Below are 72,089 nucleotides of genomic sequence, written 5' to 3'. Positions count from 1 at the left end.
TTCCTCATCAGAAGCGATCCTGAATTACAGAGACATGGATAAGCACTTCAACTGATACAAAGTAAGCATTAGAAAATCCCATTGAAGCAGGGAGAGAGGAAGCTGCCATGGGGCACAGGAGGAGAAGGTCTCTTGTGAGAGTGAACTGCTATGTCAGGTCCTGCTTCTGGTATTACTCCTGCTCCCACTGGTATTAACGAGCAGGGCGGGTGATTCTACCAATATCTCCTACTGTTAGGCCAATCCCCATCATTTTTTCTGCACAGGTGAAATTCATACGTGTATAGAAATGTAATTATTTTATTATTAATTGCGCTAATAATTCAAATCAAAAGAAAGAAAACCTAAAACTAAGCTCCAAGAGAAATAAAACATTATGAACAGCATTTGGCTTCTGTTTTCTGTGTCACTTTTTTTTTTTCCATGCAAGTTCACATCAAAACTCCTGTTTCTTGTAAAGGATTGTGGCTTTGTTTGTACAAGAAACTGAGCTACAGTCTTTACTAAAAAACAGATCAAAATCCTCCCACATTTTAGGATAATCCATTTCCTCGTCACCTGCAGCAGAGGACCCAGTAGGAAGGCAGGGGAACTGCAAGTCCTTTGAAATCAGTACTAACCGTGTTGCTCATCCAAGTAAAAAATGCTCTCTCTACAATATCATAGAAACAGATATTTTGCTTTTTTTCTATCTGAATTTCTAGAAATCATTCTGTTTTGTATTAAGATTACATCCAACTTCCATTAGCCTACACATCTTCCAGAAAGTATCACGTTTTTATATTACATTTGTGTATATATATATATATATATATATTTGCATACAAAAATTCAATTTTATACATCTATTTTTCTTTCTTTACACATACACACAGAAATCTAATTCAAAAAAATTCTTAAGACTATTCCTAAAATGTAGACACTTATTTAGGACAGGAAATAATGAGCTGCATTGCTTACAAAGGCTCCTATGACACAACAGACAACAGTTTCATTAAATCTTGCCTCCAGTGACTAAAAAATCTGCAGACAAGTTTAGTCATTTCATAGCTCTTGACTTTGGAGCTGTGAGCAGAGCTTCCCAGTCATGCAGAGCCAGATGGGGTTTTTAACCAAATGCAGTGTGAAAATGGATGTTGCAAAACATTACCAAATGAATCAGCAAATTCTAATGTTACACTAGCACAGACAGAATGGCAAAACAGGCAGCATAAATAAATAAATGTGTTGCTATTTACATGATCAGTGGGAGAAAGCATAGAAAAATAATTTAGCTTAGTATAATGATTTTGAAAGCCACAGCAAATTGCACATTGCAATTAGTACCGGCCTTAAATTCTGAGGGTTTTCCCCTCATTGCTAATAAAAACTGCTGCTATTATTGTTGTGGCGGATGCTTGGGGTAATTAATACATCTTAAATATACCAAAAAAAGTATATATCATGTAGATAATGTTCTTTTTTTTTGTTTTTTTTGTTTTTAAATCAAGAAAACTAGGTATAGACAAGAAAAAAATTCTAACATCATTTAATTTGCTTGGTGCCTTCTTTGCCTCATGTTTCTCATGGTCTTTCACATTTTTTCTCAGCAGCAGATATGAGACAAAACACGCATGATGTTCAATAACCAAATAAGATTTGTTTCAGTCACTAAAGCTCCTGAATGAGTGAGTCAACACATGGAATAAAAAACAAATGCCAAATGGCATTAAAAGGCACCAAGGAAAACGCCATCTGCACCTGAAGCAGCTGGTGCACTCACCACACTACATCACTCAAACACTGCTGGAAAAAAGCCACTTGAAATGATCATGTCCCAGACAGATGTAAGCACAAGGGACTGAATGGAGCTGGATCATCAGTGTACCAAGGAGACTTCTGAATATTATTCAGTAATCTTTTCTTGCTTATTCAATGCGATACATCAAAGGCACAGGGTGTGGTGGGTAAAACAACAACAACTAGTCATTGTGGAAGTCTATTCACAAATTCTTTAAGAGGAAGGTCTCAGTGTCAGTGCTAGTGTTTGCATAACAGCACAAGGCATAAGAACATGGGGCTGTGGAAACTGCCTCAGTGAAGTGACTGTGATAAACGGCAGAACATGGACAGCGGACTAAATGTCCAATAGAGCAAAGAGGAAAATAATTATAAACAACAAATACTTAGGGTTAGATGAAAATCACATCATTAAGCTCAGCAGTTTCAGAACCTCACGATATGATTTTTTTTTTCAGAATTATATTTCTGGGTAATTAAAGATTCAAATAATTTAAATAATCTCAAACACCACTGTTGCTAATTTGTTATTACTTTGTTTGTGAAAATTATTTAAATCAAATTCTCTCTATATGACACTGATAGGAGGGAGTAGGTTAGGTGCTCCTCATTATAAAGCTTTTTCTTTTCTGCTTGGCAGCTTGGAATCAGCAGTGGTTTATATTTAGTACTTATTGCAAATATGATTAGGCTTTATTTTTGCCAGATTTTTATTGTTTTCCTTGTTTTATCTTTTATTCTTCAACCACAAAAAAAAAGGCTATTTCTACTAAAAATATTAACTTCTCTAAAAGAAAAGGCTTTTCTTCAAACATTTTGTGTTGGAAATAAAATTAAATGATCTTTTATTATTAATAAAACAAGTCTAAAAAGGTACATATCAAAATATGAGGAGGAAAAATACTAAAAAGACAAAGTTTTTATTCTCTCTTGACGATAGTACATTATGAAGGTAGTCACTAAGAATTGTAAATGATGACTTGCTGGATCAACTCTGCTAAGTATTGCTAACTTCTTTTACCTGGAAATCTATTTCATTAAAACTGCTGTATTTCTTAAAACTTGTAACTATTATTTACTGAATATTATAGATTTCATTAGTATCTCATAATAATTACACATAAAGAAATGTATTATTACAATAAAAGTCCAAGTGACATCATATTTCCATACCTAAAACAAGGTTATTTACAACAAATAGGAAATACTGAAGACATGGTGATTCCATATTGATATTTTTTTTAAATATCTCAACCTTAAGTAATAGGTAAAACATTATTTCACACATTTGATGTTTGAGCATAAACTCAGAACTCTTACGGTTGATAAGAATTTCTTGTGACTATACATGTCTTCCAGCTTAAGAACTCACAGTACTTTAATTAAATTTTTCTAGAGCCCTTCAAGGCAAAGTATTATTACTTCAGCCTTCACTGATGGCATGGAAAATACATACACATCAATGGGGCACCTAAAATAATTCATACATACAAACTCACTCTTCCAGCTGGAGTCTCTTGGCTGGACCAGAGTTGATTCAACTGGATGCAGGCCCATTCACTCCATAAGAAGGGCAGTGATTAACTCTACCAAAGTGTTTGGCCATCTTAGCCTATAACAATGACATTAGGACATTCATTAAAATATGTGAGCAGGATAAATCTCCCATTCAGGCATCAAATTTGGCTGGCTGTTTTGTGGAACTTCCTAATTGGCCATGCTTGTGATTTTATTAACAATTTGTTTACAAGTGAATGTAAGCTGACACATCCAATTTGTACACAGATGAAAGCTGATCTGGATACAGATGTACTGCAAAAGTACTGCAAAATACAGTACCTCATTTGTTTTGAGCTATTTTTCTGATTCTATTTTTACTCACTGTGATTTACCACCAGTATCCTCTGGACGATAGTTAAGGAAACAGATGCTGGGAATCTCTGTCCCTTCAGTTCCTGAGAGGAGAGGTCTGACTCACACTTGTTCCTAGTCTCTCCTTTGTACTCACACATGCAAAGGGTGGTTGTGTGAAACTTAAATTACTGCTTAATTTCCAGTTTCTCGTTGCCAGTTTCCTCAAAGTTTCCACTTACGTATTTTACAGCTTCACCAATTTCATTTGAACAGCATTTTATTACACATTTCCCTTTCCAAAACCTAAACTGCATGTTCCCAGGATAAAGTTAAATTCCTTTATTTTGAAGTGTTCTATTTATTTGGGATTTTCCAATGAAACTGGATAGAAAGAAAATGTACAAATCTGAGACAAAATTAAAATTAATTTTTAACAGATGTTTTTGTCTGAATTTTTCCTCCACCAGTTTGAACAAATGCATATATAGAACATATATAGACCTACTAAACAGAATTAAATGCAGCCCATTCCTGTTTATGAGGCAATCATGGAACTTTCCATTGTCTGTGTGCAGATATGAAAAGGCTTGCTGGCTTTCACTGATAGACTGAAGTGTTCAGCAGGGTGCAGGAAGAACTAGATTGAAGGTATGGGCAAGACAGCAGCAATGTCCCCCCGGCTGAGAAAAGGGACATTTTATGACATCAAATGCAATTTTATTATTTTTTATTTTTATTTTTATTATTCTGAAAATGTTCTAAACACTTCTTATAGCAATGAAAGAGTTAAATGACACACTTGGTTTCATTCCTAGAAAAGTTTTATTTGACTAGAATTAAAGTCATAGAACAGTTCAGAGAAGAGGTCCAGTGTCATTTAGCAATAAGTTACCCTGGCTGAGTTTCTAGGAGAAATAGTCACAATATAATTAATCTGGTGGAACAGCTGAATACACAGACTGCAATTAATTTTGCTCTGAATATTAAATTTCTACAGTATTTGAAAAGAAATTGTATCGGTCAATAGATTTTTGAATTATGTAGGTTGTGGGCAATAAAGCAAATCATTGTTGCTATTGTAAAACTTGTTTAAATCAACTGAATTATTATGGTCAATCCACATACTTAATAAATCTGCACTAGTATTCATTTATAGGAAAAAAAACCCAGATTCACGTTTCAACTTCTAACTAAAGAGGCAAGAAAAGTTTTAAATAAACCACCAGACCACTCTCAATAAACTTAACAAATGGAGAGCGTTTACTGTTTCCTTGTTCAGCATGTTAAAAGCATATGAGAACAGTGCGTAACTAATATCCATATATCAGAAACTCTCTTCTTGATTATGCAGAGATATAGGCAGTATCGCTTTAACGGTTTCTTTCAGGAAATATTTCTCCAATAAGAGCAGGACATTTAAGCAGATGGTCACTGCACAAGAAACAGTTGAACAGTGGCACCCAGAGGTGAAAAGTGTACTGCTCCTGAAGAGATTCCATTTATTGTAACCTGTTTCTCATCTTTTCCTTCTGTCATTCCCATATTTTCTTCACCAAGTAACAAATGCCAAAAAAGAAATGCTGCAATTTGGATGAACATCCTCCAGAGTTAAAAAAAAAAAAAAAAGCTTCTGCTTTGTAGCAACTATCATAGTTGGGAACACATTTTAGAAACACATTTTTCCTACATATTTTCTCTAACAAAGAATGGGATAAAAATAACCATGGAAAAAAACATATTGTTAGATGCATCTCCTTAGATGGAATTCTGAAGCCATAAGGTCTTGTACTCTCCCTAAATTGACTAGCTGAAATTATTGTGCAGGATTATAACAGGAACCCAAGCATAAAGATTGCTGGATTTTAGAAAAAAATCTTGGGATCATAGTAAAAATACAGTAATAGCTGACACAAGCTGTCCAAACTATCTCAGACGCCTTGACTTCAGATGTTTAGTAAAAACTACTGCATCATTTTCATAAAAGCACCAGGCTGAGAGCAACACCCGTCAGTGAAAACCTCCCTGCACTCCTTTGCCAAAATCTAGCTCTAGATAAATTAATATATTCATGATAAACATGCCAGCTATTTATTTAATGAAAACTTAAAATAAATATAAAGCTGCCCAGTATCAGTCCTAGGAAGGCCCAATAAAATGAGCCCATTGATTTCTAATTAGAAAGGCCATACTTCAGCAATTTGCAATGTATGCCTGCACCTTTCAGTTAGAGCAGGACTCTGTAGCTAGGCTGAGCTTCAGCGAACCACATCCACACTCTCTAAGGGTCCTCAAAACAACAACTTAACAGACCATAATAGGCAAGTATCTGCTCAAGTAAGATGACAGGAAGTGCACAAAATGTTTCTGATTATATTCCCTAGTAGCAAGACCTTTTGTCTGCTTTGCTCTTCATGCCAGTTGTTAAAAGTATTGTTATTGTTATCATCATCGTTATAACCATCATTATTTATTATCATGTAAGGAGCAGCTGCAATGTGGTGGGCAAAATGTGAAATTTACCATTCTGTCTGTGCATTTCCAGTCCAGACATAAGGAAGGAGTTTTCAAAAACTGCAGACGGAGGCAAATGTTCCTAAAATTATATCTATAACCACTGAGTTTGGGATTGTAGTTAGACTCCAATCCATACAAAACCCAACTGAATTCAACTTATAACAGTTTATAGATGTGGACATTTCTCCACGTCTGAGTTTCAAGCAGGATTTTAAACAATTATTTGAAAGAAAAATATGGCTATGTTGCAAATTTATATCTTTCCTCTCCCCATCAGTCCTTCATTTGCCTATCTCTTTATCAGGATCTCAACTATTGGTAGAAAATGGTAGCTGCAAAGGCTGCAAGGCAGGCTCGCTGCCATGGAGCTACGTGCGGGATTGAAGAGGCAGCAGCACGGCTCTCGTACAGCGAACCCGTAATGATGGCCAGTAAAGGATCATATAATAGGAATAGTAGGGAGTGACGCTAAGTTTACGGCATGTTTTATCCCAGCCGAGCGCCCCTCGGCAATCCCGGCGCAGCCTCAGCTCCCGCCCTGCAGCCCGGCGGGGCGGCGCCCCCTGGCGGCCGTGGCGCGCAGGGAAGGGCCGCGCCCCGGCCCGGTGCTCGGAGGGAGCGGGATCCCGCCGGGAACCGCTCCGGGGCGGCAGCCACGGCACCGACACGGGGCACCGAGCCCAGGCACCGAGCCGGGGCACCGAGCCGGGGCACGGATCGCTGCTTGCGATAAGGCCTGAATAAAGGCACCGTTCGAATTCCTCATAAGCATCAGCACTAGATCAGCTCAACGCTAACGCTTCATAGAGAATGAACTGTATTTATTTTTCTGTGTTACATTCGTTTTTGCCTCAGGCGTCCAGGAAATGTTTTAGTGATCCTAATTACAATCATGTTTGGCTGTTTCTTTTGATCAATTTATGGTATTCTCATAGATACAGGCAAGGATTTGGCTACATCGGTTTTAGATTTTTGGTCCAAGTTCGCAGAAAACGTCATCTGAGAAGAGATCTATTCCCTCTGAAACAAATGTCACTTAAACGCATGGCTAGAAATGTAAAACTTAATAACAATTTTTACAGCACAGTTTCTCTTCCAAGATTATGCTGTAAAGAAGGTGTAAAAATAAATAACACTTACTAGCAGCCAATAAATAAAGGAAACATTTTAATTCCATAAAAATACATTGAAAGAGGAGAAACTTTTTTGGAGCAGCAAAATAGAAAATCAGTATGTACTTCCTTCCAAAAGTACAGAATTTTCTGTGTTCTATAGAAATACATGTGTGATATACGGCTAGGGGGGAAAAAGCAACACACAACAAAATAAAACAAGAAGAGCAAAATAAATCAAAACATCAGTTTACTCCTACTGATAACAGACAGCAACATTGAAACAGAAGTGAATATTCTTGTTTCAACATCTGCATGAAGGTAAGTACAGTGCAGGAGATGGAGAGGAGGATTCACTGTTCTTTTTAGACACCCCTTTACAATAGACTGTTTTTTAAAAAACTGTCAAAGAAAACGACATTGCTTTAACCATTCCTGCCGTACCTGCAGCACCCAGGCTGACATTCTCACTCATCCTGCTCCCCAGATCCCACAATTGTATCACTGAAAAGACCTGCTCATATTTCACTGCATGTGTTATGCTCTCAGCCCAAACACACATTTTTCTGTTTTGTAAACACTGCAGCTTATTCTGCTTGGCTGAGGTGATCCAAGAAGAAAACAGATCTATAGTTTTGCATTAGGGGGTTAAACATGAAAAATTACTCTTGCGAATTTTTCTTTCATAATCTTATCTGCTGCTTATGTGTGCAGCAGGAAGAAAATGTTCTCACTCTCTTTCATAGACCCCAAAGGATTTACCCACAGAGCCAATGAGCAGCCCAAACTTCTGCTCTTGTCAATGAAAGACAGAAAGCATGGGCTGCACAGATCAAACATGGTACAGATTTTCATCATTTCTGGCAAACTAAACTGCCAAACAATCTAATCAATGGTCTATTTATCTAATCTAATTTCCCACCACTCTGGGGGCATATATAGGAGCTTCCTTGAAGTACAGTTCTAGAGTAAGCTATCCAGCTTGGCACAGCAGTTGGCAAATCTCCCCCTAAGCATTACAGATTATATGCCCCTTAAAACACTGACTCAAATATGCCTGTGAATGTCATTACTCCGACTGTTGGCCAGTACCTTGTTTAAAAGTTAAAGGAAGACATTTAGTTTTCCATTAAAAACTAAATATTTTTTCTGAGAAAACAGTTGATAAAACGGAACTCCACAAGAAGTTCACCCAGACAAAATATCTCACATTGTGTATGCAGGGCACAGAACAGACCTGGCCGTGCCCAGCACATGTGAAGACAACATTTCCATTTCTAACTTCAGTGTATCTATGATTACCAAGGTTATAGAACACTTAAAAAAAATTTATTTGACATAATTAAACTACAGCAGCATCATATGCCCTAATTAAATGTTATGTTTGGATATATATGAGTTTTATAGTAAGTAAGACAATTTTACATGTTTTGTTACTATTTACAAAAACATATTAAGCAAACATCATTACATAAACCCTACAATTGTAATTTGAATCTACATTGGTAGATTCTTAGGCTATGCATTATGTAAATTCATATTATTTAGTAAAATTAAATTCATATTACTTAGTAAAATTAAATGAGAGAAGTCAGTGTGCTGACCATCTGATTTTAACTAACCAATACACTTATCAAAATGACAGTATTATTTTCATTGCTGCCTGAATGTAAAACTAACTTCTGTTTGATATATTATAATGTTTATATTAATCCTTTTAGACATTTGCTGCCTTTTACCCCATAGGTGATCTCTGCAAAGTGTGTTGAGTGATTTATTAAGGTCTGACCCAGCAAAGTGCAGAGAAGGCTTACATCTCAATGACTTCAGGAACGAGCTTCTCCATGAACCTTCTAGGATCAAGCTCTGAGGATTTGGCAATTCTTTTGGGCTGTGGTTTTGTTCAGATTCTTCTGTGCTAATTTGCTTTATCATGTTTTCATTTTGTACTGAGGTCAATTAACAGCTCTATCCAAACCCCTCTTTCTGAGCAAAATTTTCAGTTAAGTCAGTGTGAGTTCCAGTAGTAAAGGAATGCAGGCATGAGTAAAAAATTTGTCACAACTAAATGTTACATGGCAAAGTTTACTTAAGGATTTTATGCTACACAGATTTCACAACCTAGACCTGAAAAAATACAGCTATCATAGTTAATAGTTAATAAAGAAAATATAGCCAAAATATTTCCACTATAATGAGTCGTTTGTACACTAAAACTAATATTCACCAATCCTATCTGCATTTCTTTCTTGAAAATTTTCCTCTACTACAAAGCAACATGTAAATAAATCAATGGAGAAATACTGGAAAATTTAAATCAATAGTAGTTATTTTACTAATAAAAAGAAAACCCATTGTTCTAATTTCTCTTGAACTGTTTGTCCTTATAGTCCAGAATTTTCTCTTTTTTCCTTGATATTTTCAAACCCGTCTGTTAAGTAAAAGTGGTCACGAAAGTCCAAAAGGCATTTGAAAGGATCCAAAAGATTTATCTGCTTATGACTGAATTGATTGATTCATTAAAATACTAATTTTTTAAAAAATATATACTGTGTTTTAGAACACAATGTAAGAGCACTCAGTATTAAAACAGGTAGCCTAATTTGAACACTAGTAAAAAGACAGCACAGCATTCTTAAATTCTGGGAAAAAAAATGTGTTGTTCTTTCAGTTGTGTCTTTGCTAACAATTTGGAAGCATCCATTGTACTACTACCACAGTGTTATTGAGCTAGTTTTATTAAGGCAAATTTATAGCAATGTTAGAAATTAATACCACTCTTATTTCCTCCACTGCCTGGCTTTATTGAATGCCATGGGGCATATTAATCAGTAAAGCCAAGTAGTGCATGAAATAAAAGTATAAATTAACCTGTAACATGAATGTAAAAGGAGGCTTAATAAAATAGAAATAAATAACACTTAATGATAATCAACCCTGCCTGGCTTAACCAAGCACAGAGTGCAATAATGCTATCACCAAAAAAAGTATTTAAACAAAGTTTAAATCACGATGCAAACAACATCATTTAAAAAGTAATACTTTTTTCACTGTATTGTTTAAACAAAACACATAAGATTGTATAAAGACCCCCACCTTTCTACCCTGACACCTCTTCATGTAAAATTCCTGCCAACTTTGGGAGCGGGCCTAAGATACAATGCCCACGAATGGGAGAACAAGTTCTGCGCATTTTTGCATTTAGATGTAACTGAAAAAGAAGACTTTGCATACACCCAAAATGTATCTCCAAATATCAGCTGTGACCAGAACAGTCTTTTCTGGTCAAGCCTATTTCACACAGGTGAACTGCACACAATGTGTATAGTGATTTATTAAGGGCTTGACCTTGCAAGTGTGTGAAGTCATTTTAACCTGTACTTAAATTTATGCTGTGGTTTTTCTAAAGGCAGCAGGCTCTGAAGTATAACTGAAGGAGGTTTTTAAGGGAAAGTATCTTCTTTCCAGGGTACAAAAAAACTCAGCACAAATAATTACTCTCAGTACACAAAACGATCTATGCAAATCTTTGTAAAATCAAAGATAATTTTGTACTCATAAAACAGCTGACAGCTTTTCCCCACAGTTACTGAACTTCCAGCACACAGACATTTGCCCACATTCTCATCTATAATGACCACATATATGAAAATATAGGCATTTGCAGAAACAATAGGGAAAAATGGTCAAAATCTGTCAGTACCATAAAACACCAGTGTGTCTGCTCCCTCTGCTGGCTCTGCCGCAAAGCTAGCTGTGGAACACCTGCTGTGATCGCTCTGCTACGACAACGCACACAAAGGTGAAACAACTCTGCTGGAAATACCCAGCAACACAGAGACAGGTAAGCTGAGAAATTCTGCAGGGGTGACAGCACACATCGCAATATCGACATGATAATAAAGAAAGGTTGTTGCAAATACAAAGTGCATACTACATTGCCGTTCATCACATCCCAACTGTGACATCATTATGAAGAGGTACTAATATCAAATATAGCCAATATTTAACAGATACAGTGAGCTACACTTGAGACACTGTTTGGGTGGTGGAACGAGTCTTAATTTAATTATTTTACATATTCAAATTGAACAAAACAGAGCTGCAGACTGGTTACATCCAGGAGTACCCAGTCTCTAACAGAAATGGTTAAGGATCATATTTTGCAGAAAATGTAATGACACTGAACAGGAGGCAAGCTTAACATTTAGTCCAAGTGAGGTCCCCATACTCTCGGATGATGTTTGCTAGGAGTTCTGGCAGCTAATGAGTTGAACCATCTGTAGCAGTTTCCTGACAGATGTGGCCAAGTCCCATACCAGGCACTCCATCTTCCCGCACAGAGCTCTGTGGAGGGCTCCACTGCCAGCATTCCAAGGCAAGGCAGAAACGGCGCCCCAGGTACTCAAACGGGGGAGCTCTTTGGAAATAATAGAGCACCTGGTTAGTTGGTGCTTTTGTGGGGCTTTTGTTTGGGGTTTGCGTGGTTTTGTCTGTTTGTGGTTTTTATTGCCAAAGGGCTTTTTGAAACACATTCCTCTTGGTTTCAAAATTATTGTGATGCTTTTTTCCCATTTCATCAGCCATGGTAGCACATTCTGCTCCAACTCCAACACAACATCAGTGGATTTAAAGGAATTATTTGACAGCTCAATTTAGACAGGGTTTCTTTTAAAGTTTGGTTTTTTTTTTTTAATTAGGCTTCATGCTTAAACTCTGGATTTTTCTAAGTCCACTGAACTTAATGTATCATACAGATTTTTAAATACAAAAGTTTCAGAGACTTTTATGAGATGCACAAGGGTATCTACTGTAGAATCCACTAAATGTATCTTATTTCAGTGCTGTATTAACAAGACATGTTCTAGACCAATAAAGAATGCAAACTGCTAAATTTATCTTATATCCAGAAATAGTGTGAAAAATAAACTTTAAAATAACCATAAAATTGTGTTTAAAATAATCTTTTGATATAATTTTTGTCTTCCCTATAAATTATTAGTTTAGGACAAGGAATACATTTGGTGTCTAATACCATGATAGCTAGACTGTCAATCCAAATGAATGTATCAACATAATAAATATTGGTCCTTATGTTTATGTCACATGATTCTGTTTGGAAGCCAAATACCTTGGCAATTTAATATCAGTGCTGACATCACTTTAGACATTATTTTGAATAAACAGGGTTTTTTTTAATCACAGTGGAGTTACAATAAAATAAAAATGGTGGTTTTGTTATGCACTGATACTATGTTTATAGACACTTGTTTAATTTAAAGCATAAAAAGAGAAAAATTAGCCTGTAGAATGCCATTTGTTGATCTCAAATTCAAAGTGTGTACCTAATCTGTGACTGGGCAACACACAATATGTTCTTATAAAATCTAAAACCTTATTTCTTGAATCTGAAGTTATGTAAATGTTAAAAGACTATCAATTTGCAGACTAAATTGAACAATTAAAGTAATTAGTTAGGCAACAGCATTAAACACATATTATAAAACCCACAGTTAAGAAATCGATGAAAATTCATATTTGCATTTTAATATCTTAAGGGATATAGGTTTTTTCCCACTGAAATAATCCCTGTAGTATTAAATTAAAGCAACTGTGTTGCAACAGCACAGGAGAAAAAGGAGGAAGTACACACGTGTCACAAAGAAAGGGGACCAGAAGGAAATGTATGATGAAATCATGACAGTATATTTCAAGTTAATATTTTAGGCACCTCTTTTAAATAAATTGCTTCTGTGTCTAACTGGGTTGATTCCATCTCATACAAAAATCATTCTGTTTTCTTCATTCCCTTGGATTATAAACATCCCTGTATTTTTCCACCAGTGTAGTCACATGCATTAGAGTGGAAGGAAGACTGTGGCAGCTCTGCGTGCTGCTGGCAGCTGTCACTAACATGAGATCTATCTTCACAAATATTATTACAAGTGTGTTCATCTCAGGTGTCCTTATTCACAAGAGCTGACCTTCATGGCTATGTCTGACATTTAAAAAGAAAAGTTCTGCTTTACAACCTTCCGTGTGCCTTGAGGTATAAATTACTTGAAGAGTATTAGTAATAATAATTGATTTTAACAGTAAGTAATAGAGTTATAAACAGCTCCTACTATTTAATGAAAGAAATGCTTCATCATTGGCTTTTATTTATTAGTATTCAAGAGCCTTCCACAACCTCACCGAGATTGGTTATTGCTTAATTAAACTGGAAAAGATGACCTGTCAATGACTCCTTGTTAGAAAGAAAAATAAGTTATTCTTTAGATTTCTTTACAAATGTTGTTAAGGGTTGCTTATTTTTCTTTTCTCTTGTGAGCTTATATGAACAGACAGCGCATAATGAATAATGAATTGCTTAAAATGTCTTCTCATGTTAATAAAATACAGGACTTTTTTTTTTTTCATCTTAGTAGGGTATATCAGCTAAATAAATAGAATCAATTAAGACTTTTGCCGTATGTTGGCCACACTAAAGCTCTCCTTAATTTCCACAAGTGAATCAATTGCAGAAACCTTCTAACCATCTTTCTGATGCTCACAACTAAAGTCTACTGCATTTTTTAAGAAATTCAGATCTCCAGCAAAGTAAAAGAGCACCTACAGGTTCATAATGCATAAAAAGTGATATTCACATGTGAAAAACTAAGGATTAAAAGGCTTCACTGGCAAATGCTCTGATGAATGATATAATTACTCCATTAATAATGGCAGGAAGGTTTCAAATAAACAGTACCAACTAAATCCAACTATACAATTATAGCAGTGGCTCATTTTATTTTACATTTTTTGGTCACAAGGTACTGATAACTGACAAATAAAACTTAATGTCACGTTATCATGATGCAAATAAAAATATACCATACACTTAGATAAATGTTACACTTGAGACACTGTCTATCATCTCTCACCACTAGCTGGCACCATAGCTTTAAAAATGTAGTGATGTATCTGGTTTATATCTTACTAATTAACAAGCCAGCTACCCAATTTTTAACAGAAAACAATTACTCAAAGCAAACAAGAAATATTTGGGGCTATAAACTAAAATGAGTCTGAAAACAATATTCTCAATGATGACTGGTACGATACATCCTGCAAAGGGAAATGGATAATAGTTAACAGACTCAGGGGGTGTTTTTATTACATGAAAATAAACGGTACTGTGCACAAATGGGAGAGTCTGATATTTTTGCTGCTGGCTGGGAGACCGTAGGGGTCAATATCTTGGGTTATGAAGAGGATGAACCCCAATAAACTTCCTCCCTTACTGGGCTTTTCATCCCAAATTAACTCAGAGGCCACTTCAGGTTCACTCCCAAAGAAGCAGCTTTATTGCACCAGCTAATAAATTTCACAGAGTCTATCTCCTTCACTGGCTTCCCTTTTCTCATTAGAGCCTGCTGCTTTCATTGTCTGCTGGCTGGATACAGATGCCCTAAGAGGCAGAGCCCTGGTTTCCATTCTCTGACTGCAGTGGTTCTGACATTGCAATCGACTTCACTGCCACGTTCTGCTCCAATTCCTTCAGACCAGCTGCTGCAGGCTGACCTGACACATGCACTGCAACATGAACTCGCACATCCAGGCCCACACAAAGGTCAAAGCAGGGACTACAAGCCAGTCATTAACCACTCAGCCTCAGAAAAAGCCAAAATTATTTCAGGCAACTGTTCCAAACTGTCTATGAAATTTACATTTATTTACAGATTGGACAAAGAAACCGATAAATGGTCACCTAATACCAATAACAGAGCATTGATAAATTACAAACATATAATTTCTATGGCAAATCTCTCAGCTGTGGTCTGAATAGAATAAATACTTCCGTAATGTAAGAAAATCTTTCTAAAAGGACAATAAAGCTTTCTCTACTATGGAACAGGTTCTGGGCAGCTGTTAATCAAATCAAAAGTCACTGTGAAAGTTAGGATGCACTGGCAAGTGCATCAGTATCAGTAATGGCAGTCACCTGAAGAGAACCCTGCTATTCGGGCCTTGGCACCATTAAACAGGATAGGTCATAAAGTTACGTGTATTCATTTTACAATCCTCCATAGGACCAGAGAGAATGGAATGTACATTTTGAAGAAGAGCGCAATACATGTTACAAATCCTGCAGTCGGTTCAGTAAAATAGCTAGCTGATAGGTCTTTCCCAACAACAACCACAAAAAAACTATCACACATTACCTTATATTGTTAACTATGTAGGAAAAGAAGCATTCTAATTCTTATTCTAAAAATATCTCCTCCTGTGTAATTCTATAATGACATTTTTGTCCTACCTAACAGAGAAATGCAGAACTTTGTCTACACCTTCATTATGATCTACAGTGGTCAGATTGTGCCCTGAGCATACTGCAGCAGCACTGCCAGGCCAGTCTGCAGCCTGCTGTAAGCACTGCACCTCCATGCAGCTGAGACAGGCAAGAGGCAGCTCCCACCCCAGCGCCGAGCAGAGTGCAATACAGACTGCACTTGTGTTTCCAGGGTAATCACTGACGTCATGGCACTGCTGCTGTCTGAAGTGACACAATCAGTTCTAGCAGATTCACTTGGAAGAATATGCATGGATGGATTTGGGTTAATAAATACAATCATAACATACATTCAAACTGGAATGGCACAAATACTTATCTACCAAATGAAAAACAATCAAAGAAAAGACTGAAAAGAATCCACCTATAACAAATTCTTTCTAAATGGCATTTTAAATCTCTTCAAGTAGTTTCATATTTGCTAGTGAATTTCATTCTTCACTGACAGAGATACTTTTTGTTTTGCAAAGACTTACTTCAAAACTAATTTTATCTTGGAAGACAAAAGAATATCATCTCATATTTCTGCCTTGGCAAGTAACACTTGCAAAGTTCCTTCCGTAGCCAAACGTTTTGAGTCTTTGTATTGTGTAACAAAAACTGTCAATAAACAACAAATTAGTTCCCCCTATTCTTTTACAAAGTCATTGAAGTTGACACCTTTTCGCCATATATGCTCCACAGGATAAACACTGCCAACATCAACTAATCATAATGTTAAGAATGTGAGGGGTTTGCCATTTTCCAAAGTTATTTGGAGTTCATTTTGGTAGCCTTGCAAATAAGGGCAGCCCCTTGTAACTGAGTCAATTCCACAGAATTCAGGCCAGGAGGCAATGGGGACGGAGGATCATAAATTGGAGAAAACCTCATCGTAGTGAATGCAGCAGCAGAGAAGCCTGTAACGGCTGCAGTATAATAAAGAAGTGCTAGAGTTAATCCACTGCTATCTGTCTTTATTTTGCTAACCCAGCCGAGTGGACACCACAGCATTGAGACTGCATTAATCAAAATTTGGAATGACCTGCTTTTCATTGCAAACTGCAGTTATCTTTCTTTACTGATTGGCCTTGACCTGTCAGCTGCATTTGGTACTGCTGACCCTGGGGGTTCTCTCCAAGAGCCTGGAGTACTACGAAAGGTTGTCTGACTCTGCTCTTGCTCAGTTTAATTCATATTCTACTCAACATGCCCATTTTATTTCCAGTAGAAATTGTTCATTTAATTGCATTGTAAGTTTTATGGGGTATGCCCCAGGCTGCATTCTTTATGCCAAGCTTCTGAGTATTTATATGTGGAATGGTGGGGGGCAGGGGGAATGACTCACTCACAAAGCTAGACCAGGCTTCATATTAGCAGTAATTCTCACTGCTTTAAATTCTCTACAAAGCTGTTTGGGGAAGAAAACAAAATGTATATGTCATCACCTGAGGTTGCTTTGATAAATGCATTGTTTTTAACTGAATACTTTCAAGACAGGGTCATCCTCCTTTTAGGAATTTAGCAAGCTTTCTTAAATGGTAGTTTATATTATTCTGGTAAGAGACCTATCTTACAACTTTGTATCTAACCAACCCCAAAGGTCATTGCATGACAGCCTTAGTACTACAAACCCAAAGAGTTCCTACTGAAGAATTCATATTTTTTCAAATAATACTATTTTAGTGATGTCAAATGTATTTAATACCTTCCCTTGCAAAAGGGGTTCAGGTTTGATATCCCCAATCCTGATTTTTCCCACAGAAATAAAGAAATGGTGTAGTATTGCATATATCCACCTTCCTTGGGGTGTTTGCCAAAACACAAGACTTTAAATCTGATCCTGCTTAATCTATTCAATTACTTAATCTATGTATTAAGAAATGGTTTCAAATATTATGCCATACAAAACCCACCACTGTTATTAGTAAAAGGGAAATTGCACTCTTACAAATAACATTAAAATTGCCACTCCTCTTGGACACTGCCAAAATGAAGAGAAATATTATATGACTTAGCAATGTAATATCAACCTAACTACATACGGCAAATAAATTTTTTGTTCATCTTGAATAAAAAGATTACTTCAACAAATAGGATTGAATTTATACTTCAAAATGTTTTAATTTGCCATAGAAAAGATATACTAATCAGTAACATAATTATTATGAAATTGAAAAATTTAGATCCATAATTCAGGAATAATCTGGACACTGGTAATCTAATAATTTTTAAAAGAATGATTCTTCTCTCCCAAGGACCAACTACAGGGAATGTTGTGCAATTATACTCCTTACTTATTAATATTTAATTAAATTTACTTTGTATTATATCAGGCCATCTTATTTTAAAACAAAAATAGAGACTGAAAAAAATACAAATTATAAACATAAAAATAAAATTATCATTAATTTAAATTTTTACAAGATATTTTTTCAGAATATGATTGCAATAAAAATGGAAGAGAATCAAAAATAGAAAAACAAAAGGAAGATAAAAAAATAGCAAGGGTGCAGTCCACCCATGAGTAAAAGCAAGTAAAAGACAATGTCTATCAAGAGATCAGAAAACAAACCTGGAAACAAAACACCTCCAGATGGTGAAAAAATGCAGCTTGGAATTCAAATTTTGTGAACCTGGACATATCACTAGAAAAGTAAATGAAACCCTTGGTGGACATCTTTTAGCCTATAAATATAAATAGATCTGAGCAAACTCTAGATGGACTCTGCTGTTTATTCTGCTATTCTTTGATCTAATTTTTTACTAATTCTAACTGAATTAATATCAATAAATACAATCACAAAGAACTCCATAGTCTGAAATTCACCAAGCACTTATGGAGAAAGACAAAGTGCTTTATGTGTTTCCATAACTTGCCCCAATTAAATTTATCAAGACCCTTCTTTCTGGTATCATTTTCCTCTGCTACATATTGTTTTTAAGAACAGCAGAAGAATAAAGAAACAAAGTAACATATTCCTTGAGATTATCTAGGAGCCAATGACTTTCTTCCTTGCCATGCCTTACCTTGACTTTCCTTCCCTGAACAAATACTGTTGAGCAGTAATTGCCAGGTCAGTATTGCCAAACTAATAAAACAAACTGCATTAATAATATTGAGCTTAACTACAATTGTAGCAAATATATTACAAAAAAGGAAAAAAGTACACACTTTCCACTTTTGATGAATGTCACAAATTACTCATAACAACATGTGGCACCAGAATAGAAATGAGCCAACAGCTGCAGAGATTTAAGTCATTTGCACAATGCCTGTTGTCTGGTACCTCCCCTGCTGGAAGTTACCATCTTCAGAAAAGAGTGAGGAGAGGGGAGAGTGGGCCTACACTTCAGCTGCTCCCACTCACAATCGAATATGTTAAATCATGGAGTGTAGGATTCAATTACAATAGAAGGCATATACTACTCTGTCAGTAGTAAAAACAAACAAACAAACCTTCAAAAAACAAAACAAACAAACAAAAACCACCCCCACACCCAAAAGTATTCAAACTCAGCACTATGAAAGCAGCATTTTGCCAGATTTTATTAGAAACACATAGATTCCAGCCAGCAGAAGTAGCAATAAGCCATTATATATTAGTTGAATTTTTCAAAATACTCCTAATTCTGTGTGTACACTGTGTGTATTTATAACCCAATTCCTCCCAGAATGTTAAAACACAGGTGGTTCTCTTCCTAAGTCATCCCACCTAGACTGTGAACTTACAAGGCTGCAGTCCTACAGCATTATGTAGCAAATTTCCCATGCAGTCCTCAGTGGGAGCAGGAACATTCACAGAGCTGTCAGAAGAGAAGCTGTTACCAGGAGGCTCTCAGGAAGGTTTGAGACAGTTTTGGCAAGTCTGAGGAGACCTTCAGCTCTGGTGGGTGTCATTCAGTAGTAAATAACTGAGTTCTGGCACACTAATACAATTTCTGTAAGGCAGGCAACACAGCAGCATGGCCCCTGCTATGAGGAACCGAGGGTTTCTCAGAGGTTATCAGGCTGAGATAATATTTAGCAGCAAATAGTGGGGACAAGCATGTCCCAAAAGAGACTCTATTTTATACCAAAATATATTCTTTCTCTTCAATACCTTCCACAGAGAAGTAATTCAACAACAACTGTTTTGATCCAGTAATCATCTTTCATTAGAGAAGCTTGCTACTGCATGTATGTGTAGAAGTCTTTCTAGAACAGACTAAAGTTTATAATTTATTTTTACTGAAATACCACTAAAATAAAACCCTAATAATGGGATGAAACTTGCAAAGACATTTTTCAGCTTAAATACTGCCAATTCTCTCAGCATCCTAAGAATAAAATGCATGTAAATCACTTGGAAACATACCAACTTGGGACCTCAGATACTGACTTCACAGGGGAAAAGAACAAACAAACAAAAAAAAAGGAGTTGGGTTAAAAAAACTTGACTGTAGGCAGATTTTAAATCAATATTGACAAATTTAATCCAAAGGTCAAACAAGGCAAGTCTGCCTCTTGCCATTAAAAAGAACTAAACAGAAAAAGGAAGAGCTTTAGGCTCATAACTGATGTTTCAATAGTGCTGCAATCATGTATAATTTAATACTCTATGACTGGCTAATAATACTCTTCTTTGTGTTCCTATCACAAGTTTTGCAAGAATGGTCAAGATTTGTGGTTTCCAGCAGTCAGCCTGGAATATTGCGTTCCTGCTCGAGGCCTAACAGAGTAGTCCTAATTTTCCACTGGGATGTGCTGTATAATTGCATCAGTCTGCTTTCTGAAACTATTGCAAGGATGTGAATGGAAAAAAATAGGCAAGACAGAGGCTTTGTTTGGGACCAGAATGCAGAACAGAAATAAAAATAACTAATTAATTTAATCCCATAGCTAACTTCACAAGGTGGAAGAAAAAGCAACAGGTACCGGAGGGTAAGCACATGTCTGTATGAGGGAATAAAAAAGCAATTAATTCTTGTTCAGATATAATGACAATTTTAACTTACGGAAATAGCAAGCTGTGTGTTTTCTATATTTACATGTTATAAGCACCTTTATTTTTAAATAAAATCCTGTATACTGATAGATGTAAAAGTTGGAGAAGTTCTGTGGCACAACACTACAGCTGGTGTTCCAAATAGTAGAGCTCTTTAGGTTGACTAAACTTAAAAAGAAACTGTGATGTCACAGAGTCCCAGATGATACTTCTTCGAGGTGGCTGCACTGAAGTGAAGCAAACAGACCCATTTACCTGCATGTTTTTACTAATAAACCTTGGAAATGGCACCCAGAAAGAAAACAGAAATGGAAAATATCAGCAAATTGCTCGTGTCTCCTCAGATTGCAGGCCTCATCCTCAGCCAGAATAAAGTACAGACATCAGACAAGAATCTGATTTCACAATTCCAAAACCTTTTTCCAGAGTCTTTTGTACACATTGCAGACAGTTCTAGACGGTTTATTACATTCCTTGAGAACCACAGAATCAAACTACATTTTAACTATATCTGGTAGCAAGTCCTCTGACACCCGGATAATGTAGGCTGACGAAATACATGTTAAATGCATATGATAAAACTACAACAATGCTATGGCTGCAAACATTAAAAATGTACTAGTTTTTAGATTACATTTCAGTGAATGACAGGTTTCTGGGGAAACTGCACAAAAAATATTTTTCTGTCATTTTTCCAAAAGCAAATTATGAATACCTAAAATCTGAATTGTGTTTCCACCTATACAAAGTAACTTGTTTGAAAGTTAAATGTTAATACATTCTTCTGAATTAGATAGTTGTCCTTATGTTAGGATTCTCTTGCATAATCCATCTGCTTACATTATCATCCTCTTATTAACACACGGAAAATGATTAATAATATGGCCAATGAATTCCAACCATGTTTGTCCTGAAGGCAGAAATGTAATCAGGTTATATATTGCCATAAATTATTCCACTATTCAGCACTTTCAAATTGTGCTTATTGCTCGTGACCTGCAATATTTAGTAAACAAGCATGTATAGCCACTTCCCTGGTAAATATGACAGCATTACAGGCATTACAGGGCCTTTTTTAAACTAACAACACAATTTTCCATGGAATATATCAGCTCGTACACTTGAGGTCTCTGAATGTACAAATGACTTACTACCAGCTGCAGTTTCCTCACCTTTGGCTATATTCTCTCAGCAGTTTCAATATATTTCTCTTAATTAAGAGATTTAATCAGCCATAATGAGTAGATTGGTTCTTGACATTTTTTGTAGCTTTATTCTACTTGCCCAACACCTACTTTGGTATTGGTCAGTACAACCATTTTAAAGGTAAGGAGAAAGAATTGTAAGATACTTGACAGAAACAATTATAATCCTTATGATATGGGTTCAAATGACAATCCCTCATATTTTAGGGCTTAATATTTTGTATTTAGTAATACCTATTTCTAACTAAATACAAAATTTCTATGTCAGGGAAAAAAAAAGAAAACTTGTAAGGAATTCATTACAAAGACTTGATTTTTTAAAAACAGATATACCCTAATTCCAAATTCCTAGTTCCTGCTGCAAATGCAAACATTAGCACATGTGGTAGTACCCTCTGGAATTTTAAATTTATTTTGACAGCTTTTGAAAGGCATAACCTTATTCACATGTTTCACTCTATATATAAAGAACTGTCCATATGTCTTTAAATCACAGTAATCTAAAAATCTCAAGTAATTTTTATAAAAAGTATAATCTGTTTTTCAGCAGCAACAGACCAGAAAATAATTATATAAAAAAATCAATTCAATGCATTTTGAAGTATCTGACACGCAAGGGAGTGTGATACTTAAAAGTGAAGAACAATTTACAAACAGATAAAGCATACCATGTTATCAAAAAGCATGATCCCAGCAGCTTAGAGCATAGCATGGAGAGTAAGTACAGGAAAAGGATCATCTATGTAGCCGTTTTTGGTTTTTTTTAATTCTGTCTCTGACAGATGTTGGCAAACTAGCTGTTAGGGTAGCTACAGTGTGTACCAGATAAACAGTTATAACTATGTTTGACATAAATCACCGTCTGTAGAATGTGTGCAAACTCAATTTAGGAGAGGGAAAAGAAGGAAAAAAAAAAGAAGTGAGAGGTTTTGCTGCTTAGCAGTCAAAGAGGCATTCTGAGCCACGCAAACCCAGTGCCAGATGTGGTGCTCCCGATTGGCTGAGCACTGACCACGTGTTTGAGCCGTGCGGAAATGGAAACCCCGCCCAGAGCCAGATCTGCATTGCAGTCAGGGGAAGAACAAGATTTATTTCCCATGCTCTGCTCTCTTGCTCAGATACGTACACGAGCAGGAAATCCACCTGCAGTTTTCTCGCCTTCATAAATAAAATGTACCAAATAACACTAAATGTTAGTTAGTTGTACAATTACTTCTAATTACTGTTTTGCAAATCGTAGTAACAAAGAATGGACACTTAAGATCAAACATAATTATATATTATTTTTTACAATTTTGATTTCAAGAATAGGAGATCTAACCTGCTACATCCTCCATTTTCTTCTTTCATCTGCATCTCAAGGGGTTTCTTCGTTCCTGTGTAGACAAGCGAATGCCAATTAAAAATCATTCTAAAAATCTTGCCATTTTTTCCCACCTTTTCCCCCGCTGTGATGATTTTATTGCACAAATTTTAGAACAGCTGACTCTTCGTGCACTGGCATCTCAAATATAGCATATTAAACTCCATTTTACCTGGAGTTTTCAACTGTAAATCACATTCTTTTTTCTGCTAGCAATACATAAACTCCTTTCTACTTAATCTACATTTAAAGAAAATGTATGTTTGCTAACAAAAAAAAATTCTAGCATAAACGAAGAATCTTGCTTTTAAGAAAGCCCTAAATTTACTCTAGAGCCTTTTGTAAATCAAGCAGCCCAGGCTGTTGGGCATATGATTCCTTATTTCTAGTAAGCTCCTTTAATACGATGGCATTTCAACATGTCGCCTTTACACTTTGTCCACGGCATTATTTTGCCAGTAAAGAGAATTCCTCCTATCCTAAGACCTAGACAATAAATGTGGAATTCTTGGGAACAAGTTACAGAGCCAGCTCTGTTATAATGGCATCTCAGCAAGCTATTTTCCCCTCACTGCTAGTGGTTTTATTGTTTGGTTAGTCCGAGTATCATCACTAATGCACACTGCTTTCTTTAATTTTTGTCAGAAGGGTTCAAGAAAATAAAATTTTGAAAATTCAGATAAAACATAGACATAGGAGGTTATGGAGTAAAATAGAATGTAATAGGTTGAGATTTAATTAACATACAAAGAAGAGCAGAACAAAAAGAGAAAAGATGTGTGTAGGAAACTATTCCTATTTATAGCAATCCAAAATGCAGGATTATTTTCCATATTACAAATCTGGTACAAATATAACATATTGTAAAAAATAAACATTTTAATAGAGATACAATTTGTAGAAAAAAGCAATTGTGTCACCCTGAATGAACCCGAAATATACAAAGGGAAATATACAAAGTTTTCTAGTATTTCTAATTGAGCTAGCTGCTAAAAATTGTTTGATCTCTCTCATTTCCTGCATTGCAGCTCTCAGACATAGCTCCTGAGGAACAGCTCACGGAAAATTGATCTAAGGTTTCTGACAGATGGAGTGGAATGGACACAGTCACAAGAGTTTGGTGCTATTTCCAAAATATTTGCTGGAGATTACTAAACCTGTACCAGGCTGGTATAAACGTATGTGTCTTTTCATTTCAAACTAGCTTATGGACACACTGGTGTATTACTTCAAGCTCTCCTTTATCAATTATTAAAATAGTGGAGAGCACATATTGAAGCAGCTGATGTGTCTGCATGCATTCTGTAATCTCCACGGGAAAAGGCAGACAGAAAGCTTTCTCAAACCCCTCCAAGTGAGTGCTGCAGAGACTGCCAGAGTTCTGGGGCACAAGTCTGTAGTGGAAAAGGATTTGTTGTTTCTGGAGTATGTGTGCGTATACAAGTATACAGATGTGTATGTCTGTGTATATCTATTAGGATTTATAACAATTACTGAAATAAAGCAAATGCCGTAGCATAATCATACTAAAAGTAATCAGTGTATTGGCTCTACGCATTTTTCAATTAATTAAGTAAAGGTTTTCATGCACCCTGTGCTGCATGCAAGAATTGCCAAAATGTTACCAGACCTTAGTATATTATCCTGTCTCCGTTCAGCAAAGCTCAGCAATTTAAATCAAATTCAGAGATGAAAACAATTGTTTCCAAATGAAGAAGATAGCAGAAGCTGCAGTTGCTTGCACAATTGGCAAGTGTCTCCAGTAACGCTTGCCCATGTTTAAATATACCCCATTTCTACAACCCAGACAATAGAATTGAATGTTAAACAGCGTTTTGGCCCGAAGCTCACATGAATAATTTGCTGTGTAGCACTCTGGACTTCTTATCAAAATTGCAGTCTGCATCCTTTTTAAAGTATGAAATGCAAATATGGCCAAGACAACTCCACGTTCAAAACTAGGACAGTACTAACATGTAATTAATAATGAGTCCATTTGTTTGTGCAATCTCAGAGTTTTATAGCAAATATATTTAGTTCAGTGAATTGGCTCCGTTAACATTACTATTCTGGAGACTAGAGTTCAAGATCAATTTCATATTCACATCTTAAACTTTGTGTAATACTAAAAAATACTTTGGACAGTTTTACCAACAATATTTACCTACTTTAAGATTCACTTCACAAACAAATGCCATATAAGAGTCAAACAATAAAATCTCCAACAAACCCACAACAACAACAAAAAAAAAAAAGGACAGTGAAGTGAAACTGACATTCCAACCACATAAATATATAAAAGCTAAAAGCCTTTCCCACTGTTTTTGTTTGTTTGTTTTTTTAAATAGGCACACACTGTTGGCTTACAAAGAGGAGAGTACATGTTTGCAAACATTGCTAGCAAAAAGAAAATCATGTTAGCCATCTGCATAGATGACCAATACTGCATCTGGTACATAATATGAAAGTTCATCTGATGATGAAACTACATGAGCCAGGACAGATATGAGTGTTTCAAATGCTACGTTTTCACCTAAGGAAATGGGTGACCCAAATCAGGGAGCAATATTTTACTAGACAACCTGAAAGCACTTCACTACCAGAAAAGTGTTTGCCTGAAATCAAAATTACAATTTCATCTAAGCCCTCAAACTTGTGTATCATTTTCATCTGCAACAGTGAATCTTTGTAAAATGTGCATCTCTCTCATTTACTGGTTTGTCTTTTATTTCAGTGCAGTAAGCACAGTATTATAAGATTATTACATTCTGTACAGTTGATTACACATAGGGGAGGCTGATCATGAACTGAAACTGTTGAATTCAAATGTGATCTGCCTGTGGCTGTGCAACCAAATGAACTGCAAGACAATCAGCCCCCATGAGTAACAGTTAGATGTGAAATGAATGACAATCAAACTAATAAAGGAATTCTTCAAATGTGGTGGGGCAGCTCCTGTGTAAACTGCAAAACCTTTGAAACTAAGAGACATATTTAGCTAGTGCCATTGACAGTCTCTCAGTACTGTCACCCTGAGAGTAACAGAGGCAAGAGGACAAATTACAGGAAGAATTTTATTTTAAATATAAAGTTAAATTGTGTGGTTTACTTTGTTGAGAAAAGGAAGATGAGAAATTCCTGGCTTTGGCCTCAGTGCAAAGAATAGCTGACGTTTTATGGGATTTTCAGTGAGTTTTTTTTTCTGTGTAGCCATCTACCTTCTCAAAGATAATGATGTAAAAACTTGTTTCAATCCTTGTACATGATAGCAGTGAGCATTTCTAGATCTGTTGGGAATTTATGCAGTAGGGAAATTATGTTTAGTTAATCAAACAGGTTTGGAAACTTTTGTGTGGATGATTATATACTTTTATTTAGAAACATCAGGATAAAATAAAGAAATTAAAGCAACAGCTAATACTAAATTTCCAGTGATTTGGTAAAACCTCATCAACTGTCTTACTCCTTTACATAGGATGAAGATATCTTTAAAGGAGTAAGTGCCAACTCCTGTTAAGGTTAGGTCATCATACTAAAATAGGTACTGGTACGAGAGGATAACCAAGAGTGAAGAAAATTTGATGTGGTGGGTTACTTTAATAGTAAATTTTTGTAACACTGCTTTTTCTATACCAATATTCCGGTAAGGAGACGTTTTAAATATATGTGCTTAACTATGCTGCATCCTATACGAAATTCTCGCAGAATACCCTTTCTCCTGAACTCTCTATGCTAGTTTATGATGACAAGCACAATTCAAAGCTACAAGCAATGCCTCTGAATGGGGAAGTGTGTGAAACTTACTGCTTGGACTTGTTTTGGCATTTATCCGGAAACTGACTAAGCTACCCTCAGTTCTGAGGGTGAGCGCTGAACGAGCTCTGGAGAGCCAATCTTCAGCTGCCTCCTTGCAGCATCTCCAGGGTAAAACAATACACAGAGACAAATAACTTCTCTTAGAAGGCGCTGTGCACCTCGGGCACACCCTGATACTCCTGCAGCTGTGTCCTGTAGGCAGAGCATTTCCTCCTTTCCCTCTCTCTCTCCTGCCAAGCACCCGACGCCGCTCTGCACAGGCCGGCGCGCAGCGATCCCTCACAGGGCCCCTCGCGCTCGGGGGCGGGGCGGGGGCGGCCCCACTGAGGGGAGGCGGGGCCGCCCCGCGCTCCCGTCGCGGCTGCGCCGGCGCCGCCACCCCCACAGCGGGCGGCGGTTTGTGCGCGCGGCCGGCGGTCGGCGTGGGACCGACGAGGGCGGGAAGGCGCTGTCGCTGAACGCCGGCACGGTGATATTTTCTCTTTCCTCCCCTCCCTACCCTTCCCCGCACATTCCCTCTCCCCACCTTCCCTCGCTCCCGACTCTTTTCTGTCCTTCTGGCGGGGAAGGCGCTGCACGGACGGGGGGGAGAGGAGGGGGGGGGCGATGGGTGGCGGGCCCTGAGAAGAAAAGCGGTAACGGCCGCAGCGCGCGCGCCGCCCCGAGCCCGCCTTGCCGCCACGTGACCCCCCCCCCGCGCCCACCCCCTCCTCTCCCGCCCGGCTCCATATTGGCGCTGCGCTGGCCGAGCCCGGGCACAAAATGGAGGTAACTGCGCGCGGGGCGCGGGGCTTGCCGCCATCGGCCGAGGCGGCAGCGAGGCGGCTCCTGCCGCGCGGAGCTGGAGCGGCTTGAATTGCGCCCGAGCCCGCGGGCGGGAAAGCGCGGCGGGAAGGGGGTGGTTGGCGGCAACATGTCATGGAGCCCCTTGCAGTTGCCGCGACCGTCGCCTCGTCGTGGCGTTCCCGCCGCGCTCCAGACCCGCTTTCGCCTGCGACACGCCGCGTTTGTCCGCAATGGCGGCGCAGGCAGGAAGAGAGAGGGAGCGGGAGAGGCGGCGCTTCCGCCGCGCGGCCCCGCGGGCTGCGGCCGCCATTTCGCAGCGCTCCGGCGCGTGGGTGAGGGGCCCGGCCCTCGGCCCGGGGCAGGGCTGGGGGCGGCAGAGCCCTTCGCAGCAGTCCTGGGGACACCGAAACACATGGGCGCGTGTCCGGGCTGCAGTAGGGCAAGGCGAGCGCTACACGTGCGCGTGTCATTGTTCTGCCCTCCCTGTGTTCCTTTCCCCCTTCCCTCCCTGGCCCACCCCCCTCCAGCGTAAGTTACTCGGAGTAGTGCGGCAGGGGTATTCTTTAACACACTTTTACACGCTCAGTTTTCTCGAAACAGATTTTAGAAGCATTAAAATCGTTTACTGCAGTACGCTGCATTTCGCAGAGGAATGCTGCAACACGTCGTAGCACCTCCCTAGTATCTTTTACTCCTGCCCAGAGGGAGTTAAATCGTGCCGGGAGCCCTTGCTGCTCGGGGAGGTGGGGGAAGGAAAACTACAGACAGAGTTCTCTTCCTTTTCTCCACTCCCCCAATTACACGTGCAGAAGACCCAGGACATTCGGTGGCATTCTGCCATGATCCTGGTGGGCAGCATGAAGCAGTCTGCACAAACCTAGTGAAATCATCCTCGCCCTACTTGGAGGGAAATCGTTATGATATTCTGCCCTTGCTTTTCTTTCCTCAAAACCTAAGGTTCTTTTCTCAAGTGTTTCAGAGTACGTCAAGCAAAAATAGTGGGGTTTTATTTTTGTGTGCGTAGTATTTTTTTATCTTTGCTCCTTTCACTGAACACTGAAACCTTAGAAATTAAGATATGAGAAACCAACAGTTCACACTAGTTTCTGTTCCTGTATTAAAAACAGAAGAAGTGGATCCCTTAACCAAAGCAGCTAAAAACAACTTTTCATGTAAGCAATTGTTTTAGCTGCTTCGGGGTTTAATAACTGAGGGGGCTGATGCGTTCAAAGCATTGGAAAGTGGTTCAGTAAAGCTTGGGAACCTATTGCATTAGGTATTAAGCTCGTACCTTGGGTTTTTTTCTCAGGCACATGTTCCTGTTGGTGTTGGGAATACACTACCTATACACTTAAAACTGGGAATCAGTTTTTTCCTCCTTTACTTTTGGGTTTGGTAAAACACCCTTCTGTATGCACTTCAAGTCCACCTTCAGCTGCTTATAGAAAAGACCAGTGCATTTCCAAAGTATTCTCTGATTGGATAGGTGAACTTCCATCTTCATAATGTCTGGTTTGTCTCTGTTAGCTTCTTTTCTCCTGTAAGAGACAGAGCAGCGTTGGGAGTAATGAGACAAGTCCTGGTGACTTTTTTATTGTTGTAATTTAAAGCTTTCTTTGGAGACTGCTTTAAATTCTCTAGATAAATTGCAGTATATGTTTGCTCAATCCTAGTTTATTAACTAGCGTTTAATAGTAAAGGTATTCTGAGTATTCAGAGTTGAATAGAGTATTTTGTTGGTGATAAGAGTTTAAAAATTTGGTGCTGTCAGTCTTAACGTTCTGTAAGGCAAAATAGGAATAGGGCTGAGCAGGGCTGTGTTCCATATGAGCTGATGGTGCGCATTTCGAGAAGACAACTCCTTTTTAACCCTTAAGGCCTTCAGAGGCCATTGGGGCAGAGACCATGCCCAGGAGCTTTATGTTGGCCAGTGTGGACCCTCGCTGGGGATAGCAACTTCAGAAAGGGATTCATACTTTCCATTACTTTGAAAAGGCGTTTAAATGAGCTTATTCCTTTACTCCCTAACAATTCCTAAAGCCTTATTTTGCTGTATACCTAGTTTGTGGAAAGCCCTGGAAGTGTTAATGTTCTGTTTCATACCTCCCCAACATGACTTTAAAAACTGACAGCTCAGTTGAAGTGCTTAATATCCTAATGCCTCTTAAGTCAAACTGATGTTTGATTTAAAGGACTTCAAGAGCAGCTTTAACATTGTGTAGCAGGAACTGAAGATAATACAAACACTTTGATGTTACTTAATAAAACCTTTTAAATTGTTAATGCATTAAATTGTGATACTCATGATTTCACAGTGGAGTTTAATTTGAAGCTGAATTTTAATATGAAGTTATGTTTAAGAATTTCCACTTAAAATAACAGCCTATATTGCTCATTAGTAGAGACCTGCCTGCCTTTTCACATGCAGGAGCAAAATTTGCAGGAAGAAAACATTAAAAAAACCCCCACAACCCAAACAAACAAACCCATCACAGAAGTACACCTAATCTTGTGAATATCTATGCTTTTAAATGCAGCACATTTGTAATGTACTTAACTTTATTGCATTTTGGCCACTGTAATAAAGCTTCAAGTAACATCCAAAGAAATAATGAATATTGGCCAGAGATAAACGAATACGTTAATACTAGAACCAACTGAATGATCCTAGAAAGTTCTCTAGAAAAAAGGCCAAAGGGTGCATGATTTTTTTGTTTGAATGTGTAGTTATGGGTTCATTCACTGAGCTTATAGTGTAAAAGATTTCTTATTTGTAATGGGACATAGATTACATAGTACAGGGCAGTAATCAAATATGTAATAGGGAAGCAAAAGTAATGCAGATACTGAAGAGACTCCTGAGGATCAGCAGTTCTTGATGTTGCAAGTTAGCATCAGCAAGGGCTTCTTGCACTACTCCTTGTGGAAAGTAGTTTTTAATACAGGAACTATGTAAGACATCCTCTAGTGTTGCACACTGCTGGATAGCTGACTACAAGAGGTAGTCATCAGAAAGTTCTAATAAGCAGTGTTTACAAAATGTTACACGTTTTGGGAGTTAAAAATCCAGAGAAGCAGAATTTACATAGTGGATTTGGATATTGAAGTGGAATTTGCTTGCTGTATCAGTTGTACTCACAGTAGTTTTGTCAGACAGTAATAGATAAAGGTTAGCTGCAGATTTTAGCATTAGTTTGTACAGTGAGCTTGGCTGGGATAGCAGATGCTTCTTTTGCATCTTTTTTCAATTGTTAGCTCAGTAGCCTGAGGCTTTTTGTCCCACCCTTTTAAATACTTCGGAGATTTTTTTCTGCTTCAACCCGTTTCTTCCTGCAAAGCTACACCTGTGCATTGCAGCAGAGAGGGCCCTGTGTCACAGGAACTGGGGTAAGTACTGACTTATCCAACCTGTTTTCTAGGTTTCCTAGATCTAAAAGAAAGGCCGAGTTAGTACCCTTCCAAAATGGCTGCTATTAAGGAAGAGAGAGAAGTGGAAGACTACAAGAGGAAAGGAAGACGATCCTCACAGGTGAGAGGATGGGTTTTTTTATTCAAAATAAAGTAGTTTTAAGGGGAAAAGATAAAAAACCCAAGTTAACCATTTCTATCTGATATAGTAGTATGGTTTTTTTTCTACCTTCTTCATCCCCGTATTAGTGGAGTAACTTTAAATTGCAGTTTATTACATACAGTTGTAAGGGGTGGGTGTTAAGCATAATGGGGAAATTTTGCTTGTCTAGCTTTCTGTTATAAAAGAGTTTATTAAATATATGTTTCTGATTAAAGCAAGGTGGAATTATTAAATTTATGTATCCTCCGAGTATCAGCAGGAACTTGATTACTTCTACCTTCAAAAGTCCTGTTTTTAGTGGGAATGAAGACAGGTTCCTATTTGCTTTTCTTTTTTTTTTTCCCTTTTTTTTTTTAAGTAAAAATGGTTGCCTGATAGTCACTGCAAATGAAAGCGAGCTGTACTAAGTAAAAATAACTGTTTTCTTTTGCTTCTAGCAGAAATACCGTAGACTGAATAAGGTGCGTAGTATAGAGAAGACATTGGGGCTGTTTTTGGGAGGATGGGAGCTAGTTACTTTTGGGGCAGGGTGTGGAAGTGGGAGGGGGGGAAAGTTCTTTAATACCCTTCAGAAAATAATTTTAAGGTCAGCAAAAAGGGTATTAAAAGTGCTTATATAGTTTATGACGGAGGCATTTTATCTTCGTTGATTTGGATTTGTTTGCTTTCTAACAATATTTTTTCAGGTTGCCCGAATATTTTAGCTAGCTCAAACCAACTTTTTTCTGGAATGATACACACTGCAATGTGGGAGGGCCTATACACTTGAATTACGAACAAACCTTGTCCCAGTTGCATGTGTCTGGTAGTGTATGGTTATTTTGTATTGAAGTACAGTGTGTAAAGTCCTTTTGGAAGGAATGTTGAAACTCTCTCACTCATTTGGACTTTGAATTGAGTGTAACGGGGTCGATCAGCTGCATACTAAATAACCTCTTGTAGTTCACAAAAGTAGCTTACCCTGCAACGATCTTAAAAACTCGAGTTTCTAGAGAACAGGTTTCTTAGGGAACGTTGCTGAGGTCCCAGTGGCCTGTAAGCTTTCCCCGTTTCAGAAGGCAGGCTGGGATTGTACTGCCTGGGGACAGGCTGGTCTCAGGTTCAGCCACAGCTGAGGGTAGCCTTGGTGGCCAGCATTTTGTGGGCACTTGCTGCTGCTCAGAGGTAGAATGCATGGGAGAGCTCCACCCGAAAACTGCCTTTAGAGAGAAATATTGCAACTCCAAAAGGCTGATCATTCAAAACCTCTGCCATAGGAAATTCCCTTGATGGCAACCTCAGCATAGGAGCAGTATGTATCTGCAGTAGCTTTGTCTCAAAAGGTGTCAGGATTTCTGCAAAGAGGAGGATTTTCGCAGGAATCCCAGGGGGTTCTAGCTGCCATCTTTCACCCCCCTCCCGCCTTAGGCGAGAGGTACAGTTACAGTGCGCCGGGGTTTCGGTAGGGCCTGGAGGCCGCGGTGCGGTTCGGCGGGCGGCGAGCGGAGGGGCCCGCGGCTCCCGCAGCGCCGGCCTCGCCCTGGGCCCCGCGGGCCGGGCCCCGCCCATGGCGCCACTGCGGCGCCGGCCGCGCGCCCCGCCCTCGCCTCCATATTGGCGCGGCGGCCGCCGCTGAGCACAAAATGGAGGCGGCCGGGCCCGCGCCGCGCTCGGGCTTTGGAGGGGAAGGGCGCAGTCGCTGCAGACGGCAAGTTTTCCGACGCCGCAAAACCGTGTAATGTTTCTGGAAGCCCCTCTGACAGCTTAAGGGGAGAAACAGTGTTTTGCCGACTAAAGGCAGGCTGGACGGTCTTGAAGCTGCTCTCCCCACTCCTGCCAGAGGAGTGCTGCAAAATGGCGTGCTCTCCTGGCGTGTCAGCTGAGCAGGAGGCAGCCTGGTTTTGATAGAGCAGGGTGGAGAGATGTGCTTTGCAGGATTTTCTGTGCAGGAAAGACTGCTGTTAGAAATAACTTTAAACAGAACAACTGAGAAAGAGTCTTGTTTGAAAACCCCAGTGAGAACAAACTGCCTAAAAAACCGATTCCCTAATTCTTTCAAGAAAATACTGCCTTCTATTTTTTGCACATAATTCCTATTACATGTGTGTGTCCTAAGGATAATTCTTATCAAGTAGAACAGAGAAGCTGCAATAGCGGGTGTTCTTCCTGCTGTATGAGAACAGCAGTTCTCATGCACATAATAAGTAGGAAAGAGCTTTGCTTTTCCTTACCTGAAAAATTCTGTGGTTATTCTTTTAATGTAAAAGCAATCGTGAGTTGTTAGCTGGAAACTCTCATAGCCCTGAATAATATCAGAGAACTGTAAATAGTCTGTCCAGTTTTTCCTTACATACATTTCTGGTTTTGAAGGAGTCTAATCTTCACAGCTTCACATAATAAAAGTCTTTCAATACCTGTAGAAGAGTTTTGAAATGCTTAGTGTTCCCAGCTTTAACATAACCCAACTAAAAATTGTTAGTAGATTTTAAAAACTGGAATTAGCAACAGCTAACGACACTTGACCTAAAGCAGTTTATATATGCAGTAGGTGTGTAATCCTATAAAATTGAAAGTCTCAATGTAGTGAGAAGGGAGTTTGTTTTTTTCTTTTAATGCTTTTGTAGTCTGGACTACTTAGAAGACACTAGAAGCTTTACTTTGTAGTCATGGGACCACTGACTGATGGTCATCATTATATGATGATCCTGAGGTAACAAAGACTTAAAGAGTAAGCTGTAATAAAAAATGCTGGCTTTCTCTCTAACAAAATTCAGCAGGTGTAAGGGCAGAGATTTAATTCCCAGACAGCTTTTCATAATCTTAGTTACTGTTTGCTGGAGTACGACCTAAGTATTAGAAGCCAACAGTTTGCTGAAGCACTGTATAATACAAAAACACTCTCTCGAAGGGGCTTAAGCTTTCCTGGCCAGCCCTAGCACTTTGACAGAGGTTAAAGCACTTCAGATTTGAAGCAGAATGTCTACAGATAGAAGTCTGTGGCTGTTTTTATGTAGTTCACATCAGGATAATGCTGCATCTATTCTGGTTTAATGGACTGCAGCAGAAACAGTGAAGCCTGTTGAGCATTGATGCTGCAGAACTGAAGTCAAACACAGCATAGCTGGCCAGCCCCTTGTGGATGTGTTACATGCACAGAAGTACCCACTTGCTAAATGAGATTTTAATCTGGTTGATTTTAAACAGAGAAGTTGGGTAAGACTTCCCTGCCAATGGCAGCTGTGAAAAAATTTTTGTGAACTCCTCGTCAAATGTACGGGGAATTCCCTGTCTAGTAAAAAAGTGCAGCACTGAAACAGAGCAGAAACACAACTGTACTCTTAAACCCATTTCAGTCATTTAACAGAAGACTGGGATCTGCAAATTTGCACCTTTTAAAATGTGGCTGGTCATATATAGGCAGTGTTACGAAGAGCTATTAAACTTGCTTGTTCTGTGATGCTTGCTAAGTTACCAATCTTACTCCAGTAGTTGTACCCACTACTGGTCATTGATGAGTTGTTAGGGCATTTTTTTGTCTGTAAGACATAGGTCCACATTGTCTCACATTTGAGAGGTATTCCCCATAACACTAAAGTCCACATACATATTTACACTATCTTGCTTGCATGTGCTCCAGTAATAGAATTATCAAAGTACAGAATTTATATTTAAAGGAATTGAGTATTGATATGTTCCATAAAGATGTATAAAGATAACCTTTCAAAATGGACATCCCCGAAGAGTAGACCGAACCTTTATTCCTTGTGTACTGCATCCTTAAATTTTTTGTAGATCTGCATATTTATGCTTCATAAAGTGTTAGAACTTCCCTTTATCCAGCAGTGCTTCATCCCCAGTCCCTACAGTGTGAACTGCAGCTCAAAGATATCCACGGAATGAATGCACTTTTGGGTGGTGGGAAGCAACTAAATTACCTAATATATTGAAATTCCTTTACTGTTTGCATTTTAGCGCTCTTTATGTTGTTAGTGTTTTAATTAAAATCACACCTCATTAAGTGTTTACTATTCTGCTGTCTAAACCCATTAGAAGTCATTGTTTTTATGTAAATGTATTTCACCTATTTGTAGTTATAATGTGCACAAATAATTTCTAGTAATTCACTGAAATTTTAATTCTGTAATTTGTATTCAAAATATGTTTTTGATTTTTTTTCATTTTGTAGGGCCATGAGCCAAAGGAGCCAGAGCAGTTGAGAAAGCTGTTCATTGGAGGTCTGAGCTTTGAAACAACAGATGATAGCTTGAGAGAGCACTTTGAGAAATGGGGCACACTCACCGACTGTGTGGTAAAGTCTCTGTTATTAGTTTGTGCTTTTGAAAGGGTTGGGTAGTTAAAGTAGCACAGAAATACAGAGTGCCTCCTTGTGTGTTTGCAGGTGATGAGAGACCCACAAACAAAACGTTCCAGAGGCTTTGGCTTTGTGACTTACTCCTGTGTGGAGGAGGTGGATGCTGCCATGAGCGCTCGGCCACATAAGGTTGATGGACGCGTGGTTGAACCAAAGAGAGCAGTTTCGAGGGAGGTGAGTTAGTGTTCCAGTTAACCACATATCCTGATCTTTACCTACTATTTAAAGCACTGAATTTCATTTTTGGCATTGCAGGATTCTGTAAAGCCTGGGGCACACCTCACCGTAAAGAAGATATTTGTTGGTGGAATTAAAGAAGATACAGAAGAATATAATCTGAGGGAGTACTTTGAAAAATATGGAAAGATTGAAACCATAGAGGTCATGGAAGACAGGCAGAGTGGAAAGAAGAGAGGCTTCGCTTTTGTTACTTTTGATGATCATGATACAGTTGATAAAATTGTTGGTATGTAAGCTCTTCAGTGAGAAATGACTTGTGGGATACAGTGTTAAGATTTCAGAAAAGCACTGTGTGGAATGAGATGATTGCATAATCAGCTGCTTTACCTATTGTAAAGGATGGGGTTGATTTTGTGTTACTTTTCAGTGTGCATATGCCTTATAGTAACTTTCTGTGAGAGTTTTACAGCATATATTGCAATGATGTGATTTCTAACTTGGATTTTTCACTATTTTCTGTAGTTCAGAAATACCATACTATAAATGGACACAACTGTGAAGTGAAAAAAGCACTCTCAAAGCAGGAGATGCAGACTGCTAGCTCTCAGAGAGGTGAGTTGTAGTTGTGCATAGCTATTCTGTGTAACAGGTATTCAATTAATGTAATTCAAGTGAAATATTTTGTAGGTCGTGGGGGTGGCTCAGGCAACTTCATGGGCCGTGGAAACTTCGGAGGCGGTGGAGGGAATTTTGGCCGAGGAGGAAACTTTGGTGGGAGAGGTAAATGGCTGGAATATTATTCTAGAATGTGATTTATGTTTTGGTTATGTTTTTATTTCCTCTGTCAGTTGGCTTAAACACTTAACATGTTTGTTCAGGAAAACATTCTCGTCTGTTTTGTGTTCTAGGAGGCTATGGGGGTGGTGGTGGCGGTGGTGGGAGCAGAGGAAGCTTTGGGGGTGGTGACGGATACAATGGATTTGGTGATGGTAAGTGTATTGTTCACTTCTTTTCCCCCAATGTTAGAACCAGCTGTAAGTCTTGCCTTCACCTTGGAAGCAAAGTTTGTTTTGGTGATAATGTGATAATAACAGTAATGAAAATGAAATAACCTGCATTGTAGAGCTGTGAAGAGTTAACTTTTGTTTTGTTCTCCCCACAAAATGATGGGTGGAAAAAATACTTGTCTGTATTTACCCTTTAAAAATATATCATAAGGTTGTGAGGGAGCTGCTTATTATTGAGAGCTAAGTGAAGATTCTTAGTTGAGATGACTAAAACTGAATAAAGCAGTAAACAACTGAGTAAACTCTTAAGACTTCTTGTGGTTCAGTGGTATCTTTTTTGTGATGTAGTTAGGATGAGTATCCAAAATGCATCTGAAGAGAAATACTGCAATTACCAAAAGGCTAAAAAATGCAATTATCAGAATGCAAAAATGGATGAGGGAAGCAGCATGAAGTTAATTACTTAGGTCCTGATTTTATAAGCATGGGTTTTTTCTTAAATAAGTAGTTAGATAAATCATGCAACCACAATGAATATAATAAAGGAAAACTGCTGTGGGACATCTTTATTGTAAAAGTTTGTTGGTTTGGGTTTTTTTGTTAAATGCATCTTTCCTTACCAGTATTTAGCTTTGGTGTGTTAAGTTTGACTTTTCTTTTATCCAAAGGTGGCAACTATGGCGGTGGTCCTGGCTATGGCAGCAGAGGAGGTTATGGTGGTGGTGGAGGACCAGGATATGGAAACCCAGGTGGTGGATATGGAGGAGGAGGAGGAGGATATGATGGCTACAACGAAGGAGGAAATTTTGGTGGTGGTAAGATTCCAGCTTTAATTTGACATCAGTGGTTCTTAGGTTTCATTTCATAATGCCTGAAATATGGTAATTCATAAAAAAAGTTGTATGTCTAGTTTTTAATGTAGCTTAAGGAAAGTTCTTTTTCATGGGGATCAGCTTTGATAAACCACAACATTGTTTTGCCGGGGATGTATTTTTCAAAAGGCTTTGGCTATAAATCTGTGTGTGGAGGCAGAGTATAGGAATTTTAATGGTTTTGAGCATTTCAAGTATGTTGTCCTTGGATACCAGTTCATAACACATAGATCACATCCTCCTTTGTGAGGACTACAAACACACATTTTTTTAAGCTTTTTTATTTTTTGCCCCAAATTTGGGGAGTTAAGCTGCAAAAACTGCTGCATATCTTACTGTACTTTCTGATCTATGTATGCAGCATGTCCATTACAGTTCTGTCCTTTTTTTGGTGCGAATAAATTTTAATTTACATTATTGTCATCCATCCATGCAGAGTTGTGCAGTAGAAGAATAATGGTGAAACTCATGGTTTTCCGATTTTGGGGGCCTTAATTTGGCCTGTTGGGTTAACATCAAATTGCCTACTCAAACATGCTTATAATAATGTGTTTCATCTCCAATAAAATACCAATTTCTAATTGTAAAAATACTAAGGGTCTTCTGTTACCTGTGCATTTGCATAGAGGTGGCATCAAAATACATGAATTTAATTTTAAATTGTTCTAAACTACTACAATTTATTTTTACATTGGGTATTGGAATTTGGTGAGTTTTGTGTCCTAAGTGTTAAACAAGGCTTTATAAATTCCTTGTTTTAGGTAATTATGGTGGAAGTGGAAACTACAATGATTTTGGCAATTACAGTGGACAACAGCAGTCTAACTATGGTCCCATGAAAGGTGGTGGCAGCTTTGGTGGCAGAAGTTCAGGCAGTCCCTATGGTGGTAAGTATAATTTTGTACAGAAAATATTGTTGCAGTTAAAATCCATTGTTGTTCATGTACTTCAATATACACATTGGTTTTTTAGGTGGTTATGGATCTGGAAGTGGAAGTGGGGGCTATGGTGGTAGAAGATTCTAAAAATGCTACCAGAAAAAGGGTAGGTGTAATGCATATTTATAATGATGATTAATAATGTACAACTGTTCACTGAGAGTAATAATTTTCTTATCCTGTATTCAACAGGCTACAGTTCTTAGCAGGAGAGAGAGCGAGGAGTTGTCAGGAAAGCTGCAGGTTACTTTGAGACAGTCGTCCCAAATGAATTAGAGGAACTGTAAAATCTGCCACAGAAGGAACGATGATCCATAGTCAGAAAAGTTACTGCAGCTTAAACAGGAAACCCTTCTTGATCAGGACTGTCATAGCCACAGTTTGCAAAAAGTGCAGCTATTGATTCATGCAATGTAGTGTCAATTAGATGTACATTCCTGAGGTCTTTCTCTGTTGTAGCTTTGTCTTTCTTTTTTCTTTTTATTTTCCCATTACATCAGGTATATTGCCCTGTAAATTGTGGTAGTGGTACCAGGAATAAACAAATCAATGAATTTTTAACTTTTCAATATTTGTGTAGTTCAGTTTTTCCACATTTAGTACAGAGAACTCTATAACAGAACTGAAATGTAGTTTAGGGTGTTTCCTTGTTAGTTAATAGAGAAGATAAATGCATTTCTCAATTACTATTTTGTATTAATTTAAAGTTAACAATAGAAACACCTATTGATTTGCAGTCTTAAGGGGTCTAGTCTCAGTGTATATACGTAACTGTCATTGACATGAGTTACATAGGCATACAGAGGGAAAACATCTGTATGTTGCATTATAGTTTGTTTAGATGTATAACTAGGATTTGAGTTACTCAAATTAGTGTTTGTGAATCATAGAACTAAGCTTTATCTTAATGAAAACTTCAAATTACTTTTTGGTTTGTGCATATTTTTTTAATTTGTAGTTCTGTATTAGTACTAGCGCTTCAAGAAAATAAGGCATGATAAATATTTTAACAAGACCAACTTTAGACACATGAAAGCTGTCTCCCGTCTCATTTGAGATGCATAAGGGATAACTGAAGTTGTTTAAGTCTTGGGTGGAGAGAAAAAGAAATTTGCTTTTTACCTTTATATTTATTGTAATTCCCGAGAAGTTAAGGTGGGGGGAATCAAGTGCCTGTTTCCTTGGGATATACAATGATTCTGTTTCAATAAAACTATAATTTGGGGAGGGTGGCTTGGAATTTTCATCCCCTTTTTCCCCATTTCCTTCTCCCTTGCACCAGACTGCACTGTTTCAATTAAATGAGGTGTCATAGTGAGAGTAATAGGAATGTTCCTCAATAATTTAATGGCTATATACTTTCTTGCATGCACCCAAGGCAATTTTCTGGACACATGCTTCTGACTGGGAGCCAAGGGGTAGCACAGGTGTAATCACTGACAGTCCCAGGTAACGTGCTCCAAAAGCCCATTCCCCATGGGCTCTTTAATAGTAGAGTCCTTGAGCTGTTTCCCAGCAGACGTGTGTGCTCAGCTGAGAGCTCAAAGATGAAACACGATCTAGTTGTATTTTCCCGACCAGAAGCACTCCCATAACGTAGAGGGTTACAGTCCCCAGTTCCCACAGGTAGAATGATAGTGTGCTACAACTGGATTTGGTGCAGTGAAGTAGAAAATCAGACCAGTACATGTGGCTAGAAATTGTACTTCATTCTCACTTCTGACCTCCAAATTAAGGCACTGCAGTCTGTGCTGTCCTCATCTGATGTGAATTCTCTTGACTATTGCCAGGCCAGTGCTTGCTGTCAATTAAGACTCAGAAGAGTAGGGACCCAGTCAATAAAAGAAATACTCAGACACTTGGCAATATGTATTGGAATTACTCACACCTGTTTCACTTCTGGGTCAATGTGCAGTATAAGGTAAATGCAATTCCAGTGTAGGAATGAATCTGCAAAGATGTATGAAATGGCTTAAGGCATAATCAGTCATATTAATGAATTATAATTTTTAAGAAGTGGTAGAAAAATAAGTGTGTTGTTTGAAAAAAATTAAACATGTTATTTAAACGCTGTTATTGGAGTGTATTTAGACTGCAGTACGCTAAAACAAGGAACCAGTGTCAAGATGGTAGCCTCCAAAATGGATTTCAAAGTCTGCTTATTCTTGTCTGTGGAGTTCTGAAAGATCTCAAAAGTTAAAGCAAGAATTGGTGGTTTAGTGAACGCTTCTGTTGTTGTACGTGTTCATTTGGGCTCGGGGTGGGGGGGAGGCTGTACTTCAATAAAGGCATTTTTTAAACAACCCATTTGGAGTTTGAAAACATGGGAAACTAAACCACAACTCACTAGGGAGTGAGACACCCGACTTCTGACTTGCTTTGTACATTACTATGCTAGAAGATGCGTAGACTTGCACCTGGGGCCTGCATCTGATTGCAGGGACAACTGGAGGATGGGGTTGATGTCCCTTCTGACAATTGATCTGGTATTTCTAAATTTTTTAGAATGTATTGACAGTGTTCTTTTTAACAGGGCCTCTTGTAGCTGTACTGTGACTACAATGTTAACTTTGAAAAATAGTGTCATAATAAACTTTATGAACAAGATCTGTATGCAACCTTTTAAGAGATGGATGTAAGTGACCGCTTTGTAGGTGGGTGGGGTAGCTTAGCTGTTGTTTGTGACGTGGAAAAGTGTAAGCCATGAGGACAGTGATCCGCCAGCTTTACAGAACCTAGGATGTACTTCCTTGATCCATACATTGCTAAGGAGACTCGTAAGACAGGACTTCAGCAGCCTATTGAGTATGGAGAAGTCAGCCTAATTAAAGAATGACAAGGCAGCAGGAGCAACAGCTTCAACTTCCAGAAAAGTGAAGGAATAAGATACTGTGCTGATAGTGAGCAGCTTTCCCAAGGCTAGTTAAATCTGCTTATCACAGCTGAAATATCGAAGAAAGTCTAGCAAGAGTTCTTCACCTTTTGGAGCCTCCTTGAGTGATAGCTACTTGAGTTGACTCAAAATCAATAGGTCTAGCATTTAGACCTGAAAGGAAGGGCAATGAGCATAGGTAAGGTTTGCCTTTAAAATTTTTCATGAATTATAAAGAGTGGTGGGAGGTTTTTTAACAAGGTAAGAGTAATTTCTTTAATTTTCAGGTTGAATGAGAAGCTGCTGCTTGACAAAATGGGGAATGTCTTGCACATCCTCTTCAAATGAAGGTTTCTGACTGGGTAAGATTTGTAGTGTATAGTAAAATGTGTTTAACCCCTATTTCCTTCTAGGCTTACCTTTGACAGTCTCTTTAATATCAAGGGAAGCCATAAGTACTTAGCAGTAAATATTTCAGCATATGTCATCCAGTGTTTCCTGTTCTGGATGAGCACTGCTTGCTGGCACACTTTCTATTCAAGAATCTTCCTGGCAGATAAAAAATTGCTTCGTGTCTGAGGTCAACAAGACAAGTTGATGTTTTCAAATAATGTGTTTTGGTTACTGGTGAGTGTGCTGGGGTGGGGGAAATTGTTCTGTGCCTTGTCATGGTAAGAGGTGCTGCAGAGAAGCCCAGGAAGGCAGTGACACTGAAGTGGTTCTTCGGTTCTCGGCAGCTGTGACCTGTTGCTGCTGCTTGCACCTGTTCTGGGAGGGAGCTCGGTATTGGTGCAAGCTGGGATTTCCCTCCTAGGCAGTGGATCCTGGCTTACCAGGTGATGTTGTATTTACCTGTACAAATCAAAGAGCTCCCTCTCAGATTCTGGGGGCTTTCAGGCAGGGTAATTGAGGCTAATGCTGTCATGATACCCAGCTGAAATCACAATGCATTTGTACAGGCAAATGGAATGGCAATAAAAACTCATGCAGTCTTGATTTTACACAGACTGGAACGTGTATTAAGTCTTGGAACATGTATTATTTCCTTTTCTGCATCTTTGATTGTTACAGGTTCTTTTATAAAGTACTTCAGCATCTGTTTAAATTTCCCAATATATTTCTGAGCCTGTGCATTCTTAGGAAGACAATTTCTATTCTAGTGTTGGTTATACTTCAGTTGCTCTGAAAGTAGTCAAATGGAACCTGCTTATCAGAGACAGAGGCATGTTCACAAACTGTTTCAAGTACTTAGACTTGCTACCTGCTGCCTGTAGGTAGAAAGTAGCTGCCTGTAGACTCCCAGAAAGTAATTCCTGACTTTGTAATACAGAGTTAATATTTGGAAGTAACACACAGAGACTTTCATAAAATCAGAAGCTACTTAATTGAAAATCTCACGAAAACTGCATGTACTTTTAAAAAAACAAGAGACAAGTTTGTGCTTAGCCAAGGTTGAGCCTAAGTCTGAAACTGCAGTACAATCACATTGCCTTAGTGTAATGTGCCAGCTTGTTGCTGAGGTGATGAGCTTCCTTTCTTAAGCCTAAAAGTGAGAAACGTGTGCTCTGCTTGGCACAGCTCCCTCAGGCATCTGTGCAGCAACAGGTAATGGGGAACAGCACTGCCCCTCAGGTACAAATGCTCTTGCACCTGCAGTGCTCTTTAGATTTTTTTTAACGGCAGAATTTTGAAAATGTAACAAAATTAATTTTTAACAAAAACTTTGTAGTTTGCCTTGGTACTAGGCTTGTGGATAGAGTAAAGCTCTACCTTTCTTTAATATGAGAGGATTCCACATTGCTGCAGACTTGTGTGCTCTGGGTGGGTCTTTTTGCACCACATACAGAAATAATCACTGTTAGAATTATTTTTACAGTTTGATTATAACACTCTTGTTAAGATGAATTTGCTTAAATTCAGTTATTTATAGCCAAATCTGTTCAGAAATAACTTTTACCGAAATAAACACTATCTTAAGGGAGCACTAGGTCAATTGTATCTCTGTCCAAGAGGCACTTTTAACAGTTAAGAACTTTATTTCATGGCCATCTGGCTTCTGTTGAAAATAGCAGCTTTAAATGGAGATAGGGATGTAAAGATGCAAAACTAACAAAGCATTGGTCCCTTAGCTACAGTTGTACAGAAGTTTACTTGATAACATAAATGATACTTCCAGGTAGAGAAGGGAGTTTCCCCAAAAGCAACCCAGATTGATGGAGGTAACTATGCTATTACAAAACACCAAAATTAAACACAGCATCGTAACTTTTATATCTTTTCAATACTTAAAGTTCCTAATCTTTTCAAGCATGAATTGTGTGATGTTCTGATGTGCTGTCTTTGGTTCCTTGTTTAAGACATTAACGTGGTTTTCGTGTACTGTCTACACTGAGGTGGAATATTCATAAATCAGTCTGTGGTCTCCGACAAGTGTGTGTATCTTAAAATTGTGTGGAGCATGTAAGATCTTGAGTATCACTGAAATTCACATATCTGATGGATGATTCTTTTTCTGCTGTGGGTGCTACAGGTTGACATCTCTCTCTATTAGCTTTTCCTGAACTAAAGTAATCCAAGTATCTCCACAGAAGAAAAAATGGCCTTCATGTAGAAGATAATACCGCAAGATTGGAAACAGAATAAAATGGTATAACTGGCAAAGACTTCGAGAGCAATGGTGCTAGTGTGCTGACATCTTGAAACTTGTGGGTAAACAAGTTAAAATAGCATGGAAATTTAAAATTTCAGTATAGTCCATAATGGATTAAAATTTGTTAAAATAATTCAATTTTGTATCAGAATAAAGTGTGTATTGTCAAATGACTTACAATCTAAAATGCGTTGGCATCGCCTTTTTTTAGTGCTGTGAAGAACACTAAGTGGTCTAGAATTATTACAACACATTTTCTTACAGGATCATCTTTCCAACTTGAGACTGGCAAGCCAAAACGCCTTGGTTCAGGCCAGCTTTTCAGCTTTATTCTTAATAGTTTTAAAATGGGATGTTTTGATCAAGAAACAAATGGTCTCCATGTGGCACCTTGTCAGTGTATGACGTCAGCAGCATGAGGCTTTTGACTTGGCAATGTCACTAGTCACTCAGATTTGGGAGCATACTCTGTACCTCAGTAATAATAGTAAAAATGAAGGTTATAATTTGCAATCTGATGTTTTCATATATATGAGTAATGAGTAACTTTTTCCTCAGTGATAGTGGGGGGTTCAATGGGAGAGCAGCATGGACTGTGGTGAGGATGTGAAGAACACTGGTTTAAACTGAATACAAGTTGTCACAGACCAAGTTACTTTAGACTGATTCTTCACCTGATGAAATTCAAACAAGGCTGCTGCATTAACTGCAGGTTTTTTGTTGTTGCACTTTTGTTTTGGTAATGGAAGAAGTATCTTTGTATTGTTTTAGACAATTGGATGGTACAAATACAGCAGTGCCTGCAAAGGCTGTAAGGGTGCTGTTTGCCTTTGGCTTTCACATTAGTGAAATTAAGGAACAAATGGGAGTGCAGGGCAGGAGTTTACTGAGATGTCTTTTTATAGCCAATTTGTAATTAAAGGTATTTATAGTGCAGCTGTGGAGAGAATTTTCTCTGACAGACATTTGATAGCGTAGATAATGGCAAGGGGAACCCAGGAGTGTTTTAGGTGCTCTGTGCTTTGCCATCAGCCCCTGCCTGTGTTTAAGAGTTACTGTGTATCAGTGTTGACTGACTGGGGCCATGGCTGGGTGTGCTTCTTGATGCCTATGCTCCAAAACTGCCATCTTCAAATAGACATTAGTCCTCTTGCTTTAAGTGGCAGCAGTGTCTTGCATTCCCCCAGTGCCCACCCATCAATGGCAAAAAAAAAAATCACTTCAGATCAAGCATGCCTTTTAGAACTTGAAAGGGGGGAAGATAGTTTTTAATGTTCAGATCAACATGTCTTACAAATTATACATTTTATGTATTGAAAAAATCCAAAACAATCAAGTGCAATGAGTTCTTTTCAATAGTAAACAAAACCATGCTATTTATTTACCCATTTTTTACTCTTTTATAAATCATAATTTAAACTCCACAAAGCTTTTCCATTCACTGAGCAGAGATTCCAAACAGGGCAAGTGGATGGCTGCTAGTATGCAGTTTTCCATAAGCATCAAAGTAACAGCAGGGAGAGGTGATGCTGATTGACTGAAGTCAGAGGCACAGTAGTGTATTTCTAGGAGAATTGCTCAAAAGCCTGCAGAAATTTTTGCTCAAAAAAGGCATAATGATGGCAATGTTCTAACAGATTTTAAATGCCTTTGGAAAAAAGATCTCATGAATTTACATAGTGTTCAAAGAGGAAAACAAAAACTGTGAGCTTAGCACAGACTTGAAACTTTGTGTTACATGGTCTTTCCAAAGGTTATTAAAACAAAGTGGAATGAAGCATTGGTAATGCTGACACTGCTGTGTGATTGATAATTATGCTACAGGAAGACATAGCCTTGGAAAACTAGCAAGGATTTCTCTCCTTTAAGGAAATAAATGTGTATGAAGTAGAGTTTAAAAAGTTTAATGAGCTGATAAGGCAAAATCAAACACTGAGTGTCAACTTTTATACCAAATTAATATATTAAATATAAAGCAAGTATAAATGTGTAAGAAAAATGGGGAACACTATTGCATATTTATAAAAAATATAAGAAGCCATCCTGGTTGTCTTGCAAGAAATTATATTCAGAAGGCTAAAATCATTTTTTAATATATATATATATATCAAATCTATGAATATAACAATAGATAGGAGCAGTATATAAATATGGTATATTTAAATATTTACATATATATGGAAACTAGTCAAAGTGGTGCTATAAGAAGGAAATGTCTGTTATAAAATCAGATTAAAAATTTTGTATACGCCCATCTGCATTATCTGATTAATTTTCAACTTGCATTTTCCATAAACTAATCAACAACTTTAAAATTATCATTGCATAGACTTACTTGACAAATATTACTTAATTCTGCATTCCACCTCACAGTAAAAACTACCATGATAATGATACAAAACTAGTAACTCAGAGAACAGGAACCAGCTGTAGTGCCCTTCAAAGTTTAGTCCCCGACTGCCTGCTCTTAGGAACAAGAAAGACATTGCCATCTCTAGTTTGCTGCAGTGAATATTCACTGGGAGAGTAAGGCTTTCCATCTTCATCACGTAGCATGCTGAAGACCTCGAGGTACAAGGTGGTGAATTGCTTTTTCATTTGATGAAGGCTCCTGTCATGTTCTCCTTTTTCCTTAAGCAATTTTTCTTTCTCATCTTTTAGGTTACTCAAATCATGCTCCAGTTCTACTATATTTTCCAGTTTTCTTTTACGGCAATTTTGAGCAGCCACTTTGTTCTTGCCTCTCCTGCGTATATCTCGAATAAGTGTAAGCTGGGCTTCACTGAACTGCTCCTTAGACATCATTTCACTGAAGTCCGCAACAGGCAGATTGATGATTTTTTCAACAGGAAAAGGGATCTGCAGAGCTCTGGCTCTTTGCTCATCTCTTGTGAGATGAGCATCAAGGCGGCCTGGAGGTTTATCTTTTGTGAAGGGAACTCTGGGTTGGCCAGGAGCAGGAGGGGGTTCTTTCTTTGGTGTGGCTGTACATGGCAAACTGGATGTTTGAGTGCTTGGCCCTAAGGAAGAAAACACTTGATCCTGGAGGTGCAAAGAGTACACACCAGCACTGCTCTGCAGCATGCTTCCAGGAGCACTATCTGTGTCTTCCATTTCAGAATCGCTGCAACCCAAAGTCTTATCTGCATAGGCAGATGATTCCACAGAGTGCTCCGGTGATGCTACGCTGGAGCTTGCGTTCAGTGAAATACCAGAGTCAGAATCATTACATTCTGCTCTGGTCCCTGAGTGGGTGCCATTGAAAGCTTTACACAGTGCAAAGTCAGAAAGATCAATAGGTTCACTTAAAATCTCTGCCAGGGACTGACTGATAGTGTTCGTTGCTGCTGCATCACCGTTCACCTTTGTATCAATAAACGTGGTGTAGAAATCCTCACAGAAATCAGGGTTTGAAGGGGATGTGTCATTTAAGGAGTTCACACTCAGCTGGCTGGTGTCTTCTGGTGGCAAAATGCCCGAGAAGGGGCCCTCCGTACCATCCAGGAAATCTGGACTGCAGTTAACATCTTTTTTCAGCATGGGTAACGAGCTGCAGTAACTGTAGCTGTTGTGCATCTCTGCTGGCTTGGTTTCAGGGCTTGTCACTGTGCTCACCTCAGCCAGGTTATCATTTTCAATGTTCAGGCACTAGATGGGCAATGCAAGGGAGAAGTTGAGCAACACATCTGCAATTGATAAAATCCTTTTCTACAACCCAAAAGCATTAAATAGCAATCAACATGGACATAAAGGGGTTTTATAACACTGTTGTAGTCTAGATGCAGCACCCTTGTGCTATGAAGAGGCAATGGAGGACGATGACAGATACCAAAGCAAGAGCACAACACAACTTGTTCTGGACAAAGCATTTTAGAGTAAGAGAGCAGAGCCTCTCAGGCTCAGAGCAAGATGCTGAAGACACCCATTCCAATGTGTTATAGAAACTGCAATTGCTAGTTGCTGCCAGGTCTGAACTTCTCACAAGCACCACTGCTAGGAATGGATGAGTACAGAAATGTAAAATTCCTGAATGAGACTTAATGAGCATGTACAGCAAACAATGACTTCTAGAACTATTACTTTTAGTTCACAGCTCCTCAAAACCAAGATTCTTCTAGGATTTACTGAATGAAGGAGTTTTCAGCACAGAGCAATGTAATTCTTGGTGAAGTAAGAAGAGTGCTAACATGGAGCCAGGCAAACACAGTAGTTCAGCTGGCTAACACCAGTGTGAGCGTCAGACTGCTCCACTGACGGGCTTTCACTGGCTACAAGAACAACTTTATAATGAGCAGGCAGTTACCTAACTGAAGCTGAAATAAACAGGCCTGCCATCCCCCAGGAATTACTTAACTAGAGGTTGTTCAATGCTTAAGCTAAGATTTTCAATGTGAGAGCTCTGTTTTTCCATTTCTCTAAACATAATTTGTAAAAGACGGTGCCCTTATTTTAATTATCTCTTTTTTTCAAGAAAATTATTCAATTACTATTCAGAATTACTTCAATATATTACTTTGGTTTGGTTTCTTAATGTATTTTCACCATCACTGCTGCCTCTTCACAGCCAATTGCACTTGTTACTTATGTGGGCCCTTTAAGCCTAACACAGTAATCGGGTTAGAAAACTAGAAGAATATAAAAAATATAAAAAGACGAAGGGAAGAGGGAGAGTGGCAGGAAAAATTCAGCTTCTGCAAATTTTACTCAGTTTTTTGAAATATGATTGAGATTTATGGGCACTCCACCAAGCAATCATCTCTTGTATTAATAGCATAAAGTACAGCAGCAGCATGCTGGAAAGCATGATGACATTCTACAGTAATATATTTGAAAATAAACTTATTCAATTTTATAATCAAATATAAGGAAAACAGAAATATAAACATAGGATAAAAATCCCTACATACTCTCTGTATTGGCAAAGTGACTCTTTGTTCCTTTGAAATATCCAGTTCACATACATTACACAAGTTGTTCTTACTGAGTATGTATGAACAGCATTCATATAAATATATCTGACTCTTCTGTGTACCTAAATATATATTCTATTATCACCTTTAAAAAACCTTCTCCTTAGATAAAACTTGAATGCAAAAGTAATCGTATTCACACAACTGGACACTGCCAAAAAGCCCCCAACATTTACAGTAACACTTGTGAAAACAATTCCTGTTGTAGATCCATGACTCAGAACTGTCCATTTCTGAGCACCTGCATTTTAAGGATGGTCACGCTGTATCAGAGAGACAAACAGTGACTTGCTAAACATGAGGAAGTTCTGACTGACAAGTGTTTCATTAAGGTTTATCCATAAACAACTCATTTCATGCTTTCTACATGTTTTTCAATATATTCTTTCTAAAAAAAATTAAAGCTTATATTGACGTATAAACATCCTGCAGGTGTAGAAACCAAGTCATAGTCAGCAAATCTTCAGATGCTATTGTACTGCCTTCTCCAAAGTACTATAGTCCTCCAAAAAGAACCTGCTTTGTCTTTCAGGTACTTGTTATACTAACCTGTAACTCTGAAAGGGACAGTAATTCTTCCCAAACTTGCTCTATGTTCTGCATATTCTCTGCATCAGTGGGTTGTACTAGATCAGGGGATTCAGGTGGCCGAGTTTGATCAGAGGAAACAAAGGCTGGGTTGCTATTGACCTGAGCAGGAACCAGTGACTGAAATGCAGCTGAAGAAGCCTGAAGGGTTTAAACAAATAATTAAAAACCTGAACAAAGCAATCATAACTTAAAAACACACTCAAAAAACAGATGTACATTTTCCAAAGCAAAAACCTAGTTTTTGGAGTTCTGCATCATTTCTGCAGAACAAACAGGTGTTTCTTAAGGAAAGCATTTTTTTTAATATAATGGAGTATTATAAAAATAGCCTCAAGCCTACTCAGTGCTTTATGTCGGCTGGAGCCAGCTTGAGGAGAAAACTCAGACCACAAATTAGTCTTATGGTGAAGACAAATCTTAGTCAGAGAAGACAAGAGACTGACCCTGTGGAAAAGCACCCATGAAACCACTGAACTGTGCATTTTTACCTCATGCTCATCTATAAACGGGAATGCTTCTGCCAAGAGCTGCATGCAGTCATCAAAGGACAAGGCCTCTGCTTCTGGTTTTGAAGGCTCTGTGTTCTAAATAGGAAAGTTATGGAAAAAGGTTACTGCATGTTTGAGTAACAGAAGATATTCCGTTAGAGCAACACGTGCAAATTAATTTTAGGCAGCCACTAGCATTATGCCTTCTTGTGAATGGAAAAAGGATTAAATGCACTCACACCACTGGAGTTTACCTGTGAGAAAGCAATGGGTGGCTCAGTATTTTCTGACTGAATGCACTGAGCTGGCTGCAGAGGAATGAATTCACCTGTCTCTTCGTCTAACTTCAGCTGAGCCAGCAAGGCTTCCTCCTGCTCTTTTTGGAGCTGCTCTTGTCTTTCCTTTTCAAGTTTCTTCTGCTTCTCGAGTTCATACTCCTTCTGCCGCTGCCTAGAATCAAACACTTCACGTCTTGCCCCAAGGTCTATATCTTGCCTCCAAAGGATGTCAATCAGGTTCATGTCCTGCAACAGAAATGCTTTTTGTAAGCAAGATCCTTCCAGGCAGAACTGGTTTAGAACAACAGCAAAGCTTTAAATCTCTGTGTCAAATGGGTAGACTCATGTAACTGAAGCTTATTCTCTTAATCCTACAAAATTACCAAAATAAAACATGGCTCTATATGACCTTTCTGAAGTGTGTGATCTGGTGGCTTGCCTTCTGTGGCCCACACTGAGGCTCACAGAAACCAAGAATTTATTACAATTGGTAAGGTAATACAGGAACTAGCCAGAGGATAAATATATTCTTCTTTTTTGACTTGTCTCATAGAAAACATGAAGATACAGAATTAATTTGTCACAAAGAAAGCAATTTTTAGGAGAAAAGAGAGAAATTGAGAGTTTGACCATGTAAATTTTTTTTCACATGTTCTTGTAAAACTGCAAAAGCTGCCTAAAAACATGATGGAGGCTTCCTGAAGTAACTATAATAGCCATGCAGAATGTATTTTGGATTAGTAATGTTCCATTCTGGTATTACTCTTAAAGATCAGCAGAACACAGCTTCAGAGCTGCAGGAAAATCTGTTTTCAAAGACACCAAGTGACATAACATCACTAGCACTAAAGACAATTATTAAGACTATTAGTAAGAAATTGTAATTTAAAGCTTAGTCTGTGCTGATGTTCTAAATGTGGCTGGTTTGGAGCAGCTGAGTATAAACAGTGGTTGCAGGGTCTCAAATACTGTTAATGAGTTGGTCCCTGGCTCATCACAGAGTCCAAATGGAATTCTGCTATTTAGGAAAGAGCAATTGCTTAATACATATTATGGCTATAATTACCTTTAATTTATTGCATCAAGGCTTTTTATTGGGGAGGGGCAAGGGGCTTAATAGATTCTTTTCTTTTAGTTTTTTACTGTTCAAATAGTCAATATTCTTAGGGCTGAAGTCTAGAGTATTTTCTTCTATGAAGAAAACACTCAAACTAACACTCTAAATGTATCAATTTGTATGCCTGTTGATACAGAATTTTAATGTTTGCTAGCCACATTTCTCAGATGGGTAAATGCCAACCATTTAGCTGGTGCCTGGAAATTTTTGATTTTATTATGCTTAAAATTACCCTTCAGGGCAGCATGTGAAAATAATGTTCAGTGTTGGGCATCCTCATCAGATTAACACTGTACAAGTAATACACCAAACACTGCATTTTATTTAAACAGAACCTTCCTGATTCACTCAGCAGCTCTACACCCAAGATAGAATTTTCTGCCACCATATCAAATTAAAACATTCCCTTCCCTCTGAAGGTTATTTTCAAATAGAGAAGCAAAGTAACCTGAATGCCAGCTCATGCTGCCATTCAAAATGATCACGTCTGTGCAACAGCTATGGCAAAAAGCTTTAGGCCAAGTCCACATCTGAACAAACAATTCAGTGTCCTCATTCCACATGGCATGAATGACTTCTAATAACTAAAAAAATGTATTTTTACTAAAATTGGGTAATTGTGTAAAATATCTTTGTGTAACACAATGCAGGCACTTCCGAATCTAAAACATATTAAATTATACCTTGCTGGGAGAGACCAAACTTGGCTTTAATGGCCAGCAATGAAGAAGCTGAAATTATTACAGAGGCTGCCCAAGACAATGTTTGATCTTTCCAGATTGGCAGGGTAAAATGAACTAATTAAGTTCTGCAGTAATTGCAGATACTGCAATATGGTATAGCTTCATTAAGGGCCAGTAGTTTACCAGCTGCTCAGTGTCTCCTTCTGCAGCAGATCCAAAAGTGTTTCCTAGTCTCTGAGCATTTGCAATATGTTCTGGATAAAACTGCAGGATCTGGATTTTAGGGCTCACTTCTGAATTCATTTACAAAGCACCATTAAAAATGTGACTCAGAAGATTTTTTATGTGCATGTGTGTGTATAATGCACAAAAATATCAGAACTGGTGCTCAGTTTCAGGTTAAATAATGAAAAACAAAAGTTCTTCTTCCTGTAGCTACAGAAGGCAAAACACATTTTCCTTAAGAAGAAAATCCATGTAGCCTTAGTACAAAAACTTAAGACACAGCTATTACCTTTTTCAGCCCTTCTAATGGCAACATTCACTATCAAAGTAAGTAGTTTTGGGTGCTGCCTCCTTTGTGGGATGAGATGTCTCCAAAGACACCAGCTGACCAAAGAAAATGCTGTGCCTGTACACCACTTTGTGTGTGCAGCAGTCAGTTCAGGATTCTTTTTTGAATGAATATGCTTGCATACTTATCAAGACTGTCAGGATCTGAGCTGTTGTCTGACAAACATGACAGCACTGATTGGCTCCTGTCACTATTCTTCAAGTGACCATATTTAGGTCAGTGTCTTATCTCTGGCAGACAGTTGAGCTTTGCCAAACAGTGTCATGCTCTACCCGGGAGGGCACTGCTTGTCAGGAGCACTTTTAAATTTTATTTAGTTGTGCTAGTGACACTTAAAACCAAAAGGATGGGTTGTTTTGTTTTTGTTACCACCATGTAACTGAAAAAGAGTCCTCCTATTTTCAGTTTGAAAAGTTGTACATAAATACAGCAATATTAGTCTTAACTTTGAATAACAATTCAACTAATTACTCTTAACATAAATGGGCTTTATGGAGGAAGTGTTCTTCTGGTCAATATGCTGATATGTAGTATCTAACAGCACACTGATTTAAATATTAACCTTACACTTAACACTTATCTATAATTTCAACCAATGCTTTTAGTAATACTTCCCTTTTCAAGAAAAAATAAGTATTCTGGTCATTAGTCCAAAGCCTCAGGTTAAAGTTAAGGGAGTCAACATTGACAAGTGATTCACTGAGGAATGAATCACAACCACAAGCACGCGGTAATGGCAAAAAACTCTTAAAAAAACCCTTGCAGTCTAAAGCAAACATTTTGCAATTTTGTTCCTTTAGCCTCCCCACAGTCTTCCTCTTTATTTCCCTGCCCTGTCCAACACCAGCACACACATACACAGAGGTACCCACACAGGCAGGCATTCTACCTTAGGTTCACCACCGAATCAATTTTCCCCTTCTACTGTGAAAGTATCCCAGAAGTAACTGTGTACTCAATGCCTGGAGTGTAAAACTAAAGCTATTAAAATGTGCCCTCCTCTCCTGTGCAAGGGCAACCCACTAGATTTAGATGCCTCAACATGATGTGCTTGTCTCAGAAAGATTCATTTGGACAGACAAGTGAGCACAGACTGGCCTCTAGACTGGAACACGTGCACCAGGAGTCCTGTGAAAGATTCATCTGACCCGGAGCTGGCTGCTGCCCTTCAGAGCCAGGCTGACCACTTCCCTGAATATCAGACACATTTACAGCAAAGGCACAGCCTCATGTGACAGGCTCCACAAGCACCCACTTGTTCTTTCCTCCATTGTGCAATTTCTTGGATTGCATCAGAGGAAATGATGGGCTTGGCAGAGCCAAGGGGCCGCAGGAAGAGCCCAGCCTGTGCCCAGGAGGGATTGCAGCTGCAGCGCTTCCCCCTCGCCTACAGCTCAGCTCCTTCCTCTGAGCACCAACGCCTCGGCCAAGGACAACTGCACTATGGGATTCAACTGGTGGATTACTGTCATCCAACATTCCTAACTTTGGAGAAAATGGTATGGGTTTAGTACTTTTCCCAAGCAGACAAACAGTGATTTGATTTTGGTTGATTTTGGTTTGATTTTCTTCACAATTTTGAAGACAGAGAAACAACTTCTCTCAACAGAAGACGTTTGCTTTCCCATGATCCATGTAAGCAGGAGGTACTGATGGTTTGATTTTTCTGTTCATTTAGTGATATGCTCTTCCAACCACATCGATAGCTTAGTTTGGACATATAAAGGCACTTTTAATAAGATAAACATAAATGTTAAACAATTCACATTAAGCCACCATCTGGCCCTCAATGGAAATTTTCATGTTTTAGATTTACATATCAGCATTTGCCATCTGGGCAGAGTCTGTTATACATTTTATGAGAAAATCTCTGACTACATTGTAAAGTTTGACAATTAACTCTTATTGCTCCTAAGCAAATGTTTACAGAAGGGTAAACAAAGGAAAGAGACCCTGTTTTCATGTTACTTTCATGGACTGACTTCCACGCTTTAAACAAAATGCTAATCTTTTGTTTCATCCCTGTCTGGTTTATCTGACTGGTTTTGGTGCTGTTTGGAATATGAGCCATTTACAGGTAGCCTTGCTAGAATGGAAACATCCAGCAGCCCAAGTGTAAGCAGAGAAACAATCTCAGCAACTTCAACCCACTGTAAGCTTCTCCCTGGATACAGAGCATATTGTGAGGATTGTGCATTTACTTCTCCAGTCATGCCTTTTGCACATAAATTGAGATCACACAAGCAGAATCTCCCACCAGACAAGGATTGGTTTTCCTTTCCCATGTTGTGTTAGCACCTAACCCCATGAAGACAAATGATTTCCCATGCCAGCAGGAGTCAATAAAGAGCAACAGAATCAATGGCTACTGCATCCAGCAGGGAGCTCAGACCAGCACTGCAGGAGGAGCAGGGAAGCATTCCTACAGCTTACCCACAGAAACAGACACGGCAAAGTATCCCTCACTTTTATCTTATCACTTATGTTTTCCAGAAAGTGAAGGGGATGAAGAAAAAAGCGCCTTACATTTCTGCTTTAATTAAAAAAAAAAAAAAAGTGTTGGAAGTGAAACAGGCCCAAGGACCTGAGACACTTCAAGGCATGAATGAAAAGGAGGCCATCAAGTAATAAGGCAAGTACAAGAGGAGCTTGTACTGGCAGCATCTTATCACTTAAGAAAAGTTCAGTGGAAGCAACAGCTGAGGGTTTTCACCTCACTGTTCTCTGGAGGAACTGATTTTGTTCAAGTAATTTTTAAGAATTATTAATAAATAATTTAATGTTTTCAGATAATCTCTGGCATCTGAGATAAACATAATTAAAAATAAAATAAACATAATTACTGTTTATTTTTCTAAATAGTTTTCAAGGTAAGTTTCTTAGTTACAGAAGAAAATTCTGGACACATAAGCCTTATGTTTAAGAGAGTACAGAAAGCAGATAAAGTTAGCCCAAACCCGTAACTTTTTAAAAACAATCAAGAAGAATGGGGAAAAGGGAATGACAGAAGTTACTTACACTGGTGGGCAGAGGGGTACAACAGCAATTTCAGATGTCTGAATTCAGAGTTTGCAAGTGTGACAGAACAGACAGCTGTCAAACAAAGCCACATGACAGCAACCTGACATTTGTGAATACTTGAGGTCAAACCCCTGACTGCCCTGCAGAGCTGTCTGCTATCCCACCAAGACCTTCTGAGGAATCTGGAAGGAAACAAGGTGCTTGGAGGGATGGAAGAGGATGCCTTTTTCTTGTCTTTCATACCTGTGCCACCTAACACTGGTGTGACTGTACTGACACTAAACCAGTATGTTTTGACACTACACCAGCCTGCTTCTCTTTCTTTATGCCCATTTCCTCTTCCTGGTCCTAAAGTCTTTGGATACCTGAGCCACAAAACACTCTTAAAGCCCTGGCAGGCCAACTTACCTATGAAAGGACTCAAAAGGGGTTGAAAATCTCTAGCTTTAAAGAAGTGATATTGCAAGAGAATTTTCACCCCCTGTCTGTATAAATAAACCTGTTAAATGCTGTCCGTGCATATTGGGACATTCTTCTGCCCCAACAGAGCCAGATAAGATCAGTTCCTGAAATGCTAAGTCTGTATGCAAATTTCTATTTTCTCCTAACACACATCTCATATTCCAGAATGTACCTCTCACTGTATTACAGCAAGCTATCTCACTAAATGTCTAGTTGTCAGAATCTATACTTATAAATTAGATTAGTTGAAAATTTCTTGGCTGGACTGTCCAGCATTCTTTAACTTCACTACCAAGCCTTGTCTAAGGGCATTGCTCTGACAAAGACTGGGAGAAGTTCTGCCTGGCTGGAAGTACAATTCTGGATATTACTCACCCATTCTCCCAACCCTCACTCCAGAAACAACTCCTCTGAGAGGTGGATTATTTATGTATTTTACCTGAAACGTCATCTTCCAGGAATAGTAGAATCCAGGAATTCAACAAAGGCTAAGTCTGTAAGTTATGTACAGCTCTCAACATGATGGTTTTCTTGAAGGCATTCCATGGCAAGCAAGCTTTCCAAACTGAAATATACCTTGTATATGCCTTGTAAAAAACAAGGTGTGTATAAATATATATATATATATATATATATATATATGTTTTTTCACCCTGTGTAGTGAAAGGACAAATTTCTTTAAGACTGAAGAACATAAAATGAGCAAGAATGTAACTGCAATAAAAAATAGCTGTTGAAGGCTGTTTATGGTCATTAATGTGCTAGCTTTATTTCAATTCCAAAACCTGCAAATCCTAAATCTAACAGTAAAGCAAGACCAAAGCAGGCAAAGGAAAACACCTACATCAGAAACACAGCAAAGAACAGGAAAAGGAAGGACACACACAGCTTACTTCTTCACTCTGGCAAATCTTCTCTTATTCTGCAAAGTAAGAGCATCAGTCCCCACCTCCCTGACCCTCCTTAAAATACTGGGCATGTGCAAGTGCCTCCCAGCACTCCCAGCCTGGGGCACAGCAGCAGGAGCACCACTCTCCTCTCTGGCTCAGTCTCATCACCAACAGTCAGAAACACGAATCCATGTCCTTTGCCCACCACTTCTGGTCTGCTCTGAGGTGACCATTTATGGTACAACAGATCAGTGCTGCAGATCTTTCTGCAGAAGACTGGTTCATGATCTCTCTCAGACACTCCAGAAGCAGCTGTGCTTTTCTAAATTGTTTAATCAATACATATTTGAAATGGTGGTTTAAAACAGTAGTTTAGTAGGAGTTTAATATAGAGAGTTGATTTCCAGAGGCTGAATGGGGTCTAGACTGATCCCACCTCAACGTACTTAAAAAAATAAAAAAAAATTGAAATCCCAAATCCACAGTCTCATTTGCATGGCTTACAGAAAGCAAAATCTTTAGTCTGACATTGGTATATATTTTCTTTGTCCAGTACCTGATTTTTGCAAAGTTATCCTCCAGTACTGAGGACCAGATCTATCAAGCATTGCTATCTGCTCCCAATTCCCTTACTTCTGCCTTAGCCATAAAGAAAAGACAGAGTAAGGTCTAACATGGTGAACTGATTACAATGAATTTTTCTTGAATAAACTGAATTATGCCCATATTTACAAGTGCTACCATGGCTGCTCCGAAGAACCTAAAAATGGCCATGGTTGTCATCCCACTTCTTCAAACTTAGTCCTAAAACTCTTGACATCCCAGAGTGCTTTCTGAAGCATTTGTATCTAATGCAGTGAGCCATACATGTTTTCAGAGCTTTGCTGTTTAATTAAATGGGTTCTGCTTTTTCCCTTTTCAGTGCTAATTATATTTTATTAATCCAATTTTCCCTTTTCCAGAGTATATTTGGCTAGTAGTGTTGCAGTCCCTTACACTCCAATTCTGAATCCCTCTTTCAGTTTAACAGAGTTACTGACTTACTATTTCTTTTTCTTGCATCAGCAGCATTACAAAATTAAGTCAATAATAAGCACAAAAAAGTTAATATGTATTCAAGTTACAATCTATTACACAAGTTGCATCATGAACTTGGGAGGCTGGCAAAAATACGGGATTGTTTACCAAGAGTGGGTTAGTCTGTCTGTTTGATTTTGCTTGATACATCAACAAAATTCTGCTGTGCTGCCCCAACAAGTAAGAGAGCAATTCTGCTGTGGCTGACTTTCTAGCTGTCTAATCACCATGTACTGCACCACATAACTCCATTTTGAAAGGTATTCAAACAGCAGCCATCTCAGACAGACCAGCTCTTCCTGAAACAAAATACGGCTTTAATGCCTTATTTGTGTTTGGAGAGGTTTTTTCCTTCCCAAGTTAAAACAGCATCATAATGAAACAGGCATTTATTGAATTTTTCATTTATACAACAACAACAAATTCTTATATGTAAACAAATAATATGAGAAAAATACTGCTGATCTTTCAACCACAGGAATACAAAAGCCTTTGCATCCCACTTTAATTTAACACAGGTAACTTTTTCAAATACTGTAGGTTCAATATAGAAAATATGATCTTTAAGCTATTCTGCTATACCCAGCCAAACATGTACTCTGCAGACATTGCCACAGGACACTCACTAGTTTATACACAAGAGGATTTGTTTACAATAATGGCTCAGTCATCTGGGAAACATGATCGAGTCAAATTATAGAACATTCTTTTGTCCAATCAAACAAATCAGGAAGCAAAATGAACATAGGAACAGTAAAAGAACCTAAAAACTGCAAATAACATTAGGTTGTATAAATCTTGTGTTATAACTTATTAGCCACTATTTTGATTTCACACCTTTTGGAAAAGCAAGTTTCAAACCAAACATGAAAACTGTGTGTTTGAGGGTCCATATATTCTCCAGGATTGTATCTTTCTTGTACTACACGTTTTCACTGCATTGGCATCTCAGTTTAAAATCCCCATTTCCAGCTGTTGTTTTGCTGATGGCTGGGCAAGTCACAGGGACAGCACCAGCTGGGTCATTGCAGCTGCAGCACCGCCTGGATGTGGACACTGCACACTCTAACACCATGGGAGGCACATCTTGTCAATCTCCACCCCACTCATCTCACAAGCAACTTACTTTGTCCTTGTTGTTTGTGGACCCAACTACAGTGGGAAGCAACTGGAGTGCCTGCTGAACTAGAAAGCAATGAGGTTCACCCAGTGTCCTGGCAGCACATAACCAGCAGCCCTCTTTCAGAAACACAGACAGCTACTGTGGCTGCATCAAGGAAATTCCACACAAACACCTCATCAGCCAGGAGTACTATCTTAAGACTAAAAGCTTAAGAATAAAGTTAAATTGCAGGGACCAGTGTTTGCTCCAGATGTGCCTACATCGGCCAGAGTACACAGGTATACAGTCCCCACTGAAGTCCGTGGGGCACAGGTGTTAAATAGTGAGTCCTGCAATTAACATGCCCTTTTCACATACATAATCCATACAGACAGTGCTGGGAATTCAGTCAGTGCACAGTTCTCACTAAACAAGCAGGGTGGGAGTTTTTTTGAGTGTTCAACCTCTAATACACTTCTTATTTAGTTTCTGCAAGGGGAAAAGAAACCAAACCCAGAAAAGAGGCCAAAAATACATTGCTAGTCAACTGCTTACCACTGGGCAGTACAAAATCATAACAGATTTGAGAAAGGGATGCCCAGAGGGGCACATTTTAGCTGTGCTGGCAATATTTTTCCAAGAGTAGTTCATGGTTAAATGGCACTGTGAACTTAATTTGACACTGTGAACAGCGTTTATTAGTGACATACTTCAGTCAAGAATAATACCATTCAACCGTGCACTATTGACCAAGAAGACTCTGCCTCAATTTACACAAAGCATCATAGAAATCATTATTTAATTTGCATGAAAAGAGTTCATATAGCTTTTCCCTTTTCTCTAGCCACACCAAGATACTTGAGTTATCCTTCTATCCATAGAATGAAGCCAGGGTAGATTTTGCTCATTTTCTTAAGCACTTGTAATCCACACATTTATCTGCAAAAAGCAAGCCTCCAGAAATCATCAGCCCCCACAAAGGCTTCAGCAATCTCTTTCACATGAAGGTCCTGCAAAGTTAAACAACTGAATCAGAAAGCTCAGTAAGGGCCAACAAGTCAGGCATCTACATGTCAATTTATCATTTCTTTCCACAATGGCAGCTTTTGCTTAAAAAAGGTAAACCCACTGAGGAAGTGAACAATAACTGGGCAGAAAAAAAAAGCTCTGTCTGTGTGCTGCATTCCAACCCTCACTTTTCAATTTATAAATCCTGAAAGCAAAAGGATCTAATTCATCTTCCAAGGCATAAACCAGAGTAGGTAAATGGTTTTACAGCTCTTGCCAAAGTAATGCTCAATATTGTCAAAAGAGCAACAAAACTGCAAAACTCAACCATAAGTAACTGTCCTTCTGTCCAAATCAAGAGCCTCCACCACCCACCACTTTCCTTGGGGCTTTTTCCATGCCTGTTCCCTTGGAGTATACAGGAGAACTCATAGCCCATTTTATCAAAAACTCTCATCCCAAGCTTCGTTTTGAATTTAAGATAATTCTGTGGGTCTGACCTTAGTGACAGTTTCAGAATAATCTGAAGCACTCCACTAACTGTTTTATTATTTAAGGAACTTCCATTCTTCACTTTGCTGACAAAAATACACTTTGAGAGATGAAAGATGTCTAGAGATGTATGCACTAGCTGTCAGCTGAGCAAAGTCTCCCAAGAGTGGTCAGCACAGACTACACTCCTGAAGTGATTGATGATAAAGGATTACAAATCAAGCCAGAAAAGATTCCATGGCACTACAACATTTCACTGAGTCACAACAACTAATACTAGTTGAAGAACTAACCTGGTAACATTGTAGTTCAAATACTAAAACCAAAATAGAAAGCACAGTATCAGAAGTCATTGTGCTGTAATTCTCTGTTGCAACCTGTTACAGCTGTTACACAGCTATAAGGCACATTAATACAATGTGCATTTCCATAGCCAAATAATTAAATTTAAATAATTTGGAAGACCAGCTGTCAGAAATCATAATTTAGATTCAAATATAAGTTCTGATTTTCATATTATGCATTTCACTAGCACCATTTTTGTTAGGGACTTTTATTTTCATCCTTTGGCATCTTAAATGCTACTTGTTTCAAAAGTTTACTCAGGTTTATTTGATTTCTTTTACAAATATCAGTGGGACAATCTTGCAGAAATTCCTCAGATGATACAGATCTCAAGACACATCTACAGTAGAAACACAGCCAAGTGTGAATATAATTCTGTGTCATAAATCAGAAAACATGTCCATGGATCTCACGTCAAGTAATTCACAGTAGATTGCATCAGGGTCTATAGTACACTTGTACCAAGAACGTGACTATATTATCTGCACTGGTGCAGACACATCAGTGACTCCTCCTGTGACAGTGGTAAAGTCAAGCATTAGTGTCACAAAATGGGGTGGAATGCCCCTACTGACAGGTCTTGGATGACCTCTGCTGATACAGTCTCCGTGTTCTCCTTCCAGCCATGAAGCATCCAAAAATCTTACCCTTCTGAGCTGAGCTGCACCAGCCTTCAGAGCCACCCACTCATCCCTGTCATCCTCTCTTGTCCATTGTTGTGCTACCCAGCTGACTGTGGAACACGTCATCTGGTCACATAACTGCACGCAATCCAACTGGAAATACCCTGATTTAGAACAAAATTCATTCTTCTTACGCAAGAGCACGTAACTCAAGCAAGCAGCTCCTGAAGGCAGAAAGAAGAAATGATGAAGTGTCCCCACCCAGGTGGCTGGCTGCAGAGCAGAATTAAAACTGGCCCTCTCACACAGGGGGAGCAGGCAGCATTCCCAGGGGCAGACCTGCACCAACCACATGCTGCCTGGGAATTCTGAATGGGGATCTCCCAGTGGGGAGCCCAAGCAGCGCAGGAAGCTTTCCACCCTAATTACAGAAATAAGTAGGAAGACACTCATTTTACCACAAGGTTTCAAACAAACAAAAACCCCCATAATCTTTTTATCATAGCTCTTTCCAGCAAAATGGTGGTGATGACCTGAGCAGGAAGCAAATCGAAGTCACAGCAACTTTTCACATAACTCAGCTGTTGAAAAGTCACTGCTGTAACATTTTGTAGGTATTAATTTTCAAACACAGCAAATAGACACACCCTTAATCATAAAACAAACCTCCTCTTACAGGCACACTATCAACCAAGCTCCTTCTGAGTCAATTTCCCAAGTATGCAAACTTGGTTTCGCAAGCAGTCTCCAGGAGTGGAATTTTTGTTATACTTACAAGAGACAGCATGTAAAAATCAATACAGCAAACAGCAATAAAACTTTGAAACTGCAAGACAGAAGTGGGGGCATGGAGGGAAAAGGTGATATCTTTACATTTCATAGCAATACAGAAGATACTTCCTTAAAAGGTTTTAAAGAGATGGTTTCAAACTGATCTTACATAACTTTGTTGCTGCAACTTCAGTCTTAAAGGAACTCTCTTTCCCTTTCTCTTCTCTTTTTTAACTAGATTGCTAATAATAATACTGCAGAAGTTCGGCTAAAAGTCTAACTGCAAGACTGTACAACATTGAGCGGTTACAGCTCCCTCAGTACTGCAACAGCATCCACAACTAAGACATACCTTATGAAATGGTTTAGGTTTAGTTTACATTTAAAGATAGAAAACATTAATAATCATTTACATTATTTACAGTACCTTCCAAATAACTTTAATAAACAAACACTGTTTTAAATTCCTTCTTCTCAGTATAAAAACTGCAGCTGATCAGGCCAAAATTACAAATCTGAACTGACATAATAAAAAACTTCAGCTGTACCTGTAGTGCATAAATTGCAGCCACATAAGTATTATTTGTAAGCTATACCCATTCTACTAGAGCTGTGCCAATTAGTACTTGTGCTAGGGTTTAGTAATATACTACTGAACAGCAATTATACTCTGCTGGTAGGACAATGCTAACTTAACTTTGAGTTATTAACACTCTGATTCTTTCCTAATAGCTTTCTGAGAGCTCCAGAACAGTATGTCAAAAATCTAAGTATTTCAAAGTGAATATTAAACTGAATATTAACATATAAATTGAGAGGCAAATACAAAACCAATGTATTGACACGTAGTATTGAAAAATCAATGTGTCACTGAAAGAAAACAGAAAATATTTCACTAAGAATTCAAACTGGCAAAAGACAGAAAACAGAAGATCCTTCATAAGACAAATGCTCCTCTTCAAAGCAGTCAAATAATTAAACACTTCTATCTGTACTAGATGTTGCTACAGATTGCTTGGTTACCCAAATTAATATTTAATTTAAATGTATGGTGCCAAATTAATACTTAATTTAAATGTATGGTTCTGAGAGACTTTGCTTCCATTTGAAATGGCCACTGTTGGCATACCCCTGTCAAAGTAAAACTAACGAAATATTAAAACAAGATAATATAATGGGGAATATATATTTTTAATTTCCTTATTTTAAATAGTAAAGAAAAATTAAGAAATATGTATCTAGAAATCACAGATACAGAAAAATAGGTGTTGCTCTGATTGTTTCACTACTGTGCTGCACAGAGCATTATCATTAAACTTTTCTAAAGTAAAAGAGTAAAGTGCTATAAGATAATTAAATTCTTGCTACTGCCAATTAATACATGACTGTCACTACCTTTGCTTTTCCCATAGAGAAAGCAGTTACTGGGTAGGAAAGCTAAAAGTACACAAAGTCTATCTTGAATTGAAGGCATTTTCCAGTATCTGTTCCAGATAAGCCTTCCACTGTTTTCAGCAGTTTTATATACCACAGACAGCATTGCTGCCTTCAGTTCTTACCGCTGGTTTAATTGTTTACCTTAATGAAACAAATATGCCATAAAAGAATTGCAGTTGAGCAACCCTGAGCAGCACTGGGGTTCACTTTATATCAGTCATCCTTAGATAACACAAATTCAAAGTCATGACTTCCAGCTCCTCCTCCATGACTTCCCATTGGTCATATTGAAAGACTTGCAGAGGTAGCAAATGAAGTGTTTTCAAAACCAATTAAATCAGTTTATTGCTGAGAAAGGACTAAGCCGACCAAGGTGTCATATTCGTTCCCCTTCACCTAAAGCGGCATTCTGTGGCACAAAGTCCAACTTTGGTATAATAAACTGCATCAGAAAACTGAACAGACTTCAAATCCTTTCAAGTTTTCTAGGAGTGTGCTACATTAAAATAATAGGTTACTTAAGAGTTGGAATGAGATGGAGGCCAAAGCAAACTTTAACCAGGTGATTAACCCAGAGACTTTGCAGGACTTCTTGCTGGCTGCAACTCAATCAGCAGGGGATTAATATTTAATTCATGCCAATGGGTTACTGCCTGAACTTGTACTGCACTGGCTTCAGCCAAGACAATTGTTGGAAATACATTACACTTGCACAATTTGGCATGTTTCAGTAATTTTAAAGCTTATCTTTATAATTGCAAAGAGGAAAAAAATAGAAAGGAGTGCTCAAGATACAAAAATCAAACTAATTTCTTCTTCACAGCGAGTCACACACCCAGTGCTATAGGTATGGGTACATGTGGCATCATTTGCTGGCATCTTCATCTAGACTTTCCATATTTTCTCTTTCTCCCTCAAGTTCATCCTTTTCTGAGGCTGCAATTGACTCCTATCATTCTCCTTAGAAAGTCTGCCGCATTCCAAAAACTTTCAGTGACAAACTCCAACAGCTTTCACCATTTTGAATTTTCTTAATTCTACTGAAGGAGCAAATACAACAAAATTTTACAACCATGTTTGAAAAACTCTAGAAAGGAATAGCATGAATTGATTTTACTCAGAACAAATACTTCACTTGGGTCCTTCCACTTCTACTGTTCCTCAATATCACCTCACAAAGCCCAGCATACTCCACAAAGGTATCTGACATTTTTTTAACAAAATAAATTCAAGATGCTCTTACTACATTCATTTCAGTCAGGATCATGGAAGTAGCAGTACCAATCAAACAGGTATTTTTCTGCTTTGCAAATTCAAGAGGTAAAGAAAGCAAAAGTAATCAAACCAGTATTCAGGTGCATAATAGATACAATAATAATTTTCAACCATTTCCTTTTCTTTCAGGGTTATACATAACCTACAACATTCTTATTCAGGATGAGTAACATCCCTGTTTCTTCAAGTAAAAAAGAAAAAGAATAAAGTAAGAGACAAAGTAAAAAATTATTCTTGCCCATGAACATTAGCGGGAAGCGAACACAAACCTTTCTAAGCACCCACACAGTCCTATAAAAACATTTCAACTTCTTTAAAGCACACAAGACCAGCCAGCTGCCTTCTGCTTACAATGGATGTTCTTTTTTATTCTAGTTTGGTCTCTTTCAAACATTTCCCAATAAACTTTTATAGCCAATCTCTTCTCCAACTTTGAGTGCTAAATATTAATTTCTTCAAGTCAGTCAGGTTTTCTGAGACAATGAACTTGCACTTCCCCCAGTTTCCAATACAACTCTAATTTCTTGGCATATTTTAATGACATGTGACAGAACAGGATTCATATGATGGATATTTACTACACTAATAACAATATCCAATTAGCTGCTCTCCTGAATGGATTTACAAGATGAGCTCCTAGGCTGTGTTCGTTTCAGCCAAACATGCTACACTGCATTATATCTAACACTGGCTTCACTGGAAGATATTCTTTCCTGAGTTTTGAAGGAAAGAAAGCTCTACCAATACAGCTAAATAGCAAGGTAAGCACAGAACTAGTGGAAATGTCAAAATAAATGCATTTTTACTTAAGGAAGTGCTTGTGATACTCTCTCATGTACTTCCTCCAAACTTGTCCTACATTTTAGTAGATAACAATATATTCAGAAATATGGGCATTTCTGATTTTCATCCATTAATAGGTGTACATTAATAGGTCTATCTACATATACATTGAGTAGATATTCCTATTCAATAATGTCATTAAATGTCATTTTCAAGAAACTAAAAAAAAACAAAACAAAACAAAACACAACAACAAGCCAAAAAGCAAAGACTTGCTGCCAGCCCTGAGCAGGGTACCTGTTCAACTTTCCCACAAAATGTACCCTCGTGGAAATGAGAGGCTATTGGAGAATAAAAATAAACCCACTCACTTGACAATTTAATGCAGCAGGTCAAGAAAAAGAAAAGTATTTGTAATTTCTCATTAAAGCCCTCTATACTAAAGAGATCATACGAATTGAGCTGGAGACTCTTCAGGACAGCTCTCTAGGTAGAAAAACCCTAACAGATACATTTGCATAGACACTCAATTATTTGTCCACTTGGCTTTGCCAATTGTTGCAATTGGTCTTACTTCCAATCTAGTGCAACCCACAGTTTCACTGTGTTGGAAAGGGAATTCTTTTTGCCCCGTTATCATGAGGCTCAAAATTTAATAACTAAGTGGCTTGTTTTTACAAGGTTACAGAAAACCGTTTCAAAAACTTCACATTTACTGAAAAGTTACTAAGTCCCTGCCTTCTCAAGTGTAATTTGAAACATCCAGACCACTTGTTCCACTGCAATCTTTTTTCTTGGATGGTTTGAGGTCCATGTAGACAACATTCCGTTTCACCTCTGCGCACAGAAGTGCATCCTCCTTCCAGGCAGAAAGGTACAACAAGGGAATACTTTTTACAGGAACATTGCAGGCAATAGTTCTGCTAACTCCCCCAGAAGTACATAGCTGAAAGTGGAGGTTTTCTATTCTGGTTAAGGAGTTTGATCACTCCCTCCACACTTACCTTCACTGCTATGACTGTTGCTGCCATGCACATAGACACTAAGAACACCCTTCCCATCTGCTGGCTTGCAAAATCTGAGGGGCTAAATGCAGATTGCATCTCCCCTTGTTTATTTTGAGTGAACATTTTATGGTACAGGGAATGCGAATTTTCCATTTAATGTATACACTTAGGACTATATATGTCAAAGATGATGATAAGTTGCTATCTAAAAAACACACTGCCTTTTCAGGCCAGGTCTGCAAGAGAAGCAATCAGCAGCTGCCGAGCTCAGATAGGAAAAGTGCAGCAGGTGGCTTAGTAAAGAGGTTTGATAAAAGCAAATGAGTAACAAAAGCAAGGTTTCTGGAAGAGAAGTCACAGTAGATTGGGGAAGAAGGTACAGAATCATATACTCAGGAATTGGTCTGTTAAGAGTACCTCAGGAACAAGGCCAAAAGTGCCTGGATAATAGAGGCAAAACCAAATTCACACGGTGCTTACGTAGCACCGGCCAAAACAGTGATTTCTGTTGTAGTATTTGCCAACAAACCGAGGAGGCAAGGTGGAGGTCATGGCTGTGCTACCCAGGGCTAGAAAAACAGATGGCCAAGCAGTGTTACAAGCAGCCCAAGAATCTAAAGGAACTATCCAACGAACAGAAAAAGGTACATCCAATAATGCTGAAGTCATATTACCTGTAGGAAGTACCCACTTACATATCCTAAAACATGGACAACGTTAGAAGAAACTCTACTGCATAGCATATGCATATCAACACACACTAGAAGAGAATCAGAACACTTGAGACTTAATTTTGCAGTATGAAAAGAATTAAAGCAGTTCCGGAACAAGTTTTAAGTATTACTTCTTTAAACCTAGCCTTTTGTTGATAAGGATATGCTTCTATTTCAAACGCCCAAGAAAAGCATAATTATATAAATTCATAATGGAGTTCAATTATGTTTTCAGCTATTCACACCGCTCTTGTGCAACTAGTTTGTAACACAACAGTACTGAACTCCCCCAGGCTTCCAGAGAAGAGGCTCCGCAGCACACGAGTACAAACCACAAACACCTCTGAGCCTCCAGGACACTCGCCCTGGCAGACGCCACTCCGGCTCCGCCTGCCCTGTGACCAAAGCCCCGCCGGGGGTTTCCGCAGGCGGAGGTGCCGGGGCGGCCCGGCCGGGCTCCGCGGGCTGCGTGTGCCAGGCTGATCCGGAGCCCAAGGCGAACCCGGGACAGCCCGCGGTTGTGCAACAGCCCAGGAGCGGGCCCGGGCCGCAGCAGCGGGAAGCGGCAGTAACTCACCCGAGTGCGAAGCGGGAGCGCTCGGGCCCGCCGGGGGCAGCGACTCGAGGCTGTACCCGGCTCGGGCAGCCCCTCCGGCACCAACGCCTCCCCAGCCGCTCCCTCGGGGGCGGCCCCGGCCCCTGGCCCTGCCCGCGCTGCCGAGGCTGCGGGCGGTGGCTGCGGGCGGCCCTCGCTGACCCCGGCCCGGCCCGGCCCCCGCGGGCAGCGCGGCCCCGCCCCTACCGTGACTCAGCACGTTCCGGGGGGCGGGCCCGCGCCACGTGCTCCGCGGGCTCGTGATGGGCGCCCCGCCCCTCGCCCTCACCGGTCGGGCCCGCCCGGGGCCGCGAAGCCGCTCTCACCTGCGCGGCGGCGGCCGCCTCTATCTCCATGGCGCGGGGCCGGGGCCGCGAGGGCCCGCACGGCGCGGCGGCTGCTGCTGGCCCGGCACCTCCCGCCGCTCCCCTCAGCGCTGTTTGGGGACAGGGCCGCGCCGGGACGGTGGCCACCCCCGCGCTCCGCCCCGGCCCGGCCGCGCAGCCACTCAGCGCCCTCGGGACCCGCGGAGGCGGCGGCCTTCCCGGCAGGGGTGACGGCCGTGCTGGGCATCTCATCCGTGCTCACCGCTCCCGCGGCCCAGTGGCCGAGCCCTGCCGCTCCGTGCCCCTGGGCAGCTCCTGCTCCGGGTGTCCTCGGTGAGGGGAGGAGCGGCCCTGCTCCGGGCGAGGCCGGTGAGTTCGGCGATGGAGCAGGAGCACTGCCGGCAGCCCGGCGGGCTGCCCCGGGAACAGCCCCCTGTGCGCCGGCTGCCTCTGCCGGGCAGGGGATCCCGAAGGAGCCATCCAACCAGCCGAAACGGAGATAGGGAGACTCGGGGTTGGCGCGCACCAAGTATTTGGAATTGGTAGCTCCAGGCGACGTTCCCCTCGGAGCGGCAATGGTACTCGTCCTGATACCATTTTATCAACCTCTGCCGGCTATTTAATATGCAACACACATTAAAACAACACATCACAGCCCCCAACACATCTACTTCTCGGGTAACAAAGCACGTACCAGAGCGTGCCTAAAAGTAAGGGGGGATGCTTTAGAGCAGACAGGCCACAGGCTGCCATCCTTACACGTGTCAGAGTTACCAAATTATCTTAAAGCACCTGTCTCATCTTAAAGCACCTGTCGTTATATGGTAAATTACATTACTCAGAGGGCAAACTGAACTCCCCTTGAAAGTCACACAGTTCATCAATTCAGTGCCCTGAATACCACTTTGAAAAGGGTCTGCTGCCATTGTGTGTGCAGCCTGGCTGTGAGTATATGACGGTGTGTACCTTTCGCATGATCCTTTGATCACTCCTTGAGCCCATTTCCGAGGCTACTTGCAATGACTAATTGAACCATATAGTGTGGAATTAGGACACTCACTAAACCTGATAAATCTCCCTATTCCCTTTTGGGTGCTGTGCTGAGTTTCTCTCAGACCCTGCTTTGGGTATGCACAGCTGCTGGGTTGTTGGGGCCATTTAAACAGAGCTAGGGTAAAGATCTCATTTTCAGGTTTGCCCTTCAAGGTACAAGACTGTGACTTTACAACTTAAAAAATAGCACAAGTGTATAAATTCAATACATCTGTAGTAATTTAAAAGTTCTTTGCACCTTCATGTTGCAGCTGTGTGTCTACCCAAAGATACTGCTTGCTGTAATTATATGAAATTTATATATCCCTTGGAAGGAAGAACCTGCAATTTAAGTAGATTTCTTAGATGTATATTTGAAAACTGTACAAGATGTAGTGGAAGCACTTCCCTTACAATGGAAGTTTAGTGAAAGCATGTCCATGGAGCCACTGAACACATTGTGGAGGTCTAAGCAGGAGATGTGCTGAATGAATTAGGCACATTGAAGCAGCTCTTATGATGCTATGGCTTTGATTCCATGGAGGTAGAATGCAAGGTGACAATGAATCACTTGTAATGGAAAACAAACAGCAAAATTTAAAATATATTCCTGCATATTATTTTTGTAGTGCCACTTTATTCTGAGGTCTGAAAGTGAACCGAAGTGAATGCAACAAGAAGGGCTCTTGTTGAAGATTCTGGAGAAACTGAAGCAGGCTGTTGCAAGTTAAAAAACCGTTTGAATGCAGCTGCTGGCAGATCCTTGCAAATTATATTTTATTAAGTACCAGCTTTTGGCTTTTTCACTATTAGAAAAGAAACAGTAAGCAGACCAAAGGAGTAATACACAATGTCAGTTCATGAAAAAGATGCTGTGAGACTATAAAAGTTTCTCTTCTGCATGCTTTATTTAATAGAAAACAAAATAAAATAAAATGTGAATCTTAGGCATTGGCATAGGTTGTATCATAGTGCAGAAATAGTATGCAGAGCCAAGCAGCTTGCTTGGCGCCTGGGGTGGAAAAAAAATGGCAAGGACACTTTCTGGTCAGGCAGATAAAAGAGCATTGACTATATATTTCATTTGTGTTCCTTACTTAATTTCTTTTCTCCTTTCCTTATCTTCACACCTTGTGCTCAGGCAGACCAGCACTTCATTTCTAATGAGAAGGCAGTCATCCAAAACCCAGTTTAATGAAAATGCTGCATTGCACTGGATTATTCCTGCTGTACACTGCTGAGGAATGAGGTGTATGGCTTTGGGAGCTTCTGAAACAAAGTACCTGCAGTGCTTTTGTGATACTGCTATTTTGTGTCATCAGACAATCTGGAATACCTGGAAACACAGATTTGTTTGTGAGTTGCCCTTTACCGATTTTTATATAGTAAGGTTTTGAAGAAAATGTTTTCAATTAACATTTCATCTTTTTAATCCTGGAGTTTATTTGGGATATAGTAATATCCCCTTATAGTATACATGGAGGAATCTGGCCCTACATGTACTGCTCTAGTCTCTGCTTGCTAAGTATAAACTTTTCACCACAAAAGAAAAATCAAAATGCTTTTTCCATTTGCCATATTCCTGTTTGTATACATTAATTTACCTTATTAAAATACATAGCTTATTCTAGATATACTGACACTCACTATTGCAGTATTACATTTTATATGCAAATGAGATACATATAATTTCTGGGAAATTCAAAGTTGTAGCTGAAGTAGTATATTCAAGATCAACTCAAGGTGGTATTTTACAAAGAGGATAGAGAACTTTCTATGACACATATTTTAAATGTTACATGTTGCCTGTTTTGATATTAGACATTCTCATTCCTATTCTTGCATTAGACTTTTTCTCAATTGTAATATTTAGAAAAATATTTATTTTATTATCAGAATTTATTCTGTGATATTTTAATGTTATTTTAAAATAATTTATAGAATTATTATTTATAGAATATAAATATAATAATTTCTATTTATAATATAAATATAATAATTTGTATAATTTTATTAATATAATTTTATATCAATTTATATTACAATAGTTGGGAAACTTGATAGTGCCACCTACTGCTGAAAAACAAACTTTTAAAAAACTTGCTAGTTTGGGTACCTTCAGATTAAAGGGCAATGTAAGAAAATATCTGTTGAAATAGCAACTTTCAAACTTCTGAAAATGTTGGAAACAAGTCCTGACTTGCCAAGTCAGCTTCAGTCCCTGAATTTCTGACCTTTCAACCAGTTAGTATTTTGACCG

General features: G+C 39.0%; 2 protein-coding genes across 6 annotated transcripts; one reads left to right on the top strand and one right to left on the bottom strand.

Annotated features, from left to right (window-relative positions):
* The first annotated feature begins 27,295 nt into the window (after nucleotides 1-27,295).
* On the top strand, nucleotides 27,296-41,254 carry HNRNPA3 (heterogeneous nuclear ribonucleoprotein A3). 4 transcript variants are annotated; one of them, XM_036386528.2, is made up of 13 exons: nucleotides 27,296-27,411; nucleotides 31,148-31,257; nucleotides 31,737-31,760; nucleotides 35,465-35,587; nucleotides 35,678-35,824; nucleotides 35,906-36,116; nucleotides 36,353-36,442; nucleotides 36,518-36,610; nucleotides 36,739-36,819; nucleotides 37,506-37,652; nucleotides 38,471-38,596; nucleotides 38,682-38,753; nucleotides 38,840-41,254. In XM_036386528.2, the coding sequence occupies exons 2-12, from the start codon at nucleotides 31,192-31,194 to the stop codon at nucleotides 38,732-38,734; spliced, it is 1,161 nt and encodes a 386-aa protein (XP_036242421.1). In that variant the 5' UTR covers nucleotides 27,296-27,411; nucleotides 31,148-31,191; the 3' UTR covers nucleotides 38,735-38,753; nucleotides 38,840-41,254. The 4 variants fall into 4 exon arrangements, with proteins under 4 accessions (XP_036242421.1, XP_036242418.1, XP_036242420.1 ...); XM_036386525.2 differs by having other exon boundaries at nucleotides 36,709-36,819; XM_036386527.1 differs by having other exon boundaries at nucleotides 36,503-36,610.
* A 4,148-nt stretch (nucleotides 41,255-45,402) lies between these two features.
* Nucleotides 45,403-68,869, bottom strand: NFE2L2 (NFE2 like bZIP transcription factor 2). 2 transcript variants are annotated; one of them, XM_036386519.2, is made up of 5 exons: nucleotides 68,798-68,869; nucleotides 50,473-50,742; nucleotides 50,219-50,314; nucleotides 49,689-49,868; nucleotides 45,403-47,817 (listed from the first exon to the last, which is right to left on the bottom strand). In XM_036386519.2, exons 1-5 carry the CDS (start codon nucleotides 68,825-68,827, stop codon nucleotides 46,609-46,611), a joined length of 1,785 nt encoding a protein of 594 aa, XP_036242412.1. In that variant the 5' UTR covers nucleotides 68,828-68,869; the 3' UTR covers nucleotides 45,403-46,608. The 2 variants fall into 2 exon arrangements, with proteins under 2 accessions (XP_036242412.1, XP_036242413.1); XM_036386520.2 differs by lacking the exon at nucleotides 68,798-68,869 and adding an exon at nucleotides 68,454-68,603.
* Nucleotides 68,870-72,089: the final 3,220 nt, after the last annotated feature.

Source organism: Molothrus ater, chromosome 7 (genome assembly GCF_012460135.2).
Source record: "Molothrus ater isolate BHLD 08-10-18 breed brown headed cowbird chromosome 7, BPBGC_Mater_1.1, whole genome shotgun sequence".
Lineage (NCBI taxonomy): Eukaryota > Metazoa > Chordata > Aves > Passeriformes > Icteridae > Molothrus > Molothrus ater.
This window is presented reverse-complemented; position numbering and strand designations above follow the sequence as displayed.

What these genes read in the sequence shown, in the direction of transcription:
- HNRNPA3 (XM_036386521.1), top strand. Translation starts at nt 31,192, where the DNA reads ATGGCTGCTATTAAGGAAGAGAGAGAAGTGGAAGACTACAAGAGGAAA. An exon ending in GACTGCTAGCTCTCAGAGAG is followed by an intron (nt 36,443 to 36,502) that starts GTGAGTTGTAGT and finishes ATGTAATTCAAG; the next exon opens with TGAAATATTTTGTAGGTCGT. An exon ending in TTCAGGCAGTCCCTATGGTG is followed by an intron (nt 38,597 to 38,681) that starts GTAAGTATAATT and finishes TTGGTTTTTTAG; the next exon opens with GTGGTTATGGATCTGGAAGT.
- NFE2L2 (XM_036386519.2), bottom strand. Translation starts at nt 68,827, where the DNA reads ATGGAGATAGAGGCGGCCGCCGCCGCGCAG. An exon ending in CACCCATTGCTTTCTCACAG is followed by an intron (nt 50,315 to 50,472) that starts GTAAACTCCAGT and finishes TTTCCTATTTAG; the next exon opens with AACACAGAGCCTTCAAAACC. An exon ending in TGTCCCTTTCAGAGTTACAG is followed by an intron (nt 47,818 to 49,688) that starts GTTAGTATAACA and finishes TTGCCCATCTAG; the next exon opens with TGCCTGAACATTGAAAATGA.